Genomic DNA, 72,089 nt, shown 5'->3' with positions numbered 1-72,089 from the left:
ACCTGTCTTCTTTTTATACCAAAACACTGATTTCCAACTGGTGTCTCAAGAACCCTGTGGTTCTACAATCCTTCTTGGTAAGTAGGAGGCCCACTGTGGGAGAGACAGATGATCACCATCCTCCCCAGCACCCAACAGCAGCAGGAGCACTGCTCAACATGACAGCTGAGTACATGAAACAATTTTTTAAGTCCTGTTTAAAAAAAAAAAAAGTTTGGGAAACCACTGTTCTAAAATAAAGTCATGGAGACATCTAGACTTGGTCCCTGGCAACAGTCATTCGATCTCAGAGCTGTTCTTCCTGTCTGCTGAATACAGAATCACTAAGTTGCAAACAATCAATGGTACTGTTTTTCCTCCTTTCCTTGAAAGTTCTCCAACACTCTGAGGAAGACTACATGTGTTTATGAGCCAGAAACCCAGAGCAGAAAGGAGAAGTGATGATTTGCCAACTGTAGAAGCCAGCCTGTCCTCCTCTTCCACCTCTCCCACTAGCTAGGCTAACACCCATATCAGACCACTTAGCTCTGAGCCGGGTCAGCACACCCCTAACTTCTACATGCAGACAGAGCGGATCTGTGCAGAGACAAGGAGCAGGCCAGCTTGGGGGAGTCCATAATCATCACGAAGGGGGAAACTCCCAGGTTTCTGAGTAAGACTGAGTTCAGTCAGCTCAAGCATCAAGAAAATGCACCATATTCTTTCCAAGCCTTCCAGGCCTGCCTGCTCTTTACTGTCTTCTCCTTAACCTTCAAGTCTTCCTCCCAAGGCCCCGCAAACCAGGGCAAACCCAACCACAAGGATTCAGGTACTTCTGGCCTCATCTGGAACACTGGCCTGCTGAACTCTGCTTCACCCTCCCCTACTCCATCTTCCCACAAGTCCCTTAGTGCGGCAGTCCCCAACCGTTTTGGCACCAGCAACCAGTTTTGTGGAAAACAATTTTTCCACAGTCCTGGGAGACAGGAGACGGTTTTGTGATGATTCAAGCACATTCCATTTATTGTGCACTTTATTTCTATTTATTACATCAGCTCCACCTCAGATCATCAGGCATTAGATCTCGGAAGTTGGAGACCCCTGCCTTAGTGCCTCAAACACAAATCTGTGTGGCTTTTCCCCATTTAGAAGTCACAGCTTTGGTGACATTACTCTGAGAGCCTTCCCTGACCTTCCTCCCCGACCCGTGCCTCATGAGCATAACTCACACCTTCTTCCACACTCATATCCCACCTACCCACCGACCCCACCCCCAACCATTACTTGTTTGTAGCTTTTGCACTAGGTTGTCATGTATTTGCATGTCTGTCTCCATCAACAAACTCAAGATCTGGATGAGGGCAGGTTCCAGATCCACTCATTGCTAACTGTTGCCTAAGCCAGCGCTTCAGCGTTAAGGTGTCTCAAACCATGAGTTACCAGGATCTTACTTGAAAACCAGACTGATCCAGCAGGCCCAGAGTGGGGCCTGAGAGTCTACATTTCTAACAGGCTCCCTGAGATGCCAATACTGCCTGTCAGTGGACCACATGTCCAGTAGCCAGGCCCTAAATGACCTTCAAATCCGGTCTCTATGTCGTATTCCCAGTGCTCGGTACATAATATGAGGTTTTAATAACTATCTCCCCCAACCAGTTGTTAGATGATGAGCTGGTAAGTCTACCTACTGGTTCTCATGTCTACTAAGCCCATAGTAAGATACATTCTCTTGGGTTATTTGTTACTAGAAACAATTCAGGTGCGCAGACAAATGGATCACTAGTCCCCTGAGGGTTCACCGGCTTACCTAAATAGGAAGCTGACTCCTCCCTCCCCACTCCCTCAATTCAGTCAACCCAACCCTGTCGCCCTCAACAGGTCCAGCACAATCTGTTTCTTTGAAGCACTAGTACTCAAAATCATGTGAGTAAAAGTCATGCTATCCACGCATCCCTTCCCCTGCTCATTGCCCATCTTCCCACTGAAGGGCCAGGTCCATGGAAGCATGTCTGTCTCTCGCTCCATAACTTCATGAGTGCAGAACACGCCTTGCATTTAAGCATCAAAAATGCCCCCAAACCACTGGGGGTCCCAGTGGTATCCCACAAATTCCCCTGGGCCCACCTCACGTTTTTGTGTGGAGACTTTTGAACCACTCTTGCTCTTCTTCCTCTTATCAACACTGAATGACTCCATAAGCCAAAGAGGCAGAAACGCCATAGGAAAAACTATATTTTCACCCTGGAACAGAGGCAGGATTTATCTGGAGAGCACTCTGTCATTTTTTAACCTCAGTTGGCTTTTTAAACATTAGAGCCCTCTGGAAATGCTGATTTGCATGAAAAGCAAACAAGCATCCTCTTTTGTAATGATCTTTATTTCTGAGGACCCTTGTACCCCCTGTGCTGTTAACATGTGCTCTGAGGCTGAGGAAAGCATTCCATTTTCATCCCAATGCTTCAATCTTCTAAGGAAGCTATTTAAAAAGAGCCAAACCATGAAGATTGGCTTGGGGTGGGGGGTAAATAAAGCTGGAACATGACTTCACTAAGGCAGCTTTGAAATTCAGAACAATACTTAACATTGCAGCTGAGGAGATTTGCATTTTCTGCCACTAAGAACTGGGTTTGGATAAGAACACTGGAAGTTTTACTATTTTCCTTAAAAATTCAGTTACACAATCATCAGAAACTGTTCAGCTAGAGAAAATCGAGAAGGAGGGTAGGAGGGACAACTATAAGCCTCTCCACCCTCTACTCTGAATTTCTAGCTCTCTATTTTGTTCAGAAGTATTTTAGGAGTAACTGACAGGAACCCACCTCATATCAGCCTAACCTGAAATATAGAAGGAATTCATTGGCTCATGTTATTGTTAAGTTCATGAAAAGATGTAGCATTAGGCATAACTGGACCCAAGGTCTCTACAAAGGTCAAATGTTAGAAGGTCAGTTGTTTTTAAATCCTTCAGCAAAGACATGTGAAATCATGTCTATGTTGGTTCAGCTTCAATTCTAGGGACAATCTGTAGCCCTAATATTGATAGAAACATTATACAAAAAAGGGAACCTACAAGAGACAATGACACACACTTCAATTATCCAAATTTCTATCAACACCAAGGCTTTGCCAGTTAACAGTGAGACTAAGAAGACAGGAGCTAATTAATTAACATGATGAATGTTAAGAATGAGTTCTTAATGGTGGAGTTAAAGATACTCAAAACTATGCAGACGAGCAAGTATTTGAGACATTCCTCCCCCTGCAAGAAAAACGCTGGTGTATCATTTCTGTGAGACATAGGGTTTTTACCCGCCATGATCCCCTCCCAGTGCTTCATCCCAAACCAGGCATGTGTCAAGCTACAGGTCTGGCAGATTTCTGGTTATTTACGCAGATCTTAATGGTAGCTCAGCGGGTAAAGAATCTGCCTGCAATGCAGGAGACCTGGTTCAATTCCTGGGTCAGGAAGATCCCCTGGAAAAGGAATTGGCTACCCACTCCAGTATTTTTGGAGTTCCCTGGTGGCTCAGCTGGTAAAAAAATCTTCCTGCAGTGTGGAAGACCTGTGTTCGATCCCTGGGCTGGGAAGATCCCCTGGAGAAGGGAACAGCTACCCACTCCACTGTTCTGATCTGGAGAATTCCAGGGACTGTATAGTCCATGGGGTCACAAAGAATCAGACACAATTGAGCGACTTTCACTTAATGGAAAAGAATCCTGCCTCTAGGATATCATTATCTCTGCCTCAGTCAAACCTTCCAAGCAAACACCTTGATGTGGTCACTCTGCAGACACAGGATGGACTCTTACCCAAAATTGCATTTGAAGGTCAAGACTGAAAAATAGAAGACTGGCTTGCCTTCTTATTATGTTTAGGGGATGGGGCTGGGGACAGCGTTTGCACAAAGAAAGAGGCTTGAGTGGTTTGAATCCAGCCCCCACCCTACCCCGGCAACAAAGGAAGGAACACCCAGGCTTTCTGACCCTTACCCACATGTGGGGAAGAGGAAGGAAGGATGCTAAGAAGTTGTCAGAAAACATCCAAAAAAAAAAAAAGGAGAGCAGCCTCTTTACTGCAGACCTAAAAGAAATCAAGATTTCTAAATTGGTAAAGCTAATGGAATACATCAAACTATGTGGCTCCTGCTCACACTTACATGCACTTACTAGGTATCTACCTGTGTGATAACATTTTTGTGAGATCTGCTTTCCTTACCATCAGGAAGTAAGGTTAGAGGGCAGTCAACCCTACCCATCTTAAACATTTTGATGGTTAAAATCACCAGTCAAAAACCACCCACAGGCTTCACATGAGCCACTTCTTTCAGGTAGCTTTACAAGTCCCCTGCTTTCCTTTCTGTCACACCCATTTGTAGGCAGATTCTCTGCAGGTGGTGACAAAGGTCAGCACACTGGCCACACAATCCCAGCCAATGGACAGGTCTCCATTCTGACAAAGTCATATCGGGCCAGGGTCGCATACCTGAACTGGAACCAAACCCCTGACGTCCAGGCCTAGTTCCCCTGCCCTGGGAACAGACACGCATGCACGCACGCGTGCACCCATGCACAGACACACACACACAGGCAGTAAATATGACTGCGCAGACAGAATCAGTCCTGGCAGAGAAGAGTTTAGCCTCTGAGGTTTGGAGCTCCTCTCACCCAGCATCTCATGTGACCCAAGGAAGCTTTAATTATCCAGTGGCAGTTTAGCCAATTCTTGCTTCTCCCTTTAAGGCTTCCTTCCTTCAAACCACAATTTCCCAAAGTGGTCTTCTGCTGATCACCTTGGAAGTTTGGGAAACAATCAATGGATTAAACAAAGTCAAAAATTTTCCTTCTGCAGGAGTTCTGAGGGTCTCACCATGCTAATGAGCACTGTGAACCACTGAGAAGAAAACAGCATGCCACTTCTCATAGTGGGCCACCAAACAATTTGGTTCCCCTCCACTACTCTAGGAGGAAGATCTTCTGAAATGAACTCCATGGAAAGTGGTTTGAAAAAACACTATTCTTGAGAACTAACTGGCTTTTCTTTTCTTTAGATGTGGAAAGATCTATACACAACAGATCTCATTAAAACTTTTTCTTCTTTAATCTACTGCAAGGTTTGATCCCTGACTTTGCCCTTTATTAACTGTGTGACTTTAAACAGTTGCTTCAGTCTCTGAGATCGCTTTTCATCCATCAGATGGAAATAGTACCTACCTCTCAAGGTTATTTGAAGAGTTCAATAAGAACAAATGTAAAATGTCTAGCACTGTACTTGGTACATAGCTGGTGTTTAATCAATGTGCATTCTCTTTCTTTATCAAATGTAACAAATCCTTCTGGGAGAAGCAGCCATCTCTCTCTATAGCCCACAACGCTGGCATGTGCGGTGTCCAGCATGGACTTAAAATATTTTCTAAATTCATGGATGAATGAACCACCAATGCTCTGCTAGACCCTCATCCCTGAGCCACACAAATCCAGGGAGGATGACCCATGACAATGTGATGATCATAAAATCGAAAGAGTTTGGCGCTTACAACTTGATCTCTAGTTGAAAATTTTTCACTGAATGTCATCCCTCCATGCCAAAATAGATAATTAAAGAGCATGGCAGGGAGGTTTAAGTGTTCCAAATCTTTGCTTAAGGACACTGATGACACGATGTTGCTTTTCTAGTGTAGGCAGATGGATGATACTAACGCAGAGAGCATTAAAGCAGAGAGGAAAATCAGTAGACACAGGAAACCCTGCACTTGAACCTTGGAACCAGACCAGAGGGGTTTGAACTGGAGTCTGGTCAAGTGTGACCTTGTCCTCCTCATGTCTCAGTTCCCTGTCTCAGCACCTGTTTGTAGGGCTATGGTTAGGATGTAAGTTAATAAATGAGATGTGCTCAGAGCAATGCTTAGATCACAATAAGCACTCAATAAATACTGATTGCTATTACAGTTGCAGTAATTGAAACTGCTATTAATTCCTCATCAGAAACCCACTGCAGCTCTGTTTCAAAAGGTTTCTCTCACTTCACTGTCCTAATCTCATGGGTGAAACTGGAGAAGAGACTCAGCAACACAGAAGGAGTTACTAAAGAAACTTTATTCGCAGAACAAGTGTGAAAATCTTTTTATTGGTATTAAAATGGAATTTTCAAGCTGTAATACCAGCTCTTTATTTCTCAAAGGGAAGTAGTTACTGTAATGATGTACTTGGAGCCACATGGCTAGTTAGCACCCTCTCTCTTCAATGGAGAACCATGAAATCTATTATGTTCCCTTAGGAGGGCAGTTTTCAACGAGAAATTGCTACATTTGTAAAGAACATATTGACCATGATGAAAGATTTTATCCACATCTACACAATGATGACAAAATTGGACATGACTGAAACGTTTGGGCAGCCCAATTCTCGGGAACAAAAGGCAGAAACAAATGTCATGACACCCATAAAAATGCCTTGATGTGTCACAGGACAGCAAGCTAAGCCTTTAACTCACATTCCAGTGCAGATGGCCTCAAAGGTGTTCAAGATCAGCGGTTTTTAAATTTTATTTTAGCAGAACAGCCCTTTTCTCAAAATCTTACATGGAACCCAAATATGTAAATAAAAAAAGATACTGCTGGGCCACTCTAGGTTGAAAACTGTAGGATGGCAGTTCTATCCAGCAGTGGCCTCTGAGCTCTTCAAAGAATTTTCCTGGCTCTGTGAGATCTCATGAGCCTTTCTCATAAACTGATACTAAATTGGAGAAGATCAGACAAAATGAAGGAGAAGGTATTGCAACAGAAGAGACTATGCAATTATCCCCCAAAGACCAATCACTCTCTAAAGGGACTTTACACTTATTGGAGCCTACCCAGTTCTAAACCACAAAAGACTTAATGGTATCAATTTTTTTTTCCTTCAACCGGGTAAGTGGGGCTCTTGAGGAATATTAGACCAGCTTTAAGCAAATTTAAGAAACATTTTTTCTATATATTTCAGTTGTAGTTTCAGTAAATTTGGAACCTGTGCACTAAGGACTTTCTCATTCTAGACCTGGCTTTCTCAACCTCAGCATTATCTCCATTAGGAGCAGGATAATTTGGAGGGTGGAGGTAGGAGCTGTCCTCTGTGTTCTTAGATACGTACCTAGATGCCAGTAACAACCTCCAAGTTATAATAACCGAAAACATCTCCATTCATGACCAAATGTCCCCTGGGGGATAATATTCCTCCACCCTATAAGAGTTCTGTTCCACATTCACCCCTTTCAGACTACTTTTCATAGTGGCAGGAGAAATTCTGAAGTCCTTCCATTCATTCATTCAGTCATGTAGTAAACAGTTATGAGCACTCACTGTGTGGGCATGAACTTACACAGCTCCATATGGCCTTCAGAGGGTGCCTTTTACAGCCTTAGCCCCACCTCCACTGGCACTTTGACCCGCAGCCTTCCACCAGCTGGCCATCATGTAATAACTGAAGATTTGCTCATAATCTTGCAACTTTGTGCTTGCTTTCTCCTGTATCTGAAATTTCTTTTCTCAATACATCAACCTCCGTGAGAGTCCCTTTTTTAACTATTTAACAAAGCTCCCTCAATGCCACATTCCAAGGATAAAGTTAGTAACCATACACAATCTCTGCTCTGCAAAGACTTAGCCACCAAATACAAACACAAAGACCTATGGCAATTGAGGGCTGACTCATCTGCTTCTGCCGAGAGGCTGAAACTCCTTGAGGCACGCCTATAGGCTCAGCAACCACCACAACTGTTAGAAGAGTAACTTCAGCAGGATAAAAGTTTCCTACACTCTTTTAAAGTCTTGAGGGCCACAACAGTAGTGTTAAATGCCATTAGAGAGGATTTTAAAAAGCAGAAAAACAATCCAAGAAGGAATATTCAATAGGAAAAGATACTACAACTTCTTATAATTCATTATAAGGACAGCAAAACATCAACTGATATTAAATTGGAGAAATGGGTAATCAACTAATTTCAGTTCTACTGATTTCAAGATTGCTGGAGAAAAAAAACCATGGTTGAAGCTAATTTTGAGCCCTCTCTTCAAGAGCTTTGTATCAGCCAAATGCTGTGTATTAGGCTAAATTTCCACTGGCTTTTCTAAATTTGTGTCCAGACAAATTGCAAACATCACACCATCCAGTGGTCACTGTGAGTCTGCTTTTCACAGGCTGATTGATTTTTATAATGTTCCAGGCAATTTCAAGTTGTCAGTAAGAACTAATTCTGTCTCGTTACTGCCTTCACTCTTGGCAGCTCTGTGACCACTTATTGGTTTTTTGTCTTCATGTTCATTTTCTCCTGCTAACTCTAAAGCCTGATTTTCCCTCTCTAGCCCCATTCAAGGTCTGAAGCTGTAATCACAAGGAGCACCCCCCCAGCACAGTTACAGGTGTAAGCATCAGCCCTTCTCATGGGCTCCAAAGTTGAATCCTAAAGCCCCAGACCCCATGAAACCTCCTGTCAAACCTATTATGGCCTGTAATACTGTATTACTTACTCAATCCAGCAACTCTGTAGCTGCAGTCCTTTCTCGAGCTGATATTAAGCCAACTTGTCAATCTGTAATTGTGGCGTTCCACACACTCAACTTACACAGCTAGGAAATAGAAACTGGCTCTGACATGATTCTCTGGGTATTATCACACAATCTAAAATAGGAATCACTTATGAACTCCTTTGCTCAAAATCCATATGGTGGGTGAAGACTCAAACTCATGAAATCTCAACCAGCACATATTATAGTGGCCAATTATTAAATTTGTAGGACTAGTGGGGCTTATGGACTCAGAATCAAATTATTGCCATTAAACAGAAACATAGGCAATTACTCCCTTTGTACCACACATACTTCTTAGACAGTGGAAACTACTGTTAAGACCTGTACTCAAAATAAATTCTAGCATAGCATGCAAAGTATTATAAACAAAATGCTCTGTGGCTTCTCCCTAGCTGATGAGAGCTATGTTTTAAGAGGAAACAGCAAGTCTTTGGCAACATTACATACATTACATCTTACCCACATGATTGTTGATGTTGTTTAGTCTGAAAGTCACTGCCACTCTTTTGTGACCTCATGGACTACAGCCCCACCAGGCTCCTCTGTCTATGGGATTTTCCAGGCAGGAATACTGGAGTGGGGTGCCATTTCCTTCTCCAGGGGATCATTCTGACCCAGAGATTGAACCTGCAGTTCCTGCATTGGCAGGAAGATTCTTTACCACTGAACCACCAGAGAAGCCCCTACCCACATAATTACTAAGAACCAAACCTTCTTTGGGTAGAGCCAATAAGAGGAATAAAATATGCTTACACACTTGAGGAACTCAAAATCGACTGAGGCCCCTAAAACTGAAGCAGTGCCATACAAGGAGTGTAGACTCTAGGGGCTCATAGATAAGAAAACCACGAGTTGGGGTGAGTGTCAGGTAGCGTTCCACAGACGAGATAAGAGCTGTGCCCTGGGGAGGTGGTCCCAAGATGGCGGAGATCATTTGAATGTTGAGCAACTTCTACAAAACAACTTCTGAACACTGGCGGAGGACACCAGGCACCCAGCAGGGCAGCCCATTCTCTTCGAAAGGAGGTAGGACAAAATATAAAAGACAGAAAGAGAGACAAAAGATTTAGGGACAGAGACCCATCCTGGGGCAGGAGTCATGAAGGAGGAGAAGCTCCCACACAGTAGGAAACCCTCTCACAGGTGGGTCTGTGGGGAGTTTTGGAATCTCAGAGGGCAACATAATCAGGAGAAAGAAAAAAAAAAAAAAACCCCACAGAATACATGCCTAACTGCAACTGCCAGCAGAGAAGTAGCTCAGATGCTCACGTCAGCCACCAGTGAGCAAGGGCTGGGCAGGGAGGCACAGGCTGCATCATCGGTCCTTAGGGTAAGGACCAGGCCTGAATGCCCTGAGGACAATCTGAGGGAGCTAAGATGAGACAGCAGCCCAAATCGTGGACCACCAGAGAGTCTGCTCACAGAACAAAGGATTGAGCAAATACCAAAGGAGAGCTAGCCGGCTGTGTATAGGCCCCGCCCCCCACTCCTGGAGGCTGAGAGGCCGGCGTGCAATAGCTGGAGCAGCAAGGCAAGGGGCTGCTGCAATCTCGGCCCCAAAGACAGCATCTCCCACCAAACTATGAGCAGTCTCCCAGTTGCTAACCACATCTTCCTGGGATCCTGGATGGTTGGCATCCACCAGGAGCATCGCAGCCTGAGATCAGCTCCCCAGAGGAGACATGTGGCACACCTGAAATGGTGCTCTGGTGACGCAACCAGGAAACCAAGCGACCAGGACCGGGGAGGTGATAAAGATGCATGGCTCTCCTGGGACAGTGCACTCACCAAGCACCTGGTAGCCTGAGCTGCTCGGACTTGGGAAAGGCACAAAATGCATGCCCAGTTAGGTCTGTGCCCTTGCAGAGTACCTGAGAACCTGAGTGGCTTAGACTTGGGAAGTGCATGAGGTACAGGGTCCACTTGGGACAGTGCCCCTACAAAGCCCCCTGGAGCATGAGCAGTGTAGACCCGGGAAGCACACGCTGCCTTGGGCTGTGGCAAACCCAGTGTGATCCATAAACTGCAACCACTCCCCACACATGCCAGTGATATTCGTTTGCAGTGTCCCTCCCTCCCCACAACACAACTGAACAAGTGAGCCTAAATAAGTGACCACCTCTGCCCCCTTATCAGGGTGGAAATTAGACACTGAAGAGACTTGCAAGCAGAGGAAGCCAATAAACAAAGAAGAGGGAACTGCTATGGAACTGACTGCAACAGATTAAAACCCTGTAGTTAACACTGACTGTGCATCGGAGAGGGCCTATAGACTTGAGAACAAGTGCAAAAAGGAACCATCTGAAAATGAACTGATCCCACATTGCCCACAACAGCTCCAGAGAAATTCCTAAATATGTGTTTATTATTATCACTTTTAAATTTTTTTAAATTTAAGTTCTTTTAGTTCAGTCGCTCAGTCATGTCCGACTCTTTGCAACCCCATGAATCGCAGCACACCAGGCCTCCCTGTCCATCACCAACTCCTGGAGTCCACCCAAACTCATGTCCATCGAGTCCGTGATGCCATCCAGCCATCTCATCCTCTGCCGTCCCCTTTTCCTCCTGCCTCCAATCCCTCCCAGCATCAGAGTCTTTTCCAATGAGTCAACTCTTCACATGAGGTGGCCAAAGTATTGGAGTTTCAGCTTTAGCATCAGTCCTTCCAAAGAACACCCAGGACTGATCTCCTTCAGAATGGACTGGTTGGATCTCCTTGCAGTCCAAGGGACTCTCAAGAGTCTTCTCCAACACCACACTTCAAAAGCATCAATTCTTCGGTACTCAGCTTTCTTCACAGTCCAACTCTCACATCCATACATGACCACTGGAAACCATAGCCTCAACTAGATAGACCTTAGTCGGCAAAGTAATGTCTCTGCTTTTGAATATGCTATCTAGATTGGTCATAACTTTCCTTCCAAGGAGTAAGCGTCTTTTAATTTCATGGCTGCAGTCACCATCTGCAGTGATTTTTGAGCCCCCAAAAATAAAGTCTGACACTGTTTCCCCATCTAATTCCCATGAAGTGATGGGACCAGATGCCATGATCTTCATTTTCTGAATGTTGAGCTTTAAGCCAACTTTTTCACTCATCTCTTTCACTTTCATCAAGAGGCTTTCTAGTTCCTCTTCACTTTCTGCCATAAGGGTGGTGTTATCTGTCTTTATTACTCCTTTAATTTTCATTTTTACAACCTACTGTTACCTTGCCCCAAAAGACCCTGTTTTTAAAACAAATTTCATACATATTTTTTTAATTTCTGTGATTTTGTTTTAGATTTTTATATTGTATTTTTGAGAGTGTAACCTCTATTTTAGATTTTTAATCTTTGCTTTTTGGTATTATCAATTTTGTACCTTTAATAATCTAATCTTCAGTATCCATTTTCACTTAGGGATGTGATTACTGGCTTGATTGCTCTCTCCCCTTTTGACTCTTTTTCTCCCCTAGGTCACCTCTATCTCCTTCTCCCTTCTCTTCTCTACTTAATTCTGTGAATCTCTCTGTGTGTTCAAGGCTGTGGAGAACACTTAGGAAACTGCTTACTGGATAGATTGCTCTCTCCCCTTTTGTCTTCCCCTCTTTTCCTGGTCACCTCTATCTCCTTCCTCCCTCTTCTCTTCTCAGTGTAACTCTGTAAATCTCTCTTGGTGTCTCTCACTGTGGAGAATTGTTTCGCCATTAACCTAGATGCTTTATCATCTGTGCTGTATGGATGGAGAAGTCTTGAGGCTACTGTGAGAGAAGGACTGAAATTCAGAGGCAAGAGGCTTAATTCCAAAACTTGAGAACATCAGAGAACTCCTGATTCCAGAGAATATTAATAGACAAGAGCTCACCCAAAAGTTTCCATACCTACGCCAAAACCAAGCTCCACCCAAGAGCCAACAAGTTTCAGTGCAACACATACCAAGCTAATTCTCCAGCAATGCAGGAACACAGCCCTGAGCATTAAAAGACAGGCTGACAAAAACAGTGTCAAACCCACAGACACCCCAAAACTCACTACCAGACACTTCCCTGCACTCCAGAGAGAAGAGATCCAGCTCCACCCACCAGAACACAAATGCAAGCTCCCTCAACCAGGAAACCTTGACAAACCACTAGTCCAACTCCATCCACAAGGAGAAGACTCCACAATAAAGAGGAATCACAAACTTCAAGCCTACAGAAAGGGCACCCCAAACACATCAATCTAAACAAAATGAAAAGGCAGAGAACTATTCAGCTGGTAAAGGAACATGATAAATACCCACCAAACCAAACCAAAGAGGAGGAGATAGGGAGTCTCCCTGAAAAAGAATTAGGAATAACAATAGTAAAGATGATCTAAAATCTTGAAAACAAAATGGAGTTACAGATAAATAGACTAGAGACAAGGATTGAGAAGATGCAAGAAAGGTTTAACAAGGACATAGAAGAAATAAAATAACAGTCAATGAATAATGCAATAACTGAGATCAAAATCACTCTGGAGGGAACCAACAGTAGAATAATGGAGGCAGAAGAGAAGATAAGTGAGGTGGAAGATAGAATGGTGGAAACAAATGAAGCAGAGAGGAAAAAGAAAAGAATCAAAAGAAATGAGGATAACCTCAGAGACTTCTGGGACAATGTTTAACATCCCAACATTCGAATCATAGGTGTCCCAGAAGAAGAAAACAAAAAGAAAGGGGATGAGAAAGTACTTGAGGAGATAATCGTTGAAAACTTCCCTAAGATGGGGAAGGAAATAGCCACCCAAGTCCAAGAAACCCAGAGAGTCACAAACAGGATAAACCCAAGGTGAAACACCCAAAGACACATATTAATCAAACTAATGAAGATCAAACACAAAGAGTAAATATTAAAAGCAGCAAGGGAAAAGCAACAAATAGGGGATCCCCATAAGGATAACTGCTGATTTTTCAATAGACACTCTTCAGGTCAGAGGGGAATGGCAGGACATACTTGAAGTGATGAAAGAGAAAAACCTACAACCAAGACTACTGTACCCAGCAAGGACCTCATTCAGATATGAAAGAGAAATCAAAAGCTTTATAGACAAGCAAAAGCTGAGAGTTCAGCACTACCAAACCAGCTCTTCAACAAATGCTAAAGGATCTTCTCTACACAGGAAACACAGAAAAGGCTTATAAAATCGAACTCAAACAACAAAGTAAATGGCAACAGGAACATACTTATCAATAATTACCTTGAATGTAAATGGGTTGAATGCCCCAACCAAAAGACAAAGACTGGCTGAATGGACACAAAACCAAGAGCCCTATATATGTTGCCTAGAGGAGACCCACCTCAAACAGGGATACATACAGACTGAAAGTGAAGGGCTGGAAAAAGATACTTCATGCAAATGAAGGCCAAAAGAAAGAAGGAGTAGCAATACTCATATCAGATAAAATAGACTTTGAAATAAAGGCTGTGAAAAGAGACAAAGAAGGACACTACATAATGATCAAAGGATCAATCCAAGAAGAAGATATAACAATTATAAATTTATGTGCATTAAACATAGGAGCACCTCAGTATGCAAGCAAATGCTAAGTATGAAAGGGGAAATTAACAGTAACACAATAATAGTGGGAGACTTTAATACCCAATCACGCCTATGGATAGATCAACCAAACAGAAAATTAGCAAGGAAACACAAGCTTTAAATAATATAATGGACCAGTTAGACCTAATTGAAAGGTCTATAGACCTTTCAACCCAAAACAATGAACTTCACCTTTTTTTCAAGTGCACACAGAACCTTCTCCAGGATAGATCACATCCTGGGCCATAAATCTAGCCTTGGTAAATTCAAAAATATTGAAATCATTCCAAGCATCTTTTCAGATCACAATGAGGTAAGATTAGATGTCAACTACAGGAAAAAAAAAAAAAACTATTAAAAGCAAAAACATATGGAGGCTAAACAACACGCTTCTGAATAACCAACAGATCATGGAAGAAATGAAAAAGGAAATTAAAATATGCATAGAAACAAATGAAAACATGACAATCCAGAACCTATGGGATTCAGTAAAAGCAGCATTAAGAGGAAGATTCATAACAGTACAAGCTTACCTCAAGAAACAAGAGAAACATCAAATAAATAACCTAACTTTACAGCTAAAGCAACTAGAGAAAGAAAAATTGATGAACCCCAAAGTTAGTAAAAGGAAAGAAATAATAAAAATCAAAGCAGAAATAAATTAAAAAGAAACAAAGGAAACTATAGCAAAAAGCAAGATTAAAAGCTGGTTCTTTGAGAAGATAAATAAAATAGACAAACTATTAGCCAGACTTATCAAGAAAGAAAAAGGAATAGAATCAAATCAACAAAATTAGAAATGAAAATGGAGAAATCACAACAGACAACACAGAAATACAAAGGATCATAAAAGATTACTATCAGCAACTAAATGACAATAAAATGGACAAGTTGGAAGAAACGGACAAATTTTCAGAAAAGTATAACCTTCCAAAACCAAATCAGGAAGAAATAGAAAATCTTAACAGACCCATCACAAGTATGGAAATCAAAACTGTAATCAAAAATCTTCCAGCAAACAAAAGCCCAGGACCAGATGGCTTCTCAGGTGAATTCTACCAAAAATTTAGAGAAGAGTTAACACCTATCATACTCAACTCTTCCAGAAAATTGCAGAGGAATGTAAACTCCCAAACTCATTCTATGAGGCCACCATCACCCTAATACCAAAACCAGACAAAGATGCCACAAAAAAAGAAAACTACAGGCCAATATCACTGATGAACATAGATGCAAAAATCCTCAGCAAAATTCTAGCAAACAGAATCCAACAACATATTTAAAAAGATCATACATCAAAACCAAGTGGGCTTTATCCTAGGGATGCAAGGATTCTTCAATATTTGCAAGTCAATTAATGTGATACACCACATTAACAAATTGAAAGATAAAAACCATATGATTATCACAATAGATGCAGAGAAAGCCTTCAACAAAATTCAACACCCACTTATGATAAAAACTCTCCAGAAAGCAGAAATAGAAGGAACATACCTCAACATAATAAAAGCCATATATGATAAACCCACAGCAAACATTATCCTCAATGGTGAAAAATTGAAAGCAGTTCCCCTAAAGTCAGAAACAAGACAAGGGTGCCCACTCTCACCACTAATATTCAACGTAGTTTTGGAAGTTTTAGCCACAACAATCAGAGAAGAAAAAGGAAATAAAAGGAATCTAGATTGGAAAAGAAGTAAAACTCTCACTGTTTGAAGATGACATGATCCTATACATAGAAAACCCTAAACACACCAGAAAATTACTAGAGCTAGTCAATGAATGTAGTAAAGTTTCAGGATATAAAGTTAATACCCAGAAATCCCTTGTATTCCTATACACTAACAATGAAAAAACAGAAAGAGAAATTAAGGAAACAATCCCATTCACCACTGCAATGAAAAGAATAAAATACTTAACAAATAGATGGAGAAATATACCATGTTCATGGGTCAGAAGAATTCATATAGTGAAAACGTTCATGGATCAGAAGAATCCATATAGTGAAAATGAGTATACTACCCAAAGCATCTTTGGATTCAATGCAAGCCCTATCAAGCTACCAACAATATTTTTCACAGAACTAGAACAAATAACTTCACTGTTTGTATGGAAACACACACACAAAAAAAAAAAACCTCGAATAGCCAAAGCAATCTTAAGAAGAGTGGTACTGGAGGAATCAACCTGCCTGACTTCAGACTGTACTACTAAGCCACAGTCATCAAGACAGTATGGTTCTGGTACAAAGAAAAAAAATATAGATCAATGGAACAAAATAGCCCAGAGATGAATCCATGCACCTATGGTCATGTTATCCTTGACAAAGGAAGGCAAAAATATACAATGGAGAAAAGAATCTCTTAAACAAGTGGTGCTGGGAAAACTGGTCAACCACCTATAAAAGAATGAAACTAGAACACTTTCTAACACCATCACAAAAATAAAATCAAAATGGATTAAAGATCTAAACGTAAGATCAGAAACTATAAAACTCCTAGAGGAAAACATAGGCAAAACATTTGATGACATAAATCACAGCAAGATCCTCTATGACACACCTCCCAGAGCAAAAATAAACAAATAGGACCTAATTCAACTTAAAAGTTTTTGCACAACAAAGGAAACTATAAGAAAGGTGAAAAGATAACCTTCAGAATGGGAGAAAATAATAGCAAATGAAGCAACTGACAAAGAATTAACCTCAAAAATATACAAGCTGCTCATGCATCTCAATACCAGAAAAATAAACAACCCAATCAAAAAATGAGAGAAAGAACTAAACAGACATTTCTCCAAAGAAGACATACAGACAGCTAACAAACACATGAAAAGATGCTCAACATCACTCATTATCAGAGAAATCAAAACCACAATGAGGTACCATCTCACACCAGTTGGAATGGCTGCTATCAAAGAGTTTACAAACAATAAATGCTGAAGAGGGTGTGGAGAAAAGGGAACCCTCTTACACTGTTGGTGGGAATGCAAACTAGTACAGCCACTATGGAGAGCAGTGTGCAGATTACTTTAAAAACTGAAAAGAGAACTGCCTATGACCCAGCAATCCCACTGCTATGCATACACACCAAGGAAACCAGAACTGAAAGAGACACATGTACCCCAGTGTTCACTGAAGCACTGTTTACAATAGCCAGGACATGGAAGCAACCTAGATGTCCATCAGTAGACAAGTAGATAAGAAAGCAGCGGTACATATACACAATGGAATATTACTCAGCTATTAAAAAGAATGCATTTGACCCAGTTCTAATGAGGTAGATGAAACTGGAGCCTATTATACAGAGTGAAGTAAGTCAGAAAGAAAAATACCAATACAGTGTATTAATGCATGTATATATGGAATTTAGAAAGATGGTAACAACAACCATATATGCAAGACAGCAAAAAAGTCACAGATATAAAGAACAGACTGTTGGACTCTGTGGGAGAAGGTGAGGAAGGGATGATTAGGTAGAACAGCATTGAAACATGTACATTACCATATGCGAGCGAGATGACCAGTCCAAGTTCAATGAATGAAACAGGGCACTCAAAGCTGGTGCACTGGGCCAACCCAGAGGGATGGGATGAGGAGGGATGTGGCAGAGGGGCTTGGGACAGGAGGGACACATGTACACTGGTGGCTGACTCATGTCAATGTATGGCAAAAACAACCACAATATTATAAATTAATTAGTCTCCAATTAAAATAAGTTAATTAATTTTAAAAAAAGAGAGAGGGAGCTGTGACCTGCACAGGAAGGCCTTGGCAGGTAACCAGAGAGGTGAACAGCGAGAAAGAGGTAAGCCTGTACAACACTCTCTAGAATGGTCCAAAAACAGCCAAGAGTGCTGGGGGTATCAGTTGGCCTCAGGAATAGGCAGGGTGGATACACATGAGGCTGCAGCATAGGAAAGAGTCTTAATTATCCTGAAGACCTCAGAAATTTAAGAGGAAGATGGTGTTGCTATTTTAGAAACTGGCCAAGATGGCCTTAATCCCCTCAAGCTGATTAAACTTTAGATAGTATTCTTCCTGACTCTGGAGCATTTTTTTTAGAAAACTTGTATATTCTCTCTCTGTCCTCCTTAAAAATTATCAAAAAATCTTTTTATAAAGCTTCTTGGTTTCTCAATCCAGTACGATCTTTCTCCAGGACCTGGGCACCTTCTCTTGGAATACTGATGCGATCAAAGAGGATAGCACCTTCACCACCCATTTCCTATGAAAGGGGAGGAAACTAACTTCAGTGGGCACCTTGCTTCAAGTTGTAAACTTGCTTTAAGTTGTAAACTCCCTCCTATTATAAAGATATGAGTTTACTTTTCTTTTGGGTAAAACAAATTGGCAAATATGGATAGCCTACAGCTCCTTATCACCAACGCCCTTAAGAACCCTCTCTGACCCTGGCTTCAGATGAGCTGAGCTCAGAATGAGATCTGGCCTCTCTCTCCTATTGCAATAGCCTTGAATAAAATCCTCCTTGCCCATTTAGCTTCTCCCAGTTTAATTTTGCTGTAACAAAACATTCTCTTGGATCCCACATTCCCCTTCAGCTACCTCCCCATCTCTCATCCCTTTTACAGCAGAACTCCTTCCAGGACTTGTCTAGACTCACGGTCCCTCTCCTCTGCTCTACTCTGACTGTTGCCCCATGATTCCACCAAAACTGCCCCATCAGTCCCATAAGTGACTTCCCCTTGCTAAATCCCAGGTCACTTCTCAGGCCTCAGCAGCATATGACCCAGCATATGATCACCCCATCCTCCTGGAAATAACTTCAGCTTCCAGCATATCTTATTCTTTATCTTACCTCTAGCTGCTCCTTCTCAGGCTCTTACTGACCCCCTGATCTGTATGTAAACTCTGAAGCATTCCAGGACTCAATCTCCATGCCTCTTCGCTTCTCCTCATCCCCTCATCCCCTAGGTGTTCTCACTGCATTTAGTACGATGGATTTGCTGTCTCCAAGTGCATATCTTCAGCCTGTACTTTGTCCATGAACTCCGATGTGCATTACAAGGGCTTATATATCAATGATTACTAAACATCTCTAATTACAGCTCTAACAGGCATCTCAAACTTAACTTGTCCAAGACTGAGATCCTGTCTCCCTTCCCCAACCTCCTCTTTCCACAGTCTTCCCCATCATAATAAAAGGCGACTCCAACCTTCTACTTTCATAGTTTAAAAAACCCTACAATCATCCTTGATCCTACTTTTACACATAACCATGTCCAATTTATCATGATATCCTGTCCCTACTTTCAAAATACACCTGGAATACAGTCAAGTCTCAGTTCTTCCCCTGCAAACACCCTACTCCAAGCCATCATCTCGTCTGGATTATTGCAGTTACCTGCCACTGGGTCTCCACTTCCCTTCCAGCACTGCCTCCACAGTCTACTCTCACTGCAGCAAGCAGACACATCCTTTTAAAACACATGTCTGTCATTACATCGCTTCCCTGCCCAGAACTTGCCTGACACGTCCCCCCTCACTCAGCACTGCACATCCCTGCAGGGGTGCAGCAGGCATTACATGGCTGGTCTCCACAGCTCAGGTGGTCAAAGCCCCCACTACTTCCTCTCCTCCCTCCACTCCACTCATTCTCTCTTCCTCACTCTTCCACAAGCCTTCTCCCACCTCAGAACATTAATGCATGCTGTTCTCTCTCCCTGGAGAGCTTTTCTTCAGGCCTCCACCTATATGTCACATTCACAGAAATGTCTACCCTGAAACTCTATTCAAAGTTGTAGCTCTTCTCCTTTCCCCAAAGCTATGATTTTTCTCCGAAGCTATTATTCTCTCCTATCCTGCATTATTTTTCGCTGTAGCATTGTTTTGTTTTGGTTTTTTTTTTTTTAACCACTATATCACTCCCTTGACTAAAGTATAAAAACTCCATGAGGGCAGGCCACTGCCCAGCAACTGGAACAGTGCCAGCATCCAGCATGTGCTCAGCTATGAGTGAATGGAGGTAACATGTAAGATCAAAGATGGTGTGGAATAATGACATGTAGGGGTAGCAGAAATAAGGCTACTGAAGAAGTCCAGACAAGTGAGGTAAGGGGTCCAGAACAAAGGCAGTAACAGACAGAAGAACTAGAGACACAGAACATATTACCTTGAGGTGGTGACATCATAGGCAGGATTCCAAAATTTAACTGGTCATGGAACCTTCCTGGGTGGAAGTGACTGACAGGCCTATAAGTTGCATGGAACCTAATGCAGGAAACCAGCAATTAGAGGTTCTTAAAAGTTGTTTCCCCAGCAGTAAAGACCAATGATCCTGGGTCAAAAATCATAGATGACTACGTACATGTGAGTCACAATTATGGAAACCCATGTGTGATGTGGGGATCTAATCTCAAAGATGAGGATAATGAGAATACTCCCAGTTTCCAGTAATAGAACCAGATTAACACACGTGATCACTTCATGGGAAATAGATGGGGAAACAGTGGAAACAGTGTCAGACTTTATTTTGCGGGGCTCCAAAATCACTGCAGATGGTGACTGCAGCCATGAAATTAAAAGACGCTTACTCCTTGGAAGAAAAGTTATGACCAACCTAGATAGCATATTCAAAAGCAGAGACATTACTTTGCTGACTAAGGTCCGTCAAGTCAAGGCTATGGTTTTTCCTGTGGTCATGTGTGGATGTGAGAGTTGGACTGTGAAGAAGGCTGAGCACCAAAGAATTGATACTTTTGAACTGTGGTGTTGGAGAAGACTCTTGAGAGTCCCTTGGACTGCAAGGAGATCCAACCAGTCCATTCTGAAGGAGATCAGCCCTGGGATTTCTTTGGAAGGAATGATGCTAAAGCTGAAACTCCAGTACTTTGGCCACCTCATGTGAAGAGTTGACTCATTGGAAAAGACTTTGATGTTGGGAGGGATTGGGGGCAGGAGGAGAAGGGGACAACCGAGGATGAGATGGCTGGATGGCATCACCAACTCAATGGACATGCAATTGCGTGAACTCTGGGAGTTGGAGATGGACAGGGAGGCCTGGCATGCTGCAATTCATGGGGTCGCAAAGAATTGGACACGATTGAGTGACTGAACTGAACTGAACAGGTTTACTACAAGTAGTTCAGACCTCCATGCTTCATCCCTTAGGGTTAGAGGAGGGGTATCTGTTTCCTAAGATCAAAGCATCTTCACTCTACCTGAACAAAACAGCAACCACTTAAAGGGAAAGAAGTGAGGGTAATAGGCAATGAACAATGGGCCACAGCTGCTGATGACTGAGCCTGTTGGCTTTAAGGCCACCACATCAGTCCCAGCAGTTCCAAATAGCATATGGTATGCTTATCACCCAACGATCTTGACTGATAGCAGCGGCATCCTGGAAATGCTGTGTTGGGAAGCATCTACCAATGAAGTACTTATAGGATCCCAGAAAAGAAGTACTGTGCTTTACAACAGTGGCTGTGACCCAAATGGCACTGGCGGGTAGCAAGTAGCATGGTATCTATACTACAGGTCTTTTCTCACAGCTGCATAGCCCTAGCTTATGATGTCAATTCCTGTTTTCTTCCCCCTAGAAGACTAATCCCAACCCCACTACACCTGCTTCCACTTCCTCTGGGTCTGAATGTCAACTGCTCACATTGAGGAGGAAAGGATGAAGCCCAGGAGAGGCATAGGCAGATGAAATCCCACGTTCCTTCTGATATCCGATTGACGCACAGGTAAAATGAGCCTTATGTTGTCCTTACCAAGTTCTAAGTGTAATGAACCATACTATACCCACAACCCCAGAGTGAGAACTGGAAATAAATCAATCTGGAAACTTTGTACCTGAAAAATTGCCTCCAATCTGAAACCACCAGTATTTCCACACAGCATTTAGTATCTATTTTTATGAACCAGTGTTCAAAAGCTAGCTGGTGTTCTGAAACCACCAGTATTTCCACACAGTATCTAGTATCTATTTTTACAAACCAGTGTCCAGACTTGAACATTCTTAGGCAAACTTTTCATCTTCCTTGGCTAGATGAGCTCAAGAAAAACATTTCATTTAAGAGGGGTGCATTATAAAGCTCTGCCCCAAGAAAACACAAACTCAAGAGTAAGGATTTGGGGCTGATTTGCTCAGTGTCCCCTGTATCCACCTGAGGTGTCCTTACATCAAAGTATTCAATAAATATTTGCTGAGTTTATGCCATCGGATGACCATCCTTCTTGCACTGTCTGAGATGAGCTGCATGACTTCCCCCTTGAAGATTAAGATACTGATGGAGCATCCTTCAAGATCATGGTGTGCTAGATGAGAGATAAGGATGTGTAGGAGGAAATGTTGCAAGTCAAAACTATCTATCTATTCAGTCTTAAGTGCAAACTCAAAAGACACACACCAAGGGAGCTGATAGTAGGCCCAAAGTTACAGCTCTCCTTAAAAGGAACTGTGTCATGCTAGAAGTCACTTAACAATAACAGCAGACACTTGTATAAGTGTCAGGCCCTGTTCCAAGTGTTTTGTTTAGATTACCTCACTTAATCTTCACAACAAGGCTACAAAGCCAGTTCTATTACCATCATGTCCCTTTAACCGATGAGCAAACTGAGGCACTGTGTTAAATTACTTGCCCAGTGTCACACACACAGTGTCAGAACCAGAATTTGAACCTGGAAATCCAGCTTAAGTAGCTGTGTGTATAACATCTGCACTGTGTGACCATCTTGGCCTCCCAGGACCTCAAGGATTTCAGTTTGCTCACTGTCTGGGGGTCCGGGGGCAGACGGTGAGGAATGATCGATATACTAGGGGGCTATCAAACGTTTTCAGCTGCTTGATTGCTTTTTGAAAAGCAATCTTACTTGGCTAGTCAAATTCATAGAAACAATGTAGAAGGGGAGGAAAGGGAGAATTGCTTTTTAAAGAGAACAGAGTTGAGTTTGGAAGAGGAAAAAGTCTGGAGATCTGTTTAACAGTGAGTACACTGGGTCGGGAAGATCCTCTGGAGAAGGAATGGCAACTCACTCCAGTATTCCTGCCTGGAAAAATTAAATGGATAGAGGATCCTGGGGGGCTACAGTCCCTGGGGTCGCAAAGAATTGGATGCGACTGAGCACGCACACCCATACACACACAATTAACACAACTGTTTTTAAATGTACTACTCAGTAAAGATGGAATTTTTTGCTATGTGCTTAACCACAGGAAAGGAGGAAAGGATGGAGGAAAGAAGAGATGAAAGGACTCTTACCTGGCTGCTCAGTAAGGAAAACAGAGGCGGAACTGCTGATTCAGTGGGAATAGGCACCCAAGGTCCCAGCCTCTCAGCTTCTTTTCCCAGCCCCTCCCTCCAGAACAGCCCTGCAAGGAGATCATCAAAGCAAAGGTTTAAAACCACTAGACAAGACAACTTCTAAATTCTCTTTAAGACAGTTTCAAAGGCCTCAGGTTAAATCATACTCTCAAAATTCTCCAGCTCAAAAACCCTTATGGCCCCTCAGCGCAGAATCAGTTCAGTTCACATTCACTACCGCGGTCCTTGAGATCAGCCACGAAGTAGCCCCAGTGTAAGAGTCCAAGCTTAGAGAGCACCGCTGAGGCCCCCTGTACTCAGAATTACTCATCACAGCAGTCTCTCAAGCCTGTACGTATAGCCTATTCCATCCCTTTTGTGAAGCGAGAGTGTGTGCTCACCCGCCACCCCAGCTTAGAAGACTGTGTCTATTCCCACCTTAGTTACGGTGGCAGTGCTACCTCCATTCCACTGGCCCCTGCACAAGATGCCCAGTTCCCCATCCTGTCCCAGATGGAAGGGAGGAGGAGGAGTAATTCACAAAAGCATGATGATACCCCAGCTCTCCCTATCCCTTGACCTGTTTCATGATCAGGGAGAGAATGGATGCTGGGAAGGCAGCAACATCATAACCAGCTTGAAGCAATGAAGGCCAGAGAACTAGGACAAATACGTGCCATTGTGAGGACAACGGCACATATTTTCAGTTAAAAAGACAGAAAAAGAAATGCTAGGTAAAGGACAGACTAATCATTATCTTTGACTATAAACCTCTCTCTACATCATCCTTGGGCCCTAAAGTGACTTATTTCCATCACATGTTCATTCCACCAGCAGCCAAAATTCATCTCAACACCCATGTTATATTCTCCATTTTACATGGAGCTGACTGAAGGCAATATTTGCATAAGAAAGTGAGGCATTTGAAAGGGAAATCAAACTTCCTAGTTCAGAACTACACCAACTCCTTTGCCCACCACAGGAAGGGATTTGGCTACTCAAACCATGTAACCCATTTCTCTTTGTTTGGGAACATGGTGATTATACTCAGGGGGTATAAATAAGATAAAGGACCCATGCACACTAGATTTTTTTCATTTAGCAAGCAGAATAAAAATCATCTGAATATATCCCTGTGGAAAAATTATCAATTTTTTATAGACTTGTTATAGGTTTCACAAAATCTACTGCACACTTTTTTTAAAAAGTAAGAAAATGGCTTTTTAATGATACTTAAAATATATGGCATGGCAAGAATTATTTAAAATGTGTTTCTGGGGCCTGAAGTTTGGTACTGCCTATTAAAATATAGATGATTTGGATAAAGCTGTCTTCTTGGGATAAATGTGAGACCCAGGCTCCGCTTATTACAAAGCTAATAGGAAGGAACTTGGTATTCAGGCAGTTAATTAATTGGTATAAATCCTCCCAAGATATTAGATCCCCTGAACTCACCAGATAGTGGTTGGTCATTGGCCTGTGTGCCTTAACTACTCTTAACCCAGAGACCAGGAACACATTTTTCACACAGAAGAAGTCAACACAAAACAGACCAAGAAGCAGCAGAGCTGAACCCAACAGATATGTGACCACGACTCACCAACAGTGTTTCCTGAGCAGTGTGCCAGGCCCCGGCAAGCAGGACACGTGATCCCCGTGGTCAAGATTCTCAGTCTCCATTTTTATGAGCCACAGGCTTGATTTTCCATGTTGGTGGGCATACTTTGTGCAAAAACATCTCCATTTTTTTTTAAAAAAAGGTTATGCACCTATACCTGTGACCAGCCTGTATGAGCATGTGTGTGTGTATGTACATATGTGCATGCATGTGGGGATATGCATACATATGCATGACTGAATGGGTAAATGAATGAAGCTTTTTATATCTACATGAAGCAGATCTAATATATGAAGATCTATGTTTACAAAAAGGCTTTCCTTTTTTTCATCATGTAGCAAGTCATTGAAATATTACACTATTTTGTGTCTAGCATCTCCTTTCAAGGAGCTATGAAGACATGAAGCACCACAGAAGTCAGAATTCATAGTCTATCTGAGAAGACACATGACAGACTCAAAACAGGCCACATCAAATATCTGACACCAAGTGTAAAAGCTTCCAAAGTCACTTCAGGCCCGGTTTGGCTGAGAAGGCTTAGAGAGAGAGTGGGTGTTAAGGACAGGAAAGATGGTAGGTTTTAGATGGCTAAACAGGCATCTCAGGGAGGTACAAAAGCAGAAGAAATTATTTAGGAACAAAAATAAGCCCTCTGTTTGCTGATAGAGGTGACAGCACCTGCCCTGATCAGAGCCACAGGAAACAGGGATCATTATAGGGTGGGTACTCATTATGAAGGGGTAACAAGCTGCCTGGAGAAGTTGATTTATTGTATCAGGGAGTCATTTTAGCATCTTCAGTTGAAGTAACTGTGTTCCTTCTGTATGGTGAGAATTCACCCCAGGATTCCTTTAAAGAACACACCCCCCTTGACACTGAGTTAATGATTTCATTTGCACCCAGCTTTTCAATATTTCATCTCAGTAGTTCCCAACTTTTGGGCCACAGAGTTATGGCAGAGGTCCCTGCAGTCAAATAAACACTGCCTAGAAATGACTTGCTCCTGGTATATTGCTACGATCTCTTTCTAATATGAGTAGATTCTGCATGAGACATAAAATGCAAATTCACTTGAAAGCAACAGTAACCTACACTGCCTCAGGCGCCAGTCTATGGCTTCACATGGAGTCACTTTAACAATAACCCAAATGTCACTGGCTCCAATCTCGCTGCTGTTCATGCAGGACATCAGCCTCCAGTAAAATACACCCTAAGCATATCTAGGCGATCTCAAGGATTTGGGGTCTGCAGCTGCAAACAAAGCCGTCCTCTTCTCCAGCCGGCCACTGGGCGGCGCTGCGTTTGCACGACTTTCTCTCTTGAGCCTTTAAGCACCCCAGGCCTCTAACTCCAGCCAGGCCAAAACTGCAGGATGGTTTACACAGAGTATATATTAGTTGCTCAGTCGTGGCTGACTCTTTGCAACCCCATGGACTGTAGCCCGCCAGGCTCCTTTGTCCATAGGATTCTCTAGGCAAGAATACTGGAGTGGGTTGCCGTTTCTGTCTCCAGGGGTTTTCCGTACCCAGAAATCAAACCTGGGTCTCCTGCACTGTAGGCATATTCTTTACTGTCTGAGTCACCAGGTAGATGGGGAATATCTCATTCTTCCTTCCAGTTGCTATGCCCAGAGCAGTCATATTAGCACCACACACAATATTTTACTGAAAGTTTTTTGGGAAAACCACTTTCAGTTTTTACTTACAGCCCCTAAGCTATAAATGAAAACTGTATGTGAATGTGAATCCAGTTGAGGTTGATCAGGAAGAAATATACCAGGGACAGAGTCCAAGATGTGCTCACAATCACCCTTCCCATAATCTGCTGTCAAAATGTACATTCTGTTTGACCCAGCAAATTAAACCTCTAAGTGCACAAGGAAGTAAAAGGTGTAAAAGGATTTTCACTGCAGATTATTTGCAAAAGTGAAAAAGGAGAAACACACATCTCCTCGTATAGTACAGAAAGGGTTAAACTATGACACACTGACAAGGTAGAATATAGGCAGCTGTCAAAACAAAAATGATGTCGACTTGTAAGTACTGCTGGAGATCCCTGCAATGCATCCTTTTTTAAAAAATATTTATTTGTTTGGCAGCTCTGGGTCTTAGTTGTGGCATGCAAGTTCTAGTTCCCTGACCAGGGATCAAACCCAGGTCCCCTACATTGGGAGCAGAGTCTTATCTACTGGACCACCAAGAAGCCCCTCTGTGATGCATCTTTAAGTGAAACAAGCCAGTCAGAAAACATTAGGGAAAGTGTGATCAAATTTCCAAAATGTGTGGGGAAGGGAGGGGAGGTGTACATACTGATATTATATGTCAGGAACAAAACCCCGTGGAACTATTGAAAACCTTTCTCCCTCACCCCCATTCTCTGAACACTCAGATCCTTTATGAAACTGATCTGGGAAACAGTAAGAGAGATCCAAGTGTTAAGAGTCTTCAAATGGCCATATTCATCTTCATAGGAAGAGATGAAAGAGGAAGCAGTGAATGAAGGAAGATAGGCAGGCAACCAGAAGATGGAAGAGAAGAAGCACCTGGGGTTTTTAGAAGGAGTGGGGAGACGGAGCTCCTGGAGCAGTTACTGAAGATTTGGTTTATGGGAGAGAAACTAGGTGAAGTAGGGCTCAAAGACGCTTTAGCGTGTCATATTCTGGGTGACCTCCACAGGGTCTGCAGATACAGCCATGGCAAAGATTTAAAACACGCGTGAGGTTCTGAGATCAGATTGGTGTTTCTTTCCCATATTTCTGTGCTGCCCATGAGGTGACAACAAAAGCCTAGTTTAAGGTTGTAGCAGTCTGAAAAAATGCAAGGAAGGACATCCCAGAAGTTGTCCCAGCATTAACCTCTGCCAAGTTGAATTGGGTACTGGTGGGCTTTGTTATAACAGAAGTCCACCAGTTATAACGCGAGTGTATTACATTTATAATTGCAATAGGTAGATATTTTACCTTCACTCAGGACAGGGATTTGGGTGAGGGAAGCAAGGTGACTAGGGTGCAAAACTTAAGGAGACATCAGCACCTTGCTGGTTCAGAGCCCACATATTAAAGTCCCCATGAGGGAGTGCCTCCTTAACTGAGCACTCTAGCCCACCCTGCTTGCCTCAGCCCTTCCTGGCTCTGCTTACTTTGTTCATCACAGTTCTGAATTTCATTTAAATTCAAACTGGGATGTTACCTGCCACACAGACTGTATACAGAGTACCTTGCCATTCCAAAAGCACTTTCATATACATATTTCACTGGCTCCTCATGACAATCTCAGAGGAAAGTGAGAGGGGGATGATAATTCCATTCTACCAATGGAGACCAGAAAGGTTAAGAATCTTGTCCAAGGTCACACTCCTAAGTGACAGCAAACTAAGCTCAGTTCAGCTGACTCCAATGATCACCATCCCCAAGTATTTCCATGACACCACCCACACAGAAAACAAGGCAAAACAAGCAAAAAAAAAAAAAAATCACTTGTATATATCAGGGGAAAAAATCAATCTCTGAAGTGAACCTAGTCCAAATATTCATGTCTCCCATCAAATAAGGCTCTGCATCTTCCTCTGCCCCCTTGGAAACCATAGGAGGCAGAACCCACAGAAGATAGAGGCAGCCTCTAACCAAGACAGCCAGCCCAGTGGGAAAAGCTCCTCTGAATTCTCTATTAGCAGCAGGTTTTCAAGAGGGACTGTTGGGAGGTGGGGGCGGGTGTTGAGGGTGGAAGTGTCACTGGCTGCTGGTTGGTACCAGGTGTGAGCCACAGGGACTCTTCTGGAGTTTGGGGTGGGGGAGGGCATGTGCCCAAGAGACATTAGCCTAAGAGAATCTTTCCAAATTGGACATCCCAGCAAGAGTACATGCAACTATTGGTGGTCAGCACTTCCAGCTTTTCCGCTTGAGAGGAGCAGAAGGAAATCACATGGCATCGCTAGCCGCCAGCCTGGACCTCAGCCGGGTGGCCTGGAGACCTAGAAATTTGCTTAAGGAGTTAATTTGGGCAGACCCTGAACCACCCTGTTCATCCAGTTGTATTTTAGGGCACAACATGATTCCCAACACTGCATTTAGTAAAAATGAAGAATAACTCTCCCCCTGCCCTCTCAGTTCCCACCAGTACTTTCTTTTTAAAAAAGTTTCAAAATGAATCAGCAAAGCACACTCATTTGCCAATTGTGCTTTTTCTCCCCTCTCTTTCACAAAAAAAATCCTTAAACCATATCTGGTAGAATTCATCCTCTTCTTGTTTACCTGTTCCTCTAAGAGTATAGATTCATTTCCCTCTAGCCTAGGTTTCAGGTACACTGTTTAACCAAGCCTTTGCCTCCCTCTTCTGTTAAAAAGAGGAAAAACACACAAACTCAAGTTCTATATTTAAGAAAAGGTTAAGAGGAAACTATCTTGGATGCTTACACAAGCTGTGCAAAGTGGCTTTAAACAGCGTCTAGTATTACAGAATTACCCTCTTACCAGGTTCAAATTAATACTTCCCAGAAAAAGTAAACTTTAAATATCAAATCAGGATCAATTGCACACCTACCTGAGTAGCTGAACAAAATCAATGAAGCAATTCTTTAGTCACTGGACTAAAAGATTCAAGATTGATTTTCCCCCCTTTTAGCTAAGTATGAAACTCCCTGGTAACCTGAGCTATTATTGTAGTCCTGTATCTTGCAAGGATTTCTGGGCATTTTATCGAAAAACTATCTTTCAACAGCTACACGGGTAGCTGAATTTGCATGATCTCATCAGGCGAAGATTTTTTTAAAAAACATTAACTTCAGAAGCAGAAAAAAATTTATATATGTATATATGTGTGTGTCTTCTGCTAAGTACCAGAGTTTTCAATTATAACATTCCTTTGCAAACTCAGCTATATCCTCAAATAGCCAGTGATCACCTCTCATTATACTCAGCATTCTGAGGAGAACTGAGTTCTAAAGGACCTTAGGCCTGCTGGGCCTGTCTTGTTTAGGAGCTGTTTCCACAGTCGCGTCTTCTGGGTTTACAGGGTACCCCTCCTCTAAGTGAGGGTGACCGCTACTGATCATTGAATTAGGCTCTCAATGTACATATATACACATGTTGCCAACCAGGCACCATTACCCTCACTTCTCAGCGGAGGAAAGAGACCGAAAAGTAACTTAACTGGTGGAATCGCCAGATCTGTGCTCTCTAAGGTAGCGCGCCTCTGCCCAGCCCTGCTTCTGTAAAGCTTCTTTCCTTGCCTGGTAGGCAGGCACACCTGAGACCAGTAATTCCCTGCTGATCAGAATCACCTGGGAAACTTGTTCACTCTACGTCCCCAAAGCCTCTACCCCGGAGATTCTTCAGCGGTTCCAAGACGGTCCCGGAAATCACCGCTTTAACAAATGATCCAGGTGTTTCTTATCATCAGAAGATTGTGCCAATGGTTTTAGACTGGGAGTCGGCTGCAGCCGAGGAGTATTTTTGGCTTTATGGGCCATTAGCTCTCCATCACAACTACTCAAGGCAAAAGCAGCTGGAGAGAATTCATGAATGAACAGGACTGACTGTGGCCCAATAATTTAGTTACACAGTCGGGTAACTGGCTACAAAGATGAGTGACTGGCTACAGTTTGCTGACCCCTCTCATAGACCATTCATCATAGCATTAAAAATGAGACATTAATGCTTGCTATTTGTCAACTCATTAATCAGGCAATTGACCCAATGAAAATCTCCCCAACTCCATGAAACATCACTCTCATCAAGGGATAAAGTCAGGGTTGTGTCTTCCTGCCCTCTTCAGGGAGCCGCACTTTTAATGTCAGATACAGGCTTGTGACTTCCTCTGTCTGCATAACTTATGACACAGTGGAAGACTTAAGTCAGATACATGCAGATAAAGCAAAGCTTTATCTTCAACATGTTGGTGTGTCCAGAAGGCAGAGTTCTAAGATGGCCTCTGAGTTGGTCATCCATGCTGAAAACACACCTTCCTCTAAAGATTCAATTGCCCTAATTTTTTTTTAATTGGAGGATAATTGCTTTACAATGTTGTGTTGGTTTCTGCCTTACAGCAACACGAATCAGTCATAACTGTATGTTTGAATATATCCCCACCCTCTTGAACCTCCCTCCCACCATCCCCCATCCCACCCCTAAATTGTCACAGAGCACCAGGCGAAGCTCCCTGTATTCTATAGCAGCTTCCCACTGGCTATGTTTTACACATGGTAGTGTATGTAGGTCAATGCTTCTTTCTCAATTCATCCCACCCTCTCCTTCCCCCGCCGTGCCCACAAGTTCGATCTCTACATCTGCATCTCCATTTAAGTGTCACTTTGCAGGGACTTTGCAGATGGAAATTAAGATCCCAAATTAGTTGATCAAAATCACCCTGATGGCCCTGATCAAATCAAGTGAGCCCTTTAAGCTTGAGTCTAGAATTCTGAAGTAGAGAAGTCAGAGAGAATTACTGTGAGAGGAGGATTCAGCATAAAGGAAGAGACTCCATTGCTGGTGGTAGTTATGGAAGGGGGCATGGGGCAAGGGTAATGGTTAACCTCCAGAAGCTGAGACAGCATCCTCACTGACAGCCAGCAAAGAAAAGGGTTCTCCATCCTACAACCATAAAGAAATGAGTTCTTCCAAGAAGTAGGAGCTTGGAAGCAGACATTGAATGCCAGATTAGAACCCTGAGCAAGGCCTTGACATCAGCAGGTGAGAATTCAGTCATATCATGTCTGGATTTCTGACCTATGGAAACTATGAGTTGATAAAGTTATATACGGCAAACTGCTAAGTTTGTACTAATTTGTTACACAGCAATAGAAAACTATTATAGGGAGGTCCAAGACTTTGATCCCCATTACTGCTGGGGATTTTTATTGGATTGGCCAATAAGTTCATTCAGGCTTTTCCATAACATGTTACGGGAAAACCCAGACAAAGTTTTTTATGAACCCAATAAGTCCAATAACTTCTGGGTTTAAATGTAGATAGATGTGTCCCTCTAGATCCATATTCATTCATTCTGTCTGAATTCTCATGTGGTTCAGGCCAGTGCATACAGCCCGCCTTTCAGGACTGTGATTATCAAGATACTGACTGCAATAATGTTTACCCAAGACCAACTTGCAGGCTTATTTCAACATGCCTGCCATATGCAAAGCATCAAACCGCATATTGGGGGGTCAATTAGTGATCAGGGATGAAAAGATAGATAAGAAGTTTACATCTTGGATGAGGGACAGATGCTTGGAAAATTAACTGTCGGGCAGGTATTATAACTGAAGTGTAAGAAAACCATATGGGAGCTCAGAAAGCAAGGAATGATGGAATTTACATGAGAGGATGCAGTCTAAGCCAAACTGTAAGAAGCAGGCTGTATTTTAAAGGACAAGAATGAGGTGGTAAGTGTGGGATGTTGGTGGAGATTGTGGAGGGTTTTCTTTATTCAATCGATATTCCCTGAGGGCCCCCAAAACTCTTCCTGTACCCTGGGAATTATGAGTTTGGACTGCCACATCGTTTTTAAGGTACCTATTGTTATATTCTTTTTTCACTCCCTCGTGAGGATGACTGGTGCTCATCTGAATTCAGAGGTGTGCTTGATTTGCCTGCCATCCTCTGGGAGTACCCCTGCTAAATGCATGAAAAGTCACTCAACATCAGAGATCATTCAGCCGCAGATGTGAGAGCGCCTGTCACCTTATAGAGCTTACAATAGCCAGTGTCCTCTTAAAATTTTCCCCAGAGGTGGGAAGGCTGGAGGGAGTACTGGTTAATACAGTGGAATTTCTATTGGCACCAGCTCCAAGCAGTCTTTTAACAGAGATGTTTAATTGATCTTTATTGAGCAGAACCTTCCCTTCTGCTTATAAAAGAAATGATTGCTCTTCCCTCTGGTTCTATCTAAAGAAGTTAATAGCCCCAGTTTTCTCTGACAGCAGAGATACTTAATAACCTGGAGACTATCATAAATGGAGTTTATTGTCCAAAATACAAGTCACGTTCTAATCACCCTTCACACTGAGATTGCCTTGCTTGTATCCGTTTATATTTGGAGGAGTTTTTGCCAACTGACGAGTGCATTGTTCTTTCTATTCAGGGTCTGCTGTCCAATTAGACATAGGCCTTCAGTGAAGTAACCTAAACAGGCCTTTGCTAAAGGGCTTCCCTGATGGCTCAGACAGTAAAGAATCTGCCTGCAGTGCAGGAGACCTGGGTTCGATCCCTGGGTTGGGAAGATCCCCTGGAGGAGGGGATGGCACCCACTGCAGTATTCTTGCCTGGAGAATCCTTATGGACAGAGGAGCCTGGTGGGCTACAGTCCATGAGGTCATAAAGAATCGGACACGACTGAGCGGCTAAGCACAGCAGCACAAAGACTGTTGCAAATGCCCTACCATGCATCGACGCGATCCTCACAGGCAGTAGCTCCTAGAGCAGGCCCGAGAGCTGAGCCGTAAGCATTTGCCTACCTGGTGCAGGAATATTTTGCAGGTGTAAAGATGATCACTGCAATATTTCCAGGATGCAGACACATTCGGGATTCAGTACAGAGTCATTACTGCCTAGTAGCTATAAAGAGGGATTGGAAAAAAAAAGTAATACTTTCCAAGTTTCCAAGTTCGTTTATAAAGGACTTTATTGATATTAACATTACTTTTTGAAATAACCTTCAAACAGGAAAAAGCAGGCATTAATGTTTCCATTTTACAACTAGGAAATTTTGTATTAAGTGTTCCAACTGCTGTGCTACTTGGAGAATAGATTTAGCAGTAAACCAGAGGCTAGGCCTTGCTGCCACAGTAAACTATTATTATTCGGGAAATTGCTCTAAAGTTATGGATCTTCTGGGCCTTTTACTTTTTTCTTTCCTCCTCCAGGTTTCTGACTTTGCCCACTTGTCACCTGCTATGTCTTTCTCACCCCTCTCAGTTGCCATCTTAGCCTGGTAAGCACCATGACCATGATTTCTGAACCAAATTTTGGAAGTTGACTTATGAAAAATACAAATGTTCTTTAAGTGGACAGGAAGACATAATTTTTGAAACCATTATTTTCCAAAAAAATCTGAGCTATATGATCACCCCCATTTTACTGAGATATGGTTGTCATATAATATTGAATCAGTTTTAGGTATACAACATAGTAACTTATACGTTATAAATTGCAAAATAATCACCACAATGTGTTTAGTTAACATGTACCACCTTACAGAGTTACAATTTTTTTCTTGTGTGGAGAACTTCTAAGATGTACTCTCTTAACAACTTTCAAATTAAAAAACAGTAGTATTAACTGTAGTCATTGTGTGTATTTTAAATGCCCAGTACATATTCACATTATAACTGCAGGTTTGGACCTTGTGACCACCTTCACCCCTCCCAACACCCACCTCTGACAACCACCAGCCTGGTCTCTGTTTCAATGAGCTCAGCTGTCACGATTCTACGTACGTGTAAGATCATAATGTATTTGTCATTTCCTAACTAATTTCGCTTAGCATAATGGCCCCAAGGTCCTTCTTGGCTTTCTTTTCACTCAGTATCACAGTTAAACATTCATAATCATTTGGGTGTTTTCACAAGGTCCTTGTCAGCTGTTATGGACTGATGCGTCCCCTCAAATCCATACGATGAAGCCCTAAACTACAGTACCTCAGAATGTGACTGTACTGGAAGATAAGGCCTTCAAGCGGGTAATTAATATGGGTCCCAATCCAATCTGACTGGTGTCCTTATAAGAAATGGAGATTAGGACACCCAGAGACCCCCAGGCCTGCCCAGAGTCTAAAGACCATGTGAGAACAGAAGGAGAATGCAGCTCTCAGCCAGCCAAGCAGAGAAGCCTGGTCCCTCACAGGCCTCAGGAAATCAACGCTGCTGACACTTTGACCTTGGATTTCCAGCCTCCAGAACTATAAGAAAATACATTTCTGTTGTTTACATTCCCCAGACTGTGTTATTTTATTATGGCAGCCCTAGTAAACTAATACAGATACTTTAAAAATGGATATAGAAAGAAGCCAGAATATCTACCAATTACATGGATTTTGCCGCATGCAAATAGTTGCCAAACACTAACTCGATCCTCACCAGAGCCCTATGAGGGGCCATAGCACTATCATTTTCATCCCCGTTTTACAGATAAGAAAGCTGAGGCACAGAGAGGTTCAGTGAAAGCCTAAGGTCATCCATCTGGCATGTGGAAAAGCTGGAATTTGATCCCAGTCACCAGTACAGCAGTTCTCTGTTTTCTCTCAATTTTCTGCCTATGTTCCCCAGTTGATCATCCACTTTGGAAGGACCATCCTTCCAAACTGGTTTTGGAGGCAGCATGGAAGGTAAATCTGAGGATACTGTGCCCCACTCTTGAAAGACAAGGACTCAAGATTTACTTGGGAAGCTTTGGAGAGACAAGGAAAGCTGGTTCATCCCAGAGACCCCTGGAGAGAAGGAAGAGACACCTGGGCCTGGTGAACTGAGGGCATGGAGGCAGGAAGACTTTTCCCACAATGGCTGTCAGCCTGATCCACAGCTTTGCCAACCTGAGGGCTTCCTGACCTAAGTTCAGGGTTGGGTTTGAGACTGACCTTTCTCCTTCCTGAGGTAAGGGCTAAGAAAATAAAACCTATGCTGATCTTTCTGATTTTCTAGTTCAGCCATTGATGTGACAAGGCATGAGGTGTTGATGACATTTTTTTTCTCTCTGTTAAAGGAATAAATAAAACAATTTTATAGCTGTGTTCCCCTATCCCTAAAGCAGGCAGTATTAATTAGGAAATAAAGCAGTGACAGGGTGTGCATTAATGGGCTATTAATGCCTGCCATGGGTGCCCGGCATGGTCCGAAGCCAAAGGCCAAGCGATTTCCACCACCCGGTAAGCGCATTAATGGCCAATTAAAGTCCATCCTGAATAGGCTCTTTCCTCTTGGTCGGGAGTTTTTCAATTTAAAAAGTGGTGAAGTTTCCAAGTATGCATAGATTTGTTTTCATGCATGTTCCCATCTCTCTCTTCTTGCAATAAGAGGCGAATCCACCCACAGAGGGTAAGGGGAAGAAATCAAAGGAAGGACTGGAGTGACAGGGGCCTACATACTGACCCTTGAAGCAGTCCCTTGGGCCTGTTTCCTGGAGGCAACGGGCCCCTCATGGGGAGATTGTACTCCACCCATTTCTCTCCTGTGTGTCCAAGGTGCAGGAGGGAAGGAAGCTGAGAAGCTTTTGTTTTAGAGACTATTCAGTCCTGTTGACAGCTTATCTTTCTAACAATACCTACCTCCTAATCCATGTAAGAGCTAGGGTAGCACACACTGGGTGTCCACCATGTGTCCGTGCATCCATCTATATGTCACTGAACCCCCATCACAGCCCCTAAAAGAGGGATTCTGAGTATCCTCATGTTTCTGATGGAGAAACAGGCCCAGAGAGGTTCAATAATATGCCTAAGATCACACAGAGGTGGAGAAAGCCAGCAGTGTCACCATCACCTAGGAGCTTCTTAGAAATTCAGAATCTAGTCCCCACTCCAGAACTACTGCATAAGAGCCTTCATTTAACAAGATCCACGGGAGAGGCATACCCATATTAAAGTTTGAGAGGCACCAAACTGGAGTCTCATCCCCTGTTATGTTCTTCTCTGCAGTCAATTAAAAGGAAGTGAAGATTCATTCTGTGCCTATTCTGCCTCAGTCACTTGGTTATCACACAAGTTTATTTAATCCTCCCAGAACCTGCAAGTGAGACTGAGAGTCAGAGAGTCAAGCACCCAAGATTCCATAAAAGAAAGTGACCAAGCTTCACTTGAACCCAGAGACGTAGGTCCAAAAGATGTAGCCCCAGAGATGTAGGTCCCTGAGCACAGCAATTCAGACTGTGGATCAGTGGGGCAGTCAGGGTCCCCACGCAGAGGTCACACAGTTCCATAGATGGCCACAGCAGACCACAAGGCAAATGTGAGAAGTTCTCAGTGTGGAATCTCTGAATTTTGAGGTTTAAAGAAAAAAAATCTGCTTTTCTGGGCTGGTTAAAAAGTTCTATCAAGGAGTAAAGAGCAGACCTCTCAAAGCCCCTTCTGGACTTAGAATTTAATGCCTATTTATTGAGAACCTCTCTGTGCATTTGCTCAGTCCTACATCAAGATGAAGTTGTTCTCTGTATCCTAGAAGCTTCAGTTCTAAGAAGGCCACAGAAATGGGTGACATAAAAATACCAGAACAATGCAACAGCTTTAATCAGACTGTCTTTGCTTTGCTTGCTTATAAGTCACTGGCTTTAAATTTAATATAGTGTCATGTCTTTATTTTTCTTGAAGTTTTTTTTAAAAGATCATATAAAGATTTTCTTCCATGTTGAGGCTTTTATATTGTATTTTTCTTAAAATGGAGTATGGTACATTTACCCTCCATCAGATGATTGCTTATAACTCACCTTGCTTTATTAAGAACACTGCTAGAGGCTTCTACGCCCCTAGTAATAAAAATGTATTTTCAGGCCCATTCAAACCAATGAAAATCCAAGTTTCCAGAGCACAAGATAATAAAAATTCTCTAGATCAGTGTCTTTTAGTACTTTTAATCTGTTAACAGACCCTAAGTGTCTCAGATGAAAGGTACTCTAGTGTGAATTGCCATCGTTAGCAGCATTCCATACAGGTAACTCTTGATTATTCCAATTTCTCACAGATTTGGACACTTTTACTTCCTCTATAAAATCTTTAAGGTGTGTGAAAGATAAAAAGAGGCTTGTCAATTTATTTCTCAAAATATACACAATATTATTTTGCATATACATATAGGCAAACCTTATAAATTTTGCGTGAGGAACAATGTCAGTAAAGGAGCAACTCATTTAGAAAGACAAAGTATATGAATGCTCAGGTGTGTGCAACTCTTGGTGACTGTAGCCCACCAGGCTCCTCTGTCCAGGGAATTTTCCAGGCAAGAATACTGGAGTTGCCATTTCCAGTTCCAGGGGATCTTCCCAAAGCAGGGATTGAACCCGCATCTCTTGGGATCTTCCAACCCGAGGATCAAATCCACATTTCTTGTGTCCCCTGCATTGGCAGGCAGATTCTTTACCACTGTGCCACCTGGGAAGCCCTGGAAAGACACCACTTGTTACCAAGTGTTCCCTCACTGAAACCAATTGAGAATTTAAGAAAATCTGCCTACAATGTAGGAGATCCAGATTCAATCAACAAGACTTGTTTTTGTCAGCCAACAGACAAATAGATCTCACCACCCACCTGCCAGAATTTTGAGTTTACATGCAGACTTTACCAGGGTTCAGTCATGTATACTGTCCAGATGGCCTCAATAACACATTACTGTCTCAAGGCAGTGTCCTTGGAACTTCCCTGGTGGTCCAGTGGTTGAGACTCCACCTTCTACTGCAGGGGACGCAGCTTGATTCCTGGTCAGGAAAGTAAGATCCCACATGCCACAGGCAGCTAAAGCCCATGTGCCACAAGTAAGACTCCACACAGCCACGTTAATTAATTAATTAAAAACAAAAGGCTGCACCCTTCAAAAGGGTCCCCACTCCCACTGTAGCAGCGGCAGGCAGAATGTATAATCCAAGGTCAGGGGAGGAGTCCTTGATCGCCAGGCCAAGCTCTCAGGTCAGCTAGTGGTCACACTCCTCAGTGACCTCCTCCAACGTGTCACCAAGGAAGGATGCCAGGAAAGATGGCCTAGGGAAGAAATCACTCGACTTGTTATCACGAATGCCTGGGCAACTGAGCAAATGGATATATAAGCATAGGTAGGGCTTAGTTCCCAACCAGGAATTGAACCGGCGCCCCCTGTACTGGGAGCTCGGAATCTTAACCACTGTATTGCCGGGGAAGTCCCCATAATCTCTTTTCTTGATTAATACCCATTCTACCATTCAGATTCTAGTCAAGGCTGTGGTTTTTCCAGTGGTCACGTACAGATATGAGAGTTGGACTATAAAGAAAGCTGAGCACCAAAGAATTGATGCTTTTGAACTGTGGTGTTGGAGAAGACTCTTGAGAAACCCTTGGACTGCAAGGAGATCCAACCAGTCCATCCTAAAGGAAATCATTGAATGTTCATTGGAAGGACTGATGTTGAAGCTGAAACTCCAATACTTTGGCCACCTGATGCGAAGACCTGACTCATTTGAAAAGACCCTGATGCTTGAAAAGATTGAGGGCAGGAGGAGAAGGGGACAACAGAGGATGAGATGGTTGGATGGCATCACCAACTCAATGGACATGGGTTTGGGTGAACTCCAGGAGTTGGTGATGGACAGGGAGGCCTGGCATGCTGTGGTTCATGGGGTCACAAGGAGTCAGACACAACTGAGTGACTGAACTGAACTGATATAAAATAAATACACAGAATTCAAAATAAATGCATCAACCTAAGATCCAGACTATCCTTCAGGTATTGTTAGGCAATTTGAAGAGAAACAAAGGCTAGAATATCAACAGGCACTGAGTCAGTAGATTCATACATTTGTATTCTGAAGATATTTCTACCAACTTAAAGTATGCTTTCATTTGAATAAAACAATTTGTACTTCCTTATACTTGGTGCCAATTACTTCTATGTTTAAACACTCAAAGTACAAATTCCATACTTTACCCAAGTGAAGTCCAATGTCATCAATATTCTCCTGTGCTAACAAGTAAACAAGGGAAATTTCTATAACCTAACTATAGAACCTCTTTGTCTATAAACTTTTTCTAATATACCCAGTTCTTACAAAATCAAATTTACATCTCAGGGATTTCAAATACCACAAGCTATAGTTTTTGTCACATCAAATGAACTATTTTATTCTTTACCTTCTTAAAAAGGAGTTCAATAAATCTTTGCTCACTGCTAGCTCTTCTCTCTCTCTCCCAACATCTCTTTGATCAAGCTTTTTCCATCTGCTCTGGAATGATCCAAAGGTAATTAGAACTTCTTACCTTCTTTAGCCCAAAAGGAGCCAATTTATCACAAACTGTCATGGATTCTGATTCTAAATTACCAAAAGCCCAATTACTAACAGAGGGAAGGAATCTTCCTTCCAATTAAAGTGACTGATTTCTTTGCAGATGCAGTATCATTTTACTTTTTAATTATGTGCATTCTGATCAAATGTGAAGAAATTCTTCCTCATTTTATTTTCCTTCCAAAGAACATGACACAACAAACATTAACCATACAGTCATTCAAGGTTAGGCCTGCAGGTGCCTTCAGCCAAATTAGACCTCTGTCAATGGGGCTTGTCCATTTTCTTATTGGCTCCTTAAGCTCGAAAGGGAGAAGGGAATAATTATTTGCTATATCACATAGTTTACCTAAGAGTTTGCCAAGCCTCCCAGACCTGCTAAGCTGTGATGAGACAGCATTAGATATTTAGATAAACATAGGCTAGCAGGGAATAGAACACAGTATTATTTCTCATGCGCACAAAGAACTGCAGTGCTGGGCACAACGCAGTGTCAGGAGGTAAACATGCAATGTGAAAATAAATCTGCTTTTTCTCACTTGGGTGGTATTAACGTGATTATGTGTTGTCAAATTTTGAAAAAGAAAAATAAAACTTTAAAATCAGTTTAGGGGAAGAGGTACAGTTTGGAGAATCTAAAGGAGAATAAGGCCCCCAAGCCTTACACAGATTTCCCAAGGCCTGAAAGACACTTTTCTGTCCACTTGGCTTTTAATCAAGACTGGCCAGTCATGGCTCCCACAGCCTGCTGACCCAGAGCCTGCATCCTTATTTCCTCTTCCCCCTCTTTTCACGTGGTCAGCAGCCTGACGTCACTTCACTCACTTGAGACACACAAAGGTCAAGGTTTTCATTCAGTGAGTGTATTCCAGCAATCTGTGCTCCAGAACCTTCCTTTGTCCAGACAACAGTGTCCACCCTTTGGACTGGTACAAATGCAGCAAGTGCTGACTATCTTTCAGACACTTTCACGGATACATAAAGAAGAGCCTGGGAGCCATCCAAGATTTTAAGGTTTCGTGAAAAATTAAATTGTATACTAAGCTTTTGAAAATTAAAAATCCTCCTATGTGAGACTGTACCTCTGCCCTTACTGCAAGCTGTTTGCGAAATTCAGGAAGACCCGCCTTCCATTCATTAGACAATTGCTGAGCATCCCCTAAAGGCAAAGCAAGATGTCAGGTGATATAGGTGAAGACACAGGACTTGCTCCTTGCTCTAGTGGGGAAGGCAGGTAAACAGACACACTCAACACAGTAAAGAACAGAATGGAGGAGCTATGATAGGATAAAAGGGTCACCCTTATAAGAACAAAGGAAAAGAGCATGGTTGCAATGGAGGAGACACAAACAAGGTCAGGAGGTTGGCAGGTGTCTTGAAGGAAGGCTGGTCTTACCAAGTTGGGGCAGGAACTCCAGGCTTACCTGTGGAAACCTGGGCTTATGCATGACATTTCAAGAAAAAGAAACACAAGAAAGAACAGGCCAAACATATACATTGCTGCTGCTGCTGCTGCTGCTGCTAAGTCACGTCAGTCGTGTCCGACTCTGTGCAACCCCATAGACAGCAGCCCACCAGGTTCCCCAGTCCCTGGGATTCTCCAGGCATTACCATATGTAAAATAGCTACTGGGAAGTCTCTGTATGACACAGGAAGCTCAACTCCTCCATGCTCTGTGACAGCCTAGAGGGTGAGGTGAGATGGGGGTGGGGGGAGGTTGAAGAGAGAGGGGAGATATGTATACCTATGGCTGATTCATGCTGATGCATGACAGAAACCAACATAACATTGTAAAACAATTATCCTCCAATTAAAATTAAAAAAAGAAAAAGAAAAGGCCAGACTAGATGCTACAAAGCTGTGACTGCTAGGCTAAGAAGCCTAGGCCTTTTTAAAAACCAAAGAGGAGCCTGAAGTGATCGCCCAACCAGCTGTGCTGTAGGGGATGGTGTGGGCAGATGAGGCTGCTGAAATGACCCTCTGAAGGCTGGCAGAGCTGCGTGTGGCAAGGGGAATGAAAATAAGTGGAGATTCAAGAGATTTCGTACAAACCACAGGGACTTGGAACCATCATGTGAATGGATGAGGAAGGAGGTGAAACAGACTGAATGCTATGACATGTAAACACTTGGTTGGAGTCCATGGACTGGGCAAGTTTTGCTATTTAAACATTTACTGCAGTTATTAGTCACATCCTGCACTGAGCCTTTGTTTTATGGCTTTAAATATCCCTGAGAAAAGTTAAGGAGTTATTTCTATCCTCCTTTTCAAAGAAAGGGCTTCCCTGGTGGCTTAGCTGGTAAAGAATCCACCTGCAATGCAGAAGACCTGGATTCATTCCCTGGGTTGAGAAGATCCCCTGGAGAAGGGAAAGACTACCCACTCAAGGGCCTGGAGAATCCATGGACTATATAGTCCATGGGGTCACAGAGAGTTGGACATGACTGAGTGACTTTCACTTTACTTTAAAGATGAGAGAACCAAGCCTGTAAAGGCTTAGCCCTAAGCAGAGAAACGCAACTAACCCAACTAATTGGTGTAGGGCTCAGACGAAAGATCAGTATGGTCCTCGTTACATAATCCGACAAAACATGAAGATAGTTCAATACTGTCCTGTTGGCATGTTTTCAGCTGAACTGGGGCAACTTTGCAGAACTTTATACCGTGAGCTGTGTTATAAGGTCATGTGTTGATACTGTCCATTCCAAGAGCCAATGGAAAGTTACCAGTGTGCTGACTCGTCACAAACAGGGACGCAGAGAATGTAAGTCTTGCACCTTTAGTTGAACAAACTACAGTTCACAGATGCTATTTTTAGACTCAAGTTTTCCCAACAGAAAGTTTTTAAAAAAACAACCTGTCTAAAAAGCAGGTAAAGAAATTCACTGACAAAGACTTAGATGTTTTAGGACTTTAATGTCCTTCATGTATTCAACATAAAACACTGACAATGGATGAATAACAGGGGAAAAGAGTCTTCAGCAAAGATCTTCCCAAACTCACAGCATCACTGGCCAAACACCATAAAGAAACAGTCATGTGAACAAAGGAAAGAGGAGTTTAACAGAGATTTTTAGTTTAATGGCATAACTGAAAAACAAAGAAACAACCAACCAACCAACCAACCTTTCTTCTACCCACTGAGAGGAATGGAAAGTGAACCAGGGAGCTTCCAACCCTTGTGAAGTAGCTTTAAAAAGGAAGGGGTAGGGGAGGAACACAGCTGGTGAAAACATAACACTTTAATGCACAAGGTTAAGGATCCTATCAAATTCTCAAAGTCTGAACATACACCCACATGAACTGTATTATTAGAAAACATAAGTGCATGGAGATATAAACTATTTAGTGTTAAAAACAGACCTTGTTATATAAACATACAGTATGTCACTTCCATCTCTTTATGAGAATAACAGTATAAGGACAGATTTCCAGTTTGCCTTTTAGTCTGAACTCCTAAACATCCACCGCATGGACGGTGGTGACCTGAATTAATAGCTGCAGAACCCCAGGAGACCCCCACTGCTGTCATTTTGCAAAGGATCAAAATTCAGCACCCAGAGGACCCCACCCCACTCTCCATGCTGTTTGTGTGTTTCTAAAAATAATAACCTGCCAATTTGCATAATTAAAGCCACAGGCAGCTTTGAATATGAGATCTAAGCAGAAAGAGTAGCAGCAAAGACAGTATTTGTTAAGAGTTTTTAGAAAAAAGAGAGGGAAGATTTTTTTAAAGGCTTCCAGTTAAAGTCAGAATTAAGATTAAGTACCAACAGTTTGGCAGAGCTGTGTTGCTGTTTTTCTCTAAAAAAGAAAAATCTATCATATCACTCGAGAAAATGCCGTATTTGTTAATATTTTTTGTAACCATTCCCAAGTGACTTTCAGCTTCGTTCATTGTTCAACGGCAGAGTATATACTGGTCAGGATCCGCTCATAGCTGGTGCATCTCCAAAAAATTCTTCATGAAGGCTGCCAGCTTCTGGACATCTTCGACAGTGACAGCATTGTACAGAGAGACCCGGATGCCTCCCACAGACCTGGAAGGACCACAGATGCAGCCATTAAGAACAGGAGCATCTGGTTTAACATCAAGACCACCCTCCTTCCAGTCAACCACTCCTTTAAGAGTCATGGCACCTGAGATCATCGTGTCCAACTTCTAACCTGAAAATACCCATAGGAGGCCAAGAGTTTCAGACATCTCAGTCCTTAGGAATTCTTCCCAACACAGTGAGCGTCATGCTCACATGTGACCTAGGTTAACTCAACTCTTCGATGAGCCTGCTGTACAAGGGGCAGGGATCTGGTAGGTACTCTTGTGCATAAGGACATACATTTTTCATGGAGCCTGAAGGATTAATTAACTCCTCTTTCTGATGTCCAGCGGGAGCAATTGAGGCTCTTTCTTACATTGGACAGGGTGGTGCCAGTTGCACCATGGATGGGATGGCAAACTCTGAGCTGTCACAGCAGAGAGCCTCAAAGGTAATTTTGACCAAAGCTCCTAGAAGATGGGGCTCCATCATGCTCTCAGCTGAGAAATCATGCTAAGGGTTCTAAAAGCAATAAGAAGATTATCCCGTAATAACTGGTCTTTTTCAACTAGTTACAGTAACTGCTACGTCAAGCTGGGCAGGCTTCTGGATGTATTTTACTCTGCATCTGAAGGGGCTTCCCTGGTGCCTCAGACAGTAAACAACTCGCCTGCCAATGCAGAAGACATGGGTTTGATCCCTGGGTCGGGAAGATCCCCTGGAGAAGGGAATGACTACCCACTCCATTATTCTTGCCTGGAGAATTCCATGGACAGAGGAACCTGGCGGGCTACAGTCCATGGGGTCACAAAGAGTCCAACATGACTTAGCAGCTAACACTTTCACTGCATCTGAAAACTAAACCAATTCTCTGACAAGCTTCTGGATGCGACATGTACTCACCTATGCCCTTTCAAGGAGATCATATTGAGTTCAAGAGCTTTGTCAAGAAATCTTTTTTCTAAAGCATCGTCTCCTTTGGTGTTGCCAATGCGGAATGGAATATTCATCTTGCTTCTATTCTGGGGCTCCACTGGACATCTGAAAAACACGTTTATTGTTGCAGATAATTTTCTGCAATGTACAACTTTAACAAGTCAACAGAAAATTTCTTAAAATCCATTTTCTAGATGCAAACAAGAGGTTAAAAATCTGCCCCAGGACATTTATAATTTACTTAAGGAGACCACTTTTGCATTTGGAAAAGGGAGTTAGCGTTCTCTTATACAACTTGTACTTAACTTCCAAGAGCCTCAGTTTCCTCATCCAAATATTGGGAATATTAATAAAATCACCATTTCAGATAAGTTTTGACAGTAATGGCACAACATACATGAAGCTTCCAACACAGGGCAGCCACAGAACAACATGAATGACCCTTTCTCTACAAGGCTAAAGAGAAGAAAAAGTTGGTCTGAATAGTGGCTGTAAGACTTAAAAATAATGAGCAGCAACTTTCAAAGCACTTACAACACTGTACTGTCCCAAACCACGTGACCTTGAAACTTACTGACTCTCCCTGTTGTACCTCTCTGATGTGAGAACTAAACAACAAAGTATTTGCAGAGAATTTCTGTGGTATATTTGAAAATGGCCACAAATTCTCTGTAGCCTTCCCAGCAAGAGGTGGGGCCTAGTGTTCACAGCTTTTGAATCTGAGCTGGCCTTGTGGATTTGCTTTGACCAAGAGACAATCTGGAGGGTTAGGGTGGGTAGGGAGGTTCAGGATGGGGGGAACACGTGCATATCTATGGCTGATTCATACTGATGTATGGCAAAAACTATCACAATATTGTAAAGTAACTATCCTCCAATTAAAATAAATAAGTAATTTGTTTAAAAAGAGAGAGACTGCAACAGAAATGATGCCATGCAACTTCCAAGTCAAGGCACATGCAGCTTCTATACCTGTCTTGCTCAAACATTGCTGCTATGTAAGCAAGCCCAAGCTAGCCTGCAGGAAACAACAGCCCCAGCCAACAGCCAGCACCAGCTGCCAGACAGGTGAGCATGGCCATTTTAGACTCTGGGTGAACCACCAGATGACTTTGGTTGAATAAGTGATCTCAGATGAGACCAGCAGAAGAAACCACCCAGCTGAGTTCACCTCAACCTGCTGACGGAAAAGAATCCTGAGCAATGAAAATGGCTGTGGTTTTAAGTCAGTGTTGAAGTTTTCTGTGTGTGATGCAAAAGCAGACAACTGATACACTTTAGAAGAGTGCCTGGATCACATTCAATGCTATATAAGTATCTGTTAAAATCAAATAAATTTGTCTTTTTATTCCCAGCACCTTGCACGGGGCTCACACAGACTCTGAAAAATGAATGAGTCAAATGTTCATCTAGCATAGGTTAGTATTTGACTTCAGTTTCTGGTCTGGAAAGCAAGCAAGCCAAAATTATTCTTCATTGACAACCAAATGAGACAAACAGAAGGAGAGCTGACTTGCTACTCTGAAATACAAGGGAAAATATGTCATAACTCTCTCCCCATCTTCTCAAGCACATCCTGTTATATCTTTCCATTTCTGCAGGGCAGGATTCATTAAAATTAAACAGCAAATAAAAGCAGTGTGAGGAAGCCCCCCATTAACAGCTATGCTCACCCCTGAGGGCACATACACAGTTCTTGTTAAAGTTAACAGGAGTCAAGTCCACATTAACAGACAAAAGAGACCCAAGAAGGGAAATCAGGTCTCTGGTAACAGGCTTTGAGCCTGAATTCTGGCCCCCACCTTTTCACAGGCAGTAGGTTTCCTGGTTGACATTTAAATTAAAATTTTAGTGTCTACCTCCTTTGATATTCTGCTGCCTCAGGCTCCCCACGCGAGAGTCCAATTATAGAGCTGGAGCAGCAAAAAGGACATGCGGTTTACGGGTAAAAAATATTAAAAGGGGGAAGAATTAAGAACCTGGGTTTACAAATCTGTAACTACAAATCTGTATTTACAGTCCTCCCCCACAAATTTACCCATGCTACTGTGAAAGTAGATGGTACCATAACAGCAACAACACATTAAAACCTAGAAACTGAAGATGAAATTAGCATGCAGCAGATACCTGCACAGTGCCCAACAGTGCCTCTGATGTGGGGCTGAGGCAAAGAAGAAATATATTAAGGGGAATTAGTGGGTTCCAACCTAGCAAGATGGCTGTGTAGGGAATTAAAATTCCACGGAACAAGCCCTGTGGAAGCACAGAGCTGAGCAAGTAATTCTGCCCAGAGAAGGTTGAAAGGTTTCAGAGGAAGGCATGAGGGAGGGGTTAGGACAGGGTGAGGGGAAGGAATGGCGTGTGGCAGAGAGCCATGTCCGTCAAGCCCTGGAGACCCCAGCAAGTTCTTGTAGCAAATAGGGTGCTAGGTGCCTGGCAAGCCCCACCCCAAACTATTGGTGGACCCTAATTTCCTTCATCAGACCCCTCCTGAAGTACACCTGGGTTGACTCCAGATTTTCCCCATTATGTAAGCATCCCACATTGGACTTGGGGGCACCTGATTTTATGCACACTTCCATGCCAGGCAGAGTAGTGGCAGAGGGCAGGTGCCTAAGGTAAGTCTTTGGTCAAAGTGTAAGAGTTGTGAACTTTGATGGGTGTTGCAACCTCACTCCAAAATTGAACACATTTACGCTCGACATAACCAAAGTGTGGGCCCTTGCCAACACCAGCTGTTATTAATGTTTAGAATTTCTGTTGATCAGAAGGAAAACACCTCATGGTTTTAATCTGCATTTCCTAAATAAATTAATCCCTTTCATCTATTAGCCAGCTGTTTCTTCCCTGTCGTTTGCTCATACAGTTAGACCACCTCATGCCTGGTTTTTTGTTTGTTTGTTTGTTTGTTTATCCTTTTTAATTTGTGGATTCTTCCCTATAGCAAAAGTAACCCTTATAAGTGCTATGCTACCAAGTTTTTCCCATATCTATCATTTTGTTTTGTTTATGATGGCTTGAACTATAGCAAAGTTTTCAATTTTTCATGTAATTAAATGTCTGTTACTTTACAGCTTTTGAGTTTTATGGCTTATTTTGGAAGGCCTCTGTACACTCTATACTTAAACAGAAATTCTTCGCTGGATTTTATATGTATGTCTTGCATTTCAATGCATTTACATCTTTTTGATTGATTAGAATTTATGCATGGCATGATGAAAATATATAACTCTAATTTTTGTTTAAATGAATTATCGATGCTTCAATCAATTGAAAACATGTTTTTTTGTCTAATTTAAAATGCAGGGACTTCTCAGGTGGTCCAGTAGTTAGGACTTCCTGCTTCCAATGCAGGAGGTGTGGAGTGAATCCCTGTTCAGGAAACTAAGATCCCACATGTTGCCAAAAAAATTAACAACAACAAAAACCAAAATGCAATTCTCAAGTAAACAAAAGTTTCTGAACTTTTCCAGCTATCTGTCTTTCCCTCTGCCAGTAGCTTTGTATTTTAATAGATCATATGCTAACATTCGGAGAAGGCAATGGCACCCCACTCCAGTACTCTTGCCTGGAAACTCCCATGGACAGAGGAGCCTGGTAGGCTGCAGTCCATGGGGTCGCACAGAGGCAGACACGACTGAGCAACTTCACTTTCACTTTTCACTTTCATCCACTGGAGAAGAAAATGGCAACCCACTCCAGTGTTCTTGCCTGGAGAATCCCAGGGACGGCGGAGCCTGCTGGGCTGCCATCTTTGGGGTGGCACAGAGTCGGACACGACTGAAGCGACTTAGCAGCAGCAGTAGCAGCATGCTAACATTACATATTACTAATGTCCACATATGTTAAATATTTTTCAGCTATCCTCTTGCACTAACTTTCCTAGTTAAACACTGAACTAACTAACATTTACTAATGTTTGTGATTATTGTGAATGTAATCTTTCCTCATTTTTTATTGTTATCTCTGGAATTTGGGAAAGTAATTGACTTTTACACATTTCGATGTAACCGATCACAAATCTGAACATAATCATTTCTAATCTTTTCCACTGGTTCCTGCATTTTGAATAGAAAGTCACATCATCTGTGATTTCTGTTGTTTCCTTAGTGTAGTAAAGGCTCTGAAACCAGCCCCACTGACTCTCCCCACGTTCATACCCTGTCTGATCCCACCTGCCCTTTGCACCTGACCCTAACCTGTCTGTGCTGCTGTAAAACACAGTCTGCTCACAAGGAAGTGACAACAATAAAATATATTAATATCTGTAAAACACCAAGAGCTCTGCCTGCTTTATTTTCAGGTTGTCTCTGGACTTGTCAGGTGCTTCCCTCTTTCCTAAGACCTGGTTCCCATAGGAAGTTGATGAGAAAAGGTGACCTCTGATCTGAAATGGATTCTACCACTTGGACATCTTTAGCATGTTAAAGTTAATATCTAAGACATTTTAATTTGATATATGATGCAGGGCACCCAAAGCCAATGCTCTCTCACAACCTGGAGGGATGGGGTGAGGAGGGAGGTGGGTGGGGGTGTGGTTTCAAGACGGAGGGACACACGTATGCCTATGGCCAATTCACATTGATGTATGGCAAAAACCATCACAATACTGTAAAGTAATTATCCTTCAATTAAAATAAACAAATTCAAAAAAATTAGTATCTAATACATATTAAACATTATGTGTCAGGGACATCCCAGGTGCTTTCTGTAATACCACAGATAATATTAAGAGCTAACTTTCAGGAATGCTCCCTACCTACCAAGTAGGGTTTCTCATGCTTTACACAAATGACCCAGAGCAAGAGCCCTTAAACCCCTCCATTATATACTCTTGATTCATCTGCATTTTCATTTAACCCTCATGATGGTCATAATATTCTATGGACTTATGTCCATTGTACAGATGAGGAAACTGAGTCGAGAATGGTCAGGACATCTGCCCAAGGCCACATGCTAGTAAGTGGCAATGCAGGGTTTCTACAGCCAAGATGCTACACTGCCCACGTGGGCTCAACTCACAGCCAGCCAGCAACTGTGGGTGGTCAGGCTATAGAATGAACAGGGACTTCAGCAGTGGCCCTCTCAAGTCTCTGAGACCCCGGCCAGGAACACTGGCAGAGGTGGTCCAACCCCCAGCAAACTGCCCAAAACTGTTCCATAAAGGGGCTGCTTTACCAGGCAGGGGGGCACCAAAGGGGGGACAAAAATCAGGAGCGAAAGTGATGGTAAATGGTAAATTCCAACTCTAGGTTCCTTGGTATTCCTCTTAGAAACTGCTCACCTCCCCTTCAGGGCCATATTTCCATAGCAAAGCATTTCCTAAAAATCCAGACGCACACAGAGACAGCTCGTGAGTGTCCAGCTGCTGAACAGGGGTGAGGGGAAACAAAGCGTGCTCCTGACTATGGTAACAGGGTTCCACAGTAACTCCATGGGCCAGGATGACATTTTCTGGGCAGGCGGCCCGGGAGTGAATGGGAGTTCCCAGAAAGTGGTTTATTCAGAAGAGGATGTAAGTTCGGGCTCAAAAGCCTGTTCATAAGTGAATGAGGAGTTTTGCATGGGAAAGTGATCAGATTGCCCAGGAGACGACCCACCTGCCACGTTGGCTTTGGCGGGCTGCTTTCTGGAAGATGCTGGGGAGTGCTTACAGTTGAAGGATCTCAAGTTGGGGGAAGAATTTCTGGGACTTTTGGTGTTCCTTCTATACTTTATTTTCTTTCTAATGCTCTGGATTTCTTCCGGGGGCATCACCATTCTTTCTGTCCTCCCATTTTGTGCCTATACATTTCCCAAGAAATACATGAAGTCAAATGCTAACAGAAACATTGGTCTCCCCTTCACAATAGCTGCCACGTGCTCTCACTCACATTCATAGTCTGTGCACTCTTAGGAAGCCAGGAAGAATAAGGAGACTTATTCTTCTTGGTAATACCAGAGCCTGAAACCAGGCTAGCCCAGAGGAGTGCTCAGGCACCATTTACTGGAGGGGTGGATGGATGGATGGATGGATGAGCAGATGGATGGTAGATGGACGGGTAAATGGATGGTAGATGGATGGGTAGATGGAGGGTGGGTGGATGGGTAAACAGACAAATGGGTAAACAAACTAATGAATTAAACATGTCTTTTGACATTTCCACACTATCTTTTCAATCCCAGCACAAGCCATGCCCACTAGGCAGCCCACTCTCTGCCCTCCCAACATACTACTTTCTTCCCTCAGTGCTTTACAGGGGCCATTCTTTTCCTTCCTAAAAATTTATAGAAGAACTTATGCCTTCTCTGCCTAACTCTACTCCCGCCCAAGGCTGAAGCTCATCTAAAAGCCCTCCCTTCTCCTCCAGCCAAAGCAGTATCCTCCTGTCCTCAGCTCCTGACTCATCATTTAGCCCATGGCTATGAACTCCTTGGACCATCTATGGCCAATCACGCACGTTAAAATGGCTCTAGTAAGTGCTAGTGGAGTACTCTGGCTTCCCCTCTCACATATCAGGATCTAAAATGGAAGATTCCCAAGGGCCAAGCCACAGAACCACAGAGAAGGCAGAAATGCATAGTGGGGAATCCCTTCCTCCAGATGGCGTATGGAAGAGGACCCCAAAGGTTAAGTCATTCAACCAAGCTGGATTCCCTGAGGGCTTGTGGCTGCAGGCCAAGAACTCATAGGAGCAGGCAATCAGTTAAGGGCAGAGATGACACGAGCAGTTATGGCTGCCCCATAAGCACACTCCCACCCCTCACCCATAGTTGGTTATGGAGATGTGTTACCAAGTCCTGGTAAAACATACAAGTCTAAGTCAGGTTTGAGGCATCGTGTGTGTGTGTGTGTGTGTGTGTGTGTGTGTGTGTGTGTGTGTGTGTGTGTGTGTGTGTGTGTGTGTGTGAAAAGAGAGCAAAAATTCCTTTGTTATTGTCAGCTAGATGTTTTTGTTACAACAGACTGAACTCCGAAGAGTAAATACCACTAAGAAGGGGGGCTTGGCTTGGACAATGAGAGTATCTATGCATATGTGTGTAGAAATGGGTGTGCATACACAGCATAAAGTCAGATCCTCCCACAGGAGTCCCCACCTTGAAGGAAGGGAAAGCAAATGAAAGCATCACCTGTTAAGCTCTTTGTGTACCAGGCACTATAGTAGGTACTTTATATGTGGCATTTTGGTGAGAGGCCTGTTGTAGGGGGTTGAATGGTGGCCTCTGCAAAGGTTTATCCATGTGCTCACCTCCACATTCACCTGTGAATGTGACCTAGTAAGAAAAGGGGTCGGGACTTTCCTGGTGGTCCAGTGGCTGGGACTCTGTGCTCCCCATGCAGGGTGCCAGGGTTCAATCCCTGGTCGGGGAACTAGATCCCACATGCTGCAAGACCTGGGACAGCCAAATAATTAAAGTAATTACTGCAAAAGAAACGACAAAGGGTCTTTGCTGGTGCAATTAAGCTAAGGATCTCTGGATGAGATGAATCATCCTGGATTATCTGAGTAGGTCCTATATCCAATGACCACCTTTTGAGAGACGGAAGAAAAGACACACAGGAAGGAGAAGGCCACGTGAAGCAGAGGCAGAGAGACTAGGGTGAGGCGGGAATGCCCAAAGCCCCCAGAAGCTGGAAGGCGCCGGGAACGGACTTTTCTCCGGAGTCTCTGAAGGGAGCAAAGCCTTGCTGACAGCTTGACTTTGAACTCCCAGACTCCTGATAACTGAAAATAAATTTCTCTTGTTTTAAGCCACCAAGTTAATGGTACTTTTGCTCTAGCATCCCTAAGAGATCAATACAAGGCCCATAGGTTTTCTGGTGCTGGTCCAGGGGTCAACACATGTTCATGAATCAATTAGTCACAAGGACATTTAACTAGGAGTCAACTATACCAGAGCCAATTCCATTCACTGACTACAGGCCCAGGACTGGAGAGTTTGTCCTGTAATAAGGGGAAAGAGTAAGCTTTTCTAAAAGGGTAAATATCCCAGAGAGGTCAGGAGTGGGTGCTTATACCAAGGGTCTCCAGTGGAGTCCTGAGACAAAGCTGAGAGCTTCTGGCATGTTCATGTTTTGTCCCCGGGGACATAGAGAGGAGGTGGTGGGGAAAGAGGGCTGTGCAGTGTGAGCAATTTCACCACCAGTGGGAGACAGGTCCCAAAGCCCGGTATTCCTGGGGTTCAGATGCAGGAGGGAAAATTCACATGCCTCACACTTCTGGGGACTTCAGTGTCCCACAGAAAGATGGCTGCATCCATGTTCCAAAACCAGCACAGCATAAACACATTTTTCAATTCACAAGAGGCAAAATGTGAGATAAAAACCATCCACTTACACATAGAATCCTTGCGAATTATCAATAATATCATAAATCATTTGTGATTTGATGGAGCTAAGCTTCTCCATGGCTGCTGCCCCGCCGTTGTTCTTAATCCACTCCAGGACCAAGCCCATGACATAGATGCTAAAATAAAGAGTAAAAAAATACATATATCCATTTAGATCAGCTTTGTACAAATGACACGATATCTGAGCAAACTGAAGCTGTACTAAAATAGACTTAAAGACACCATTAGACAAATTATTTTTAAAAGAAAAAAATTATTTAAAAAGAAAAAAAAAAAAACTGCTGAGGGGATTTCCCTGATGGTCCAGTGGTTAAGCCTCCAAGCTTCCAGTCCAGCGAGCTCAGGTTGGCTCCCTGGCTGGGGAACTAAGATCCCACATGGCACATGGCACAACCAAAAAATGAAAAATAAAATGGTGCTGAGGGATCCATGTGCACCTCACTGAAAGCCCACAGGGCAGGAACAGAGGTCTTCCGTGGAAAAGACACAGCTCGAGCTGGGCATATGGAGAAGGCCAGCTAGGCCCTCTCTATGAGGGGGGACAAAGGTTCCCCAGAGGAATTTGTGTAGACTTAGTTGCTGGGTGTCTAGGTCCACTGAAGGTCTGGGGTGGGTACCCCCCCAACATAGTTGCTGTCTCGTTTATTAACACTGTGACAGGGTGGGGAGAGGAAGACACACAAGAAGCTTGTCCCAGGGAAGCCCAAGATACTGACTGCCTCCTTCATTGCCTCCAGGTGGCTGGAGAACTCTGATATTTCTACCCCCAGAAGGTAGCAGAAGCCAACGTGGGGCTGCCCAGGGGCACCGGGCAGAGAACGGCCTGTACCCAGAACCATGCGATGGCTCCTCCGGAAGCTTCCCCAGCGGGCTCCCCAGATGGCCCTGGAAGGAATGAGAAATGGTGTCCAGGGCCAGAGGGCAGGGAGCTCAAAGCAGAAATCAGCCGCTGGGTGTTTACAGCCTCAGCTGAAGCTCTCTGGATAAAGACTGAGAAATCAGAGGGGCAGAGGAGAAAGGAGAAAGCAAGGGGAGGCAAGCAACATTCAGCAGGCTAGGCGCCCTGTTGGCTACTCTCCCTTTTACTGATCAAAAAAAGTCTGAGGCCAGAGCTGCCATTATCTTATTTTACAGATGAGGAAACAGGCTCAGAGAGCTTGACTCTGCATGATTTTCACATCCAACAAGTAGCTGATAAAGCAGGATTCCAACCCCAGCTGGTCTGATTCCAAAGCCCCAGCTCTTTTCAAAATAACAAAGGGGCTCCAGACCCTCAACCACTATCTCACCTGCCAGTGGGGCGGTCAGGCTTGCACCACAGCTCAGACACAGGTGCCAAGAGCAGCTGCTACAGGGGCATAACAGCTCACACGTGTGTTCCAAATAAGGTGTTCTCCCACTTTCCTGTAAGATGCTCTAGAATTTCCATCTAACCCCAAACTGCTCGTTCCCCCAGGAACCACATAAACCCACCCTACCACATGATCCCAGCAGAGTCACCTGTGAGTCCTGCCTTTTCAACAGTACATTTTGGTGACCAAGCTTCACTTCTCACTGCAGCTGTTCTCCCAGGGTTCCCAAGCTGCTAGTACAGTCATCAGATCACAGCTGCAGCAAAGGCTCAGACCAGGTCCATGGTCCCAGCCAGACCTCAGCACCCGCACACTTCCCTCTTGGTATGTGACCCAGCCCCATACCCAGACTCACTGCCCATGCTCCTGGCTAATCCTAATGAGATCTGAGCAGCACGGTCAGCAGAGAACCCACCCGTTTTACAAGCCGCCCAGAACTAGCACCCTTAGCTTTCGTCTACAAAGCCTCAGTGTAAGGCAGATGGCTTGGAAGGAAGCGAGTTCTCCTGGAGACCAGATGCCCCAGAAGTGGAAGGATGTCTGGCCTCATGACTCAACCAGAACCTCTAATGCATAGCTAACACAAGCTTCCACTCCCATACCATCCAAAATCTTCAAAACACAGGGGTCCTAAGATGCTTATGCAGCCTTGCATCTTGGTCTCCATTCTCCCCACTAACCAGGGTACCACTTTTAACTGATGTATTGTCTTCACTTCTAAAATGCCACCAGCTTGGGGCTTCCCTGGTGGCTCAGATGGTAAAGAATCCAACTGCAATGCAGGAAACCCAGGTTTGATCTCTGGGTTGGGAAGATACCCTGGAGAATGGAATGGCAACCCACTCCAATATTCTTGCCTGGAAAAATCCATGGACAGAGGAGCCTGGAGAGCTACAGTCAGTCCATGGGGTTGCAGAGTTCGACAACACTGAGGGACTAACATTTTCACTTTCTTTTCACACAGTGTCAGTGTACTGTCTAAGCCTGTGTGTTAAATGACTATATAAATCACAGCAGATCGAGTCTCTGGAATATCACACAGCAATTCAAAGGGGAAGAAAGGCAGGCACTTGTCCTGACACAGCCTGTCCACCAGCTGGGTGGAAAAAGAATTCACAAAGCAGTGTATGGTAACACTTCATTTGCATAATTAAATATATGGCTCTATTTGCATCTGCCCTGCACAGCAAGCAGTTAACAGTAGTTTCGCCTCAGAAACCTTTGCCAAGATCTTGTGTTAACTTTTCTAAGCAATACAAAATGCTTTTTGGGCACTAGGGATTAGAAAAGCACCCCAGAAAGCCCTGGAAACTCCCTGGCTGTTCTGAAGGACTAAGCCTCCTGAGCAGGCCCACACTCCCATTCTGATAAGAAGGATGGCCTGGATTAGTGGGGAATATTTTGTTTCTCATTAGCTACTTTACTCCATACGATAGATAAAACAAATTTATACTTACAGGTCCCGTTAGTCATGGGAAGTAAATCTGCCTTATAGGGTTAGAAGGGAATTTTAGGAATCTGTTCCTTGTCCACAAACTGGGCTTAGTATTAAACAGAATGTCCACACGGTCCTTTATTCCACCCCAATTCACTGCTCAGAGTTACAGGCAATTATGTGAAGGCCAGTTGTCCAGCTCAGTTCAAACAAACTGCCCAGGGCCTCTGGTCACTTGGCTCCTATTTTATTAGGAAAAAAAAAAAAAAAAAAAAGAGCTTCTTTTTTAACTTGGGACATTTTCAAGGACTTCCACGTGATACAAAGTTCTGAACTGTTCTGGGTGCCTTATCAGCTCACAGCCAGGCCTGGGGAGGGTGTCACGCACAAACCCTCCTCTCTCCTCCATTCGATGCTTGTTCTCACTGGGAGAGCTACAATTTTCTAATCTTAAAAATACACCAAATGAAATCTTAGTTTTTCAAGTCATAGACTGTAGGTAACTGCTCAGTCACACAGATGTTTACTGTTTTTCCTTTTCTCTTCTTTTAGAGGAAAAGAATCCAAGACACCAAGGGGTGTCCTGGGTCAGAATATATTTAACCCAATCTCTTTTGGCCTCCACATTCATGTGACTCTTTTTGTAACTGGCATGTAACTGCTTTACACTGTTGTGTTAGTTTCTGTTGTACAACAAAGTGAATCAGCTATATGCAATCCTGATCAAATATTATTGTCAGTCCTGCCCTGAGATGGTCTCAGTTTTCACTATCCTGATCTGTCTGGAGAAGAAACCTTGCTCTTTTTCTCCCCTTGCTTCTGTGTGTCTGGCTCAGCTCCCTCCTTAGGCAGAAAGGCTCTAGGCAGGAAATGTCTGCCCTCCCCCACCCTCTGCCCCTACCCCCAGGTGGCCAGGTTGACCCTGCACACCTGGCTGGTCACGGCCTGGGGCAGACGCCTGCACAGGGACTGGCAGGGGCATGACCCTCTGTGAGTCACTCAAGGCGGACCTTCTCCCAGTGCCTTCCCCCAGGTCTGACTCCAGACATTTTTATTTCCCATTAGACAGAGTTATTTCTGCTGACTTTTAATATTAACAGGCTGCATTTTAACATATTCATTAAATTTTTTTTTAATTGACTTCAAGGTCACTCACTCACATAAAGAAGGTGCCAGAGGGTAAGACAGTTCATCCTGCTCCCCTAGTCTATGCTCTGATCAGAACTGCTGGCCTTCAGGGTACATCCAGGGCCAGGGCTTTCCCGGCCCCACACACTTTCTTGCTCCCAGAGCCTTGGAGGCCTCTGCCTTTGCCTGAAAGACTCACGAACCCAAGACCAGACCCTGGCTGCTTGGTCTAACTGGTAAGGACTGAACGCCTCCCAGCACCTCCTGCCACGGTATGGCCTGGCTCCAGAGCCCCTTCCCCAGGGCCCAACTGCCCAGCACTGCTCGGCACAGAAAGGCTCCTTTCCCAGCTGGCCAGTGGTTACCGGTTTGTCCGCTACCAGAAACCACAGAGACAAGACAAGTGGGCAAGACAGGTTCAGCCCTGCCCCGCAATCCCCACCAGGCACTTCAGAAGCACTGTCAACCAGAGTGAGACAGAGTGGGATTGACAGGTAACCAGGAGAAAATACCAGACACCTCCGTTGCCTGAGGGAAGCAGGGGACACAGAGTGAAGAGCTGCTGCAGCCTACGTGAGCCGCGCAGAGAACCAGCAACGATTTTCATCAGCATTCCAGCTGTGGAAAAAGCTCTTTTCTTCCTGTGGTAAATTATGTGGAAGAAGTGTCTCTCCCACAGGCAGCACCTTGGAGGGAGACTGCTAACAAAGCCCCGGCCCGCATGTAGCCGAGGCCTGCACTGGCCTGAGCCCCTCTTCATGTGCTCTGTTATGAGAACATCCACCATCACTGAAAAACTTCAAAGAGCTGGACTCCAACAGCCATCTATTCTCCAGAGATGGGACACTTCCAGCACAAACCCACACCGGTCGTTTTGCTATTGAAGAGCATGAAGGCACCGGCTGTACTTATCCAGGCTTTCAAGTCAGACCGCCTGGGTTCAAACCCACGCCACCGCCTAGAAGTGTGGCTTTGGCTTCTTCACTTGCAACATGGGAATAACAATTAGAGCACCTACCTCCTAGGGTGCTTGGGAGAAAAAGAGGGCCATACACATCACTATTTGTATCACAGATGCCCTGGAAAGATAAGATAATCTATAAACTCTGGCTCTTATCCCGGCTGGTAAATAATAATACAGCACTAACATTGAGATGGCTGGACGGCATCACTGACTTGATGGACGTGAGTCTGAGTGAACTCCGGGAGATGGTGATGGACAGGGAGGCCTGGCGTGCTGCGATTCATGGGGTCGCAAAGAGTCAGACACAACTGAGCGACTGAACTGAACATTTGTAAGCCACTGAGAGCCAGGCATTGACTAAGCACATGTTGGTGGTAGAGGTTTAGACACTACAGGCTCCTCCGTCCATGGGATTCTCCAGGCAAGAATCCTGGAATGAGTTGCCATGTCCTTCTCCAGGGGATCTTCCCGACCCAAGGATTGAACCCAGGTCTTCTGCATTGCAGGCAGATACTTTACTGACAGCTATAAGGGAAGCCTCCAAGCACATTTTAGACACATATTTTAATCATCCAATCCTCATCAGCAACTAATTACTCTTGGAGACACCAGATGTACAGATAGATTAAGCAACTTGCCTAAGCTCACAGAGACTGTTAGCAATAAAACTTAGGCTAAATCCTAGGTGTCACAAAGATTTTCACCAACTGCCTGAGTCTGAGCATTAAAAGACCATAAGGTGGGATAGACCTACTCTCCCCAAAAGTGCTGTAATGCAGACTCTGACTAGGAGTAACAGGAAGCCAGGCTAAAGGACCCCTGCAGACTGGGTGAAAAACAGAGAAGTGTTTGTTCCAGCCAGGGTGTTCAATGCCAAACAGTGGGCTTCAAGCAGGCCCAGCAAGGGAATGAAAAAGGCAGGTAGCCCAGCCTTTGAAAGTTCTTCTCTAAAGTTGCACTGCTTGTTCGAGATGCAGGCATGACATTTCATGTGTAGAAAGCTTTTGGGCTAATGGTGAACCACCAAGGCAACACCGAACAGAAACACCCCAAAAAAGAAAGGCAAGGAAAGCTGATCAGAAAGTACACAGAGGAGAATGAGGAAGAGGTGAGTTGGGCAGAGAATCCTGAAGAACATCTGGGAGATTAGGTTACCAGTTCACAGAATCATGTCCAGCTTCAGAAAGTCACCTAGTATTGATGGGAAATACTGAGACCCCCTCCTTCCCTGGTCCCCAAGCCACACCCTGGAGTTACCTGAAACAGGGAGGTGTGTTGTACAGGGAGTTATTTCCAGCCTGCACTTTGTAATCCAGGACCGAGGGGCACTCTTTGAGGGCAAATCCCAGCAGGTCATCTCGAACGATCACCACCGTGACCCCCGCAGAACCAACATTCTTCTGGGCACCAGCAAAAATCACACCAAACTGCCAAACAGAAAACCTGCTATTTTAAACGTCCTTGGTCATCTTTCATAAATGTATGTCAAATTCCCCAGTCTCTTTCTAAAACACAGTTTTTATGAGGAAGTAACTCTATTTTAATCCTGTTCAGAGCTAATTCCCTTTCCTAAAGGAATCTCCATCTGGACAGAAAATCAATACTTGTGAATTTAGAGCCTGCAGGTTACAAATCTGCCTGGTCCTTCTCCCCAGGAAGATGCCAGCCCAAGCCCACCACTGTGAAGACCTTGTAAATATTTCTATTCATTCTATTACATCTCTTTTCTACCTCCAAGCCCATCTTTAAAATAAGGCTGCTGTCCTTGGTGACCTAAAGAAACCAATTTTTTAATCTATTTGTATAAAGAGACAATCAGAAGACACTGAGAAATGAGACAAGCTGCCCAAGAGAGAAAAAAAATTCTGAAGAGATGTTTTAATGTACTTTGGGACAATTTCCACGTAAGATATAGAACCCTCTTCCATGTCTCCCCCATGAAACCTTTAGGAAAATTCAGTAGCATCCCACATGGGAGGAGGGGGATAGCCTGGCCCAACAGGAAGAGGTATTTTTACAACTGACATTGTTTAGAATTGCCAGTGTATGGTAAGTGAAAATAAAAAGTAGGCTATAAACAAAATATATATATTCACAAAACAGAATATTACTTAGCCTGAAAAGAAATGAAGTTCTGACATGCTACCACAAGGATGAACCCTGAGAACATTATGCTCAGTGAAAATGAGCTAGACATGAATATTGCATGACTCCACTGATGTGAGGCTATCTAGACCAGCCAAGTTCACAGAGACTAAAAAGTATAGAGAGAGAATGGTGGTTGCCAGTGACTAGGGGGAGGAAGGACTGGGGTTATTGTTTAATGGGGACAGAGTTTCAGTGGGAAGAAAAAGTCCTGGAGACAGATGGTGATGAGGATTGTACAATCATGTATATGTACTTAATGACACTGAACTGTATGCTTAAAAATCGTTAAAATGGTCAGTTTTATAATAAGCATATTCTACCAGAATTTTTTGTTGAAAGGCACACTACCACTTAGTTCGTCTTAACTTCCTTACAGATATCACCCTCCTGACCCCTGCCCCACATGTTGTGCAACGGTGGGTGCCTCTCCCACTGCCCACCCTGGAAAGCCACCTGGGAATCTCCATGTCCTACGGATGTTCTCGGTGCTGGGGTGGGTAACAAGATAAGGCAGGGCTCCTTCATAGACCCCCCAAGTTTGGATAATGCATATCTTCCCTTGACAACAGCAAGCAATTCCCAAGGTGTCAATGAAAAACATTTCTAAAAGCCACCCTCAAAGGGAGATGAATTCCCCAAGGACTGAAGTATGACTCTGTGAGGCAACTGTCAACAAAGGCATCCGGTGAATGTCCGGATGTAAATATTCTGACAACCAAGGTCGGCCTTTCCCTGTCCTAGTATATGTTAAAATGTCCTTAGAAAAACCAAACGGGGTTCCCCCTGACCCAGGCCTCTTTCATGCTTTACCTTGGAAACATCCACTGGCCTGGACAGGAAGTTTGAGGACATGTCGCAGACCAGCACTGCTCCCTTGACATCAGGGATAAAGTCAAACTCCACTCCGTGCACAGTCTCATTGGCGCAGTAATACACATAGGAGGCATCCGGGTTGAGGGTCCAGGTGCTCGGATCTGGAATTTCTATCACAGGAGACAAGTTAGGGACTCCACGTTTCCTCCCCTCTTTCCTTAGGGAGACAGGAGTCCACCAGGCACGCCACCCCTCGCCTAGCAGGGGAAGACTGATCCCAGAGTATTCACAAGTAAAAGGCATCCTATTCATCTAGTATGACAATCACCACCAACATCCTAAAAGGATGCTCCATCTCACTCTTTTGACTTTTATCGGGGGCAAATAATCTTCGAGAATGGTGTGGTAGGTATTTGGGTTTTTCCTTGTCACCCAGCATCCAACATCCTAGGTCCATGGACAGTGCCCTTTGGGTGCCAGTCTCCCTCACTCTCAGCTCATGTGATTCCAGTAGAACCAACTCTACCCACAGCCCTGAAGGTAGACTGCAGTTCAGGCAAGGCCACTTGACTGATTTGGAATGGGACACAGGAGACATGAGACTGTTACTGGGAACGTTTGAGCAGAGGCATTGAAACTTGGGAGAATATAAGACAAGGAGCAGCTGCAGCCATCTTCTAAAAATGAGGGGGCAGCTTTCCTGACTGTGGAGGAGACAGAGGGAGATACCAGGACCAGGAGAGGTCCCTTCATTGTAGTGGGGGGGGGGGCCCTTGATCAAGCCATACCTAAAGCCAACCCAGCCCCTGGGTTTTGCAACTAAGTTAGCAGCCCAGGTAGAGGGAAATGGCAGCCCATGCCAGTATTCCTGCCAGGAGAATTCCATAGACAGAGAGCCTGGTGGGCCATAGTCCATGGGGTTGCAAAGAGTTGGACACAACTGAAGCCACTGAGCAGGCACGCACACAACTGCCTAGGAACACTTTCTGCCGCAGCTAGTTAGTAATCTTAACAGGAACAGGCAGCCAATCTAAATGGTATCAAACAGGGGAAGAAAGAATTGCCCAGGGCAGGGGTAACCTGCTAGCTAAGGAGGGATCACCCACTGGCCAGCATTTCACAGGCCAGCTCAGCTACCAGCACTTACTCGTGTAACTCCCAAGTTTGGGGTGGACGATATTCACAGTTCCGAACTTCTTGGCTTCTTCTGCAGCCTTAGCTGACCAGGATCCTGTCACCACATAGTCAGCACATCTTCCTGCTTTCAGGCCAATCAGGTTTAAGGGGACAGCACTAAACTGGCCACACCCACCTCCTTGTACAAAAATCACTTTGTAGTTGTCTGGAATGGCTCTGGGCAGAAACAGAGGTGACAGTAAACAGGGTCAAAGATTGAGAATGAGTGATGCTCCTCTAACACTTGACCCTGGGGTGGACACACTGTAAGCGCAACGGTAAAGCCCCATCTCTGCCTTCCCCAAATCAGTCATTTATCTACTCAGCTTCTTGCACAGATACTTACCAGGCCCCACAGTGGAAGTCTGGGCTTCCCTGGTGGCTCAGATGGTAAAGAATCTGCCCACAACGCAGAAGACCTGGGTTTGATCCCTGGGTTGGGAAGATCCTCTGGACAAGGGAATGGCTACCCACTCGAGTATTCTTGCCTGGAGAATTTCATGGAAGGGGAGCCTGGCAGGGTACAGTGCTGCTGCTGCTGCTGCTGCTGCTGCTGCTAAGTCGCGTCAGTCGTGTCTGACTCTTTGCGACCCCATTGGGGGGTCTCAAATTGTATGAGGCCCATAATTTAAAAGCCACTCGGACATGACTGAGTGACTAACACCTTCACTCACTTTTCATGTTGAAATCCTATGGTTACTGTTTCGACAGAATCTTAGTAACACCCTGCTGTTCCTTCAGGGAAGCACTGGCTACCACTCTCAGTCCAGTTGGTTCAAGGGTGCCCAATCCCAGCTCCAGGGGATGAGCATGTGACCCATGCTGGTCAGTGGAATTTGGTTCCAAAATCTTGGATCCAGACTTCTAGAAAAGAGAAGCTGTTTCTATTGAGGGAAAGAACTTGTAGGAGCTAAATCTGCAACCACTAGTGGCCATCTGATAAAGCAAACACATAAAAAAGCAGATCCAGGAGACATGAGAAGACCTTCTTTACATCATGTGAGCTCCTGCACTTTTCTGTCCTATGAAGTAATAATTTATTTATTTACTTGCTTAAGCCAAGAGTTGGGTTTCTCACTTGCAACCAAAAGTCCTAAAAGTATGTATGTGCTGGTCCATGCTATGAATCAGGTGAACAGTGGAGAAGGATCTTCCATAACCCTTTAGACCTCACCCTTTAGACCATAACCCTAAGACCTACTCCATATATATTGAGATTAAGAGCAAAATGATTTGATTCCAGCATGGAAAATTAAGATGATGATTGGGATAGCCACAGGCCATGGAAACTGGACCCGAGCTTTTGAGCAATGTCAGAGCTTAGGATCAGGTTACGCAGAAGGCAAACGGCCAGGCGACAGAGCTCCAGAAAAGAGGCTTAAGGAAAGCAGCAAACAGCTGGGCAAGGTGAGAGGGTCTTCTCGCCAGCAGGTGGTGTGATGTGCATGTATCTGGTTCTGAGCCATGCCTGCCTATCTCCAGGGCTCCAGAGAATAGCAGAGCAGACAGGCCTTGGGAGGCTCTATCAGGTTCTTGGCAGCTGGGAGGACAGCAGACCAAAGCAGGGTTCCAGGTTTATGTTATTCAGATGCAGTTAACAAGGCCAAGAACTGGGTGGAAGGACACCAGAGGCCTGGGTACAGGGGTCCAAAGGGATTGGCCCATACATTGAGCCAGAAGTCCAGGCTGGAGAGGCTCACAGCTCTGTGGGTCAAATGGCACGTCTCTTGGGCCAACATTCCAAGCATTTGTGAAGGACAGGATTGCTCCATGAACATAATGGGGACCCAGCAGGGGGACCCAGCAGGCAGCCCCACGTGCTGTCAAACAGATGATGACTGCCTCTGACATGCACATTGCGGTGGGCTTCTAACACTCCTCAGAAAATGTCACTAAGCCTGCCCCATCTAAGGCATTTCTTTTTTTCCTAAGGCATTTTATTAAGGCAATTTAAAGAGCAAGTTATTACACAATTAGTACAAATCCAATTTTGTTAGTGAAATAATGCAAGGATGGACCCTAAAACTTTAACAACGATTATTCCTGACTGGTGGGGTTATGGACAATTCCAGTTAAATTTGTGAGTTTTTTCCCTAAGCTTCCCACCATGAACATGCACCAGTGAGTGTTATGAGCAGAAAACAAACAAACAAGCATTTTGTTTTTAGGGTGACCATATTTGTATGGCTATATGAGTATGTAAGGCATAAAACTGTAGCTTAAAGCAGCAATCTATTTAAGAATATAGTTTCCTCTAGGTAAGAAAAGCAGTGAAGATAACTAAGAGAGTTCATTTGAGGAGCAGATCCCAGAGTTCATAACCCTTAAAATTGCCCAAAAAGTCTGTTAAGAATGAAGTTTCTAAAGAGGCTGTGATTCAACAAGTCTGGGTGGGGCCCAGCACTTGAATTTTTTTATATTTCTCACGAGGTGATTCTGACAGATTGTATGAGGCCCATAATTTAAAAGCCAGTGAACTAAACTACAATTAATTATGCTGACAAAGTTGACCACTTGTCATTTAAATCCCTTCTAATCCAATTTAGGACTTCCCTTGTGGCTCAGACGGTAAAGGGTCTGCCTACAATGCAAGAGACCCGGGTTCGATCCCTGGGTCGGGAAGTTCCCCTGGAGAAGGAAATGGCAGCCCACTCCAGTACTCTTGCCTGGAAAATCCCATGGACGGAGGAGCCCAGTAGGCTATAGTCCATGGGGTCACAAAGAGTCGGACACGACTGAGCGACTTCACTTTTTAATCCAATTTAACTTCAACAGTGCTGAAAACTCTTTCCCAGATATAATGATTTCAAATCTTTGGAAAAACCACATAAAAATAAACACACAAACGCAGGATGAGGATCAAATTAAAAGCATTATGTACTGATCTAGTGAATCTGGGAGAATCTTTAAAACGATCTTTTAAAAGAATCTTAAAAAGATGACTTTTAAGAATGAAATATTCTGAACACATAGCAGAATGTAATAATGCAACATACACCTATGTATATGGATTACCAAACAAGAATAACACAACTTTGTCTTTAAAATTTTATACTTACAACAATTCCCGTACAAGGTTCTCTGTGTTATTGATAATCTTAGAGAAATCTGATGACCTGTGGCTCATTTCTGTGGAAGGAAAAATAAACAACAAGAAAAATATTCCAGCTAAAAACCAAAGGAACAAAAGTTACTGAAGACATAACTACAAAATTTGCAAATAAAATAATAAAGTGAAATGTCAGTCATATTGCATACAAACAGTGGACCACACATTTTAAGAGAAAATTCAAATTGATCTTCAAACTGCAAACATTTTAACTTTATTGTCACAGTAGGATGATTTTTTTCAAGTGGCGATAGTCACTGACTGAGCCATTTGCTAATTCATTCTTCAGTCTCTGATTTCTCATCACTTTCTCACAAACAAGAATTGTTTGCAAAGGCTGCCCTTTAGGACAACAAATTTAAGCACATGTCACTTAATTCAAATTAAGGAACAAAATTCAATAGCAATAGCACACAAAGTTAACCCTATGATCTCTTAATACTCTGTAGCCTCTGGAACCACCAAAAAAGAAAAAGAAAATTAAAATTTTTAAAAAGGTACATTTTAGAATTCAAAGGTCATCTGTCCTAATAACAGAAGGGAGAGAAACAATGGAATTATTAACATGGAAAATCTCCCCAGAAAGGCTGGTGTACTTCTATACGTTCAATGAGTTCATGTTTAAGAACAGCAAAAACTGTAAAAAGAATGTGAAACAATATTGTAAATGTTTGGGCACTATTATGCAAATGCACAGGATCTTTTGATCTCAGATCCTATGTATAGCAAAAACTGATTATGAAATTGTATGCTGAGATATATAAACCCCTCACCAGCATTTATGTTGATTTCAAAACTGCTTTGATCAAACATGCCACAGAAGTTATTAAAATTTAAAAATACATCTACAAACACCTATGGGAAGACCCAGTAGAAATTTTAGGCTTGATGATGCATTTTAATTAGTTCCCTTTAAACCCTGGACATTCACAACATCCAAAAATAAATCTTACCAAGAACACTAATCCCAATTCCTTTGTAGTTTAATAATTCTTTTTGCACCTCTAGCAACACCTAGGAAAAAAATATAAGAAAATAAGATGATTTCAGTATGCTATGCACAACTCTCTCTGGACACACAAACTTCAAGAGGAGGGGCAAGCAGAAGCTCCACCTGCTGGGTCTGTGAGGAACCATCTGTCCCTGCCACAGCCAATCCCCTTTCTCTGCCTGTTCCCACAGAACCCTGATGATGCAACTTACACTCAAGTTGAGTATGAAATTATGCAATATGACCAATTCTAAGATACAGTTTTTCCAAAGGCACAAATTTAGAGATAAAAACTCACTTGAAGGTAAAATAAAAATCCAGTAGGAAGTTGTCTAATAACAATTCTTTACCTGTCAATATCAATCCAAAGATCAAACTCATGTCTCCTGCACCAGCAGGTCTGTTCTTTACCTCTAGAGTAACCTGCTAGTTAAACTGAGGAAGCAGGTAGATGGGCCCCCCCAGGGTAAAGCAGTTGGAAATTCATTCCTTGTGGAAAGAAACTCCAAGATGAGAATAGCAGGACAATTAAGGAAAAAGGCTAGGCCTTGCTCAGACCGTTAAAGAATAACTTTGGGAAAAATCTGATTCCCTAGAAAATGTCCCCTTCATAATTGCATTTGCAACTCTCACAACTGCATTTGCCACTCTCTGAAAGCAAAAGCACAAAAAGTTCTGGGTATAGAGCACAAAAAGAATAATTTATGCCCAAATTAAACTGATAACTCAATTTTCCATCTTTTTGGTCTACTGGAATGGGTGGGTTGGGCAGGAAGTAGGAAGCACTTGCTGTGAATTAAGATTAGGCTGGGATGCTTCCCAGATGGCGCTGGTAGTAAAGAACCGGCCTGCCAAGGCAGGAGATGTAAGAAGCATGGGTTCAATCCCTGAGTCAGGAAGATCCTCTGGAGGAGGAGACCTACTCCAGTATTCTTGCCTGGAGAATCCCATGGACAGAGGAACTTGGCAGGCGACAGTCCATAGGGTTGCACAGAGTCAGGCACGACTGAAGTGACTTAGCATGCACACATATCCCGATGGGGGTACTGATCACCCCCTCAACAACAGCGCTGAAGGTGATTTTCTCATCCCCCGTGTGCAGGTGAGGAATCTCAGCTGAGTCGCCAAAAGAACTTAACTGTATGTCCCTGTCCAGCCCTTTGACCCATCTTGTAAGATCACTGCAATCCCATAAGCACATTCTGTCTCACAAGAGCAACTGGACAGGTGGGACCCATCTTATGGCCAATCCTCCGGTGCCAGGAAATGGGGGGAAGGGCAAAGCTCATTCTCCACCCAGGGCCCCCAAATACACAGCTCACTTGCTAAAGAGGTGCCTCATTGTTATTTTTCCCAAAGGTAAGTAAAAAGCAAATTACTACACACTGAAAAGAAAAACACCTATTTCATATATATATATATATATATATATGTATGTATGTATGTATGTATGTATACACACACACACACACATTTTAATATGGGCCTCCCTGGTGACTCAGATGGTAAAGAATCTGCCTGCAATGCAGGAGACCCAGGTTCAATCCCTGGGTTGGGGAACATTCCCTGGAGAATGAAATGGCAACCCACTCCAGTATTCTGGCCTGGAGAATTCCATGGACAGAGGAACCTGGCAGGTTACAGTCCATGGAGTCTCAAAGAGTGGGACACGACTGAAGCAACTTAGCATGCACACACACACACATATATGTACTTATTTCATCTATATATTTCATACACATTTCAGTAAGTAGAAAGCCGTTATCAGAGATGCATGCTGCAGCGTTTACAGGAATGAAATGACATAATATTTGGAACTAGCTTAAAATTTATCCAGAAGCAGAAGGGGAGAAAGAGAGTATAGGGGAGGAAGTGCTGAAACAAGATTAGCAAAATGTCCTTAGTTGTTAAATCTTGGCTGGGTTTATAAATTTCATTATATTATTCCCTTTCTATCTCTGAGTATGAGTGAATGGCCATAAAGTAAAAATATCAGAAAGAAAAGCTCTAAAAATGTATACAAAATAGGTGAGACAAACCCTTTGTAGAAGCATCCTGCCATCAAAGGAGGTTGCCTTAAAATATACCTGCTAAAGATCTCATAAAACATAACCTAAACTAGATTGCAACTTGTATGAAAAAACAGTTCAGCAATAAAGAATTAGACACAAAAAAAGGAGGTGTAAGAATTTGTCATCATTTTTGTTGGACACATTAGCACTGGCTGATCAAACAAACTTATAGTGAATCCTTTTCTTTAGTATAAACAAACATCTATGATAGAGTCATCCTTGAACTTCTTTTCAGACTCCCTTCCTCTTATAGAATTCTCTTATAGCATTCTCTGAAAAGAACATCTATAAAGGTTTATAACCAAAATCATTATAAAAAGGTTTAAAGACTTCTACCCAAAAAGCATACCCCTCTAATCAAGTGAAGTTTATTTTTTTCAAACTGAAGAATGCAATCATTTTATGGATCACAACCGATATTTTTTTAAATGAACTAGAATAGACCAAAGCAGAATAGAATATAAAATTGTGTACGTTGTAGTCATCAGGCTAAATACTTCATAAACTTTTTGTTTTAATTATGTGCAGGTACTTGCTCACTTTGTGAAATATATTTTTCATTATGGTTACAGCCAAAAGAAGTTTGCAAAACTTCTCTAATTTTATAATTCAACTAACTCAAGAAAAAAACATAAATAGAAACAGCTGCCCCCTCCCAGGTTAGAGAGCACATATGAAGGCATAAATCCTCCAGGAAAATAAATAATAAGTAATTGTATTACAATTATCTTTATAATAAATACAGAACAAATTACACAGGAAACAAATATGCAAAAGTCCAAAACATGAAGGGTGAAAACCAGTGAGGGTAGCAGAAACGTTTGCATATTTATGACAGGGAATCTCACCTAAAACAGACTGCAATAACTAAGAAAAAAGTAAGCCCTGTACTCTCAGCTACTATGAGCACTGAGAAAAGCAAAATGTTCTTTCCCGTCTACAATTATAAAAATTCTCTCTTCTTAGGACAACACAAAGAAGGCTCTGTCCCAGGGATATTTCCACTCTGTTTAACAATAGATAATTGAAAAGCACTTGGCTATGTCCCATGTTGCTACAAGGTATTACCAGAGTTATCCCGGCTAGAGAAAGCAAAATGTAACAGCAGGGGCAGCTGGTCAACGCGTCCAAGGCACATTAGAGACTAGGCCTCCTTCACAGCTGGGGGGTGGGGAGGAGAATGGGGGTGGGGGGAGTGGGTATTGAAGGTTAGGGAAGGAGCTGGAACCCGGCTGGGGGCTGGGAAGGCAGGGAATGAGTTACACTTGCACTTGAAAGGTCTGGTAATGGCCTGGGGGAGAATTCAGTCATTCATTTGCTCCAGAACAAAATGAAGCGAACTGGGCTAGCTGCCCAGTGCCTACCAGAGCTTGAATATTAGAATGCCTTTAGGGTACACGCCAGTACAGAGAGGAAAAACCTATGCGTGAAACAGAGCAGAGAAAAATAGGTTTAGGGATGGGTGGAGTCTCTGAGAGGCAAAGAGGAAAAGGCTGGGCTGTACTGAAGTCTTTCAAACTTACATTTTTGAAAAGCAACGTTTCCAAGTGCTAGCTGAAGCCAACACTGCTCCCGAGGGGTTTTGCACGGGCCTCTAGTTTACACTTCGCTCCAATTAACACGATCCCCCATTCACCACTCACTCACCATGTTCATTCACCCATCCACTCAACACTGCCTGGCTCACAGCACTGCTGAGCAAGGCGAATGCACAGTCGAGAGCTTTTTCTTTCCCGCCGCACCCCCAGTCCGACCCGGTTGAAGGCACAGCGCCTGAGTTTACAGGTGTGTTGCGCAGCGAGCCAGCAGGTCCCCGGAGGGCCGAACTCAGCACGCGGCGCACCAGTAGCCGGCGCCAGGGGCAGCTGAGCAAGCAAACTTCAAGTTTCCTTCTCCAAAATATTCTTCCAAAGGCCCACCCGCGGCATATCCTGAACTGAGCGTGCACACTCATGCAGAGTATTCAGGGGACTCGGGGAGGGTAGAGGGGATCCGAGCCCTCCACGCAGGGATGCACAGCCACCAACGCGCCTGCTCCCGCCTGGAGCGCAGTCCTAGCGCGCGCTCCCTGGGACTTACGGAGCGCGGCAGCTTGGCAGGCCCGGGTCCGAAGTTGACCACCGGTATCAGGGAGTCCATGCTGCTGCTACAGGGACGGCGAGTCAGCCGGAGAGGACCTATCGATTGGGCAGCGCAAGTTTGAGGCTGGCGAGGACTCTCCGCTCTCTTTTAGTTCCGAGAGGCGCCCGTAGCGGCCTGCACTATCGCTGGCCCTGCGCTGATTGGTTCGCGCAGCGGGACTCGCATCCCTATTGGTCGTGCTTCGCAGTCACAGCTCATGAGCAGTTGCTCCACCTCGCGTTTACTGTTTCAACCCTTTTTGATCAATGCAAGGCGCGCGGGAGATTGCACCAGCCTGTCGGCTCGGCTGCTTGCCCGCCCAAGAACCGTGGGCGGCTAGAAGCGGTTGCCCTTGCCAAAATACGTTGGCACTTCTGCACCCTTGAGGCCGGTTCCAGTCCTCCAACCCTGACCTCAGACTCCGTGGGCTGCACGGGGAGATGCGGAGTAAATCATTCCTCACCCCCATCCAACTACATCTTCACCAGACCGTAGACTGGACTGTGATGCATTTGTTTGAGTCAGCAGTCATTAACTCACTAAACTTTCCTAAGCACCCCGCCATGGGCGCCAGATACTACAGGGGAGAGGCAGAGCCCCCAAGGATGGAACTGCAGGGTGAACTATGGGCTGGGGGTGGGTGGGTGCGAGATGAGGTTCTCTGCAAAACATCAAGGGGCCAAGGGTTAAAGCAGGATTAAGAGACGTGTGTTGCCAAGGACGCTGAGAGGAGCTTTGACCTGGGAAGTCTAGATGCTTCCCAGGCAAGTCCTTTTAAGTTGCTGATGCTCCGTTTCCTCTTGTGAAAAGAGCGAGCTGGAACCTGGCATTACCTCTCAGGTTTCGCAGGCGGTGACAAGCTGTGAGTTTAGAAACGTGAGGAGATATTAACAAGAAAGCGATACCTCTGGGGAACCTCAGCCCAAGCCAGGGCCAGGCACAAGGCCAGCACAGCTGAAACTTTTACACAAAAGTGTTCTTCTCAGAACTCCAGTGGAGACCCACATGGAACTCTGAAATATGGAGGCCCCCTTCCTGCAAGAAAAAAGTTCCTTCGAAGTCTGGAATTTCATCATTTGTTTAAAATGTGAATTTTGCCTTCTACTCCTTAATTTAACCCAGTTTCTTATTAAAATATTTTCCCAAATCTTTGAGCAAAAGTGATACAACAGGAATACACAGAATGCCTGTCCTGGAGCTTTCCACCATCACACCAGCCAGTGTCAACCACCCTAGTTTGGAAAGGTTTGCAAACTGACAAGGTTAGGACTTTTGTTGGCTTTATTGTGGTATGTGGGAGGGATTGCGCTAGGATAGGAGGTCCTGCTTTAGCTTTGGGTGGTGGAGGGCAAAGTTTCCAGAAAAAGCTGAAATGAACAAGGTTCACTGTCTTCCTCTGCAATTTCATTTAGAAAATTGCAAAACTGAATAGAGAGATGAATGTCTGTCCATAAACTCAAGTGTGCAAGGATTGTCACATATCCATTATTGCATGTAATGACTTAGTTGTAGGCCCCAAGCAGCTAATCTACTATGGGAGTGGGGGAGTTCATCCCAGGGAGTTACACAGTTC

General features: G+C 43.6%; 1 protein-coding gene across 1 annotated transcript; it reads right to left on the bottom strand.

Annotated features, from left to right (window-relative positions):
* PSAT1 (phosphoserine aminotransferase 1) lies at nucleotides 42,800–70,649 on the bottom strand. The gene is made up of 9 exons (XM_005683802.3): nucleotides 70,475–70,649; nucleotides 66,286–66,346; nucleotides 65,283–65,352; nucleotides 62,195–62,400; nucleotides 61,045–61,217; nucleotides 59,344–59,513; nucleotides 53,195–53,323; nucleotides 44,844–44,981; nucleotides 42,800–43,943 (listed from the first exon to the last, which is right to left on the bottom strand). The coding sequence occupies exons 1-9, from the start codon at nucleotides 70,532–70,534 to the stop codon at nucleotides 43,838–43,840; spliced, it is 1,113 nt and encodes a 370-aa protein (XP_005683859.2). The 5' UTR covers nucleotides 70,535–70,649; the 3' UTR covers nucleotides 42,800–43,837.

Source organism: Capra hircus, chromosome 8 (genome assembly GCF_001704415.2).
Source record: "Capra hircus breed San Clemente chromosome 8, ASM170441v1, whole genome shotgun sequence".
Taxonomy (NCBI): Eukaryota; Metazoa; Chordata; class Mammalia; order Artiodactyla; family Bovidae; genus Capra; species Capra hircus.
The sequence above is the reverse complement of the archived record's forward strand: the minus strand, read 5'-3'. Positions and strand labels throughout refer to the sequence as shown.

Excerpts from the sequence above, each read along its gene's own strand:
- PSAT1 (XM_005683802.3), bottom strand. The coding sequence starts at position 70,534 with ATGGACTCCCTGATACCGGTGGTCAACTTCGGACCCGGGCCTGCCAAG. Across the intron at positions 61,218-62,194 it reads CAAACTTGGGAGTTACACGA|AAATTCCAGATCCGAGCACC; the intron begins GTAAGTGCTGGT and ends CTCCTGTGATAG. Across the intron at positions 59,514-61,044 it reads GGCCAGTGGATGTTTCCAAG|TTTGGTGTGATTTTTGCTGG; the intron begins GTAAAGCATGAA and ends TCTGTTTGGCAG.